Raw genomic sequence first — 72,089 nt, 5'->3', positions numbered from 1 at the left:
TGATTGATTGATTGATTATTATTATTATTATTATTATTATTATTTATACTGTCAACCCTCACTTGAGGGTCATTACAGAGAGGGAAGCATAAGATATGGAAAGCAAATACAGACAGTGATACTTTCAGCAACTTCGAAGAATAACAAAATAGCATATTCATTCATCGGCGAAGTAAACATCAAGAGCACATTCAAATTTCTTAACGTCAGAACTTTCAACAAAATGTCGCGGCAATTTGTTCCATGCTTCTATGACATCGGGGAAAAAGGAATTACGAAAGACGTCCGTGCGAGCACCGAAGGGGTGAACGGCGGCGTCATGGTTGATCCGGCTGCTTAGCTTATTCGGGGGGTGCACGTAAATTCTTCTATCTATTTTTATTTGACCTTGCATTATCTGAAAAAATACTTTTAAGCGCTGCTTTTGTCGCCTGGTTTCTAGAGATTCCAAACCGCTTAGTTTTAACATCTCGGTAACCGAATCCGTCCTTTTATACTTCGAACATATAAATCGTGCGGAAAGTCTCTGAATTCGTTCCAGTTTACCTATTAAATCCTTTTGCTGGGGGCTCCAGGCAGCACAAGCATATTCTAAAACAGGGCGCACAAATGTTTTATATGCAAGCAGCTTGACGTCTTTCGTAGTTTTTGGTAATTTAGCACGCAAGAAACGCAGTTTTCTGTAAGAGGCACAGCATACTTTCTCGACATGTGTACGCCATTTCACGTCATTCGTAATATGCACTCCCAAATATTTAAATGCACACACCTGCGGTAAATAATTAGGTCCAATGGTGTAGGTAAATGGTAGCACGTGTTTCTTGTTAGTTATGTGCGTATATGTTGTCTTAGAATAATTTATTTTCATCTCCCATTTATCGCACCATGTTTAAAAATCACCAATTACATTTTGGTCATTCGCACACGTCACTGGGGCATAGATTAAACAATCATCAGCAAACAATTTAATTTTTACAAGAGGGTTAACAACGTCAACAACATCATTTATATACACCAAGAACAGCAATGGGCCCAACACGGAACCTTGTGGCACACCGGAATAAACATCAAGAGATTCAGACTCAAACCCATCAATTCGCACCAGCTGCTTGCGGTTCGTTAAGTATGCCTCAATCTACTGTAAGATATTTTCGTTTACGCCTTTTTGTTTGAGCTTGAAGAGCAATTTATGGTGCGAGACCTTATCGAAGGCTTTTCCAAAGTCTATGCATATCACGTCGACTTGCTGCTTGTTATCTACAGCAGCGGTAAAATCGTGGAGAGTTTCAACCAGTTGGGATAGCGTGGAAAGGCCTTGCCTGAACCCGTGCTGTTGCCTACATATCAGCCCATTAGTCTCGAAGAAAATAGCCATGTTTTTGGCAATGACGTGTTCCAAAACCTTACAGCAAACACACGTCAGAGACACTGGCCTGTAGTTGGTAAAAAGCGTCCTATCTCCACCTTTAAATACCGGTTTCACAATGGCGCTCAGCCAGTCTTTTGGAAGCGAATGTGTGTGTCAAGAGTGATTTTTCGAAGATAATGACTAAATAAAACGACATCCACTCCGCATACCGCCTCAAAAACACAGATGGTATTCCATCCGGTCCATTAGCCTTCTTTTCGGTAAGTAGCTGCTGAAACACGCCCGCTTGATCAAATGAAACTGTATCCATGGCGCATGTGCAAGTATGGGCCATTTCCTTATCTTCATCCGTGAATGTCATCTTTGTAAATACAGATTGGAAAAAGCGATTGAAACCATTAGCTATATCCTGTTTCTGAGTTACAACATCAGAGCCAACCGCGATATGTTCAATCGCTTCTTTCCGGTCGCTCAAGTACAGCCAAAATTTTCTAGGCGAAGTGCGCAAGAAACCAGAAAGCGTTTCATTGAAGAACCTTTTTTTAGATGCGACGCATCTCTTGCTCTGAGGCATGTCCCTCCTGCGTCGTTGTCGCGGCGTCCGTCCGCATCCCTCCTCCGTTCTTCTCTCCCACAGCTGTGTGCAACACTCTCACTCCGGCTCATTAGCATACCACAGCTGGCGCGCTTGTTTGGGCGCGCTTCGCTGCGTAACGCTGCATTAACTGCTCCGGCGCGCGCAAGTGCGCGCATGCGCGAGGCACACCCCCTGCGCATGTGCAACTCTCCCCCGTTCTTCTCTCCGACAGCTGTGTGCAACACTCTCACTCCGTCGCATTAGCATAACAACAACAGCTGCGCGCGCTCTTCGCTCCGCTCGCGTTTGCTCCGGTGCGCAAGTGCGCGCATGCGCGACTCTCCTCCGCTGTCTCCTGTCCTTCAGGCGCTGTGAATATAAAGCGGGTAGCGCGCTGCGGCGGTTCAGTCAGCGCTCGCTCTCGTTCGACTCCGCGTGACTTTGCTTGACGACTTCGTGCTTGACTTGATTCTTCCGATGAAGACGTGATGGAAGCGACGGTCCCTTCAGCGAGTGGGCTGGCACAATCCAATACCAGCGTCAGCGCAAACGTTCAAGGCAACGTTACGACCAATTGAACACCCCGATGCGTCGCATCACATTAGGGTTCCCTCGCGGGATGATGGGCGTAATTTTTGACGTAGCGATTTGATTTTTAACGCTGCTCGTAGTTGTGAAATCTGTTCAGATGGGCCTTGTCTTTTGCGTAATCTCTTTATTTTGCGTTTAGTGTGGATAATATCTCTAGTGATCCAGGGATGGGATTAGTCTTTTTGGTTCTTTTTAATCGAATGGGACCAAACCTGTCTATACAACTGTTTATTATTGATTTCAATTTCTGCCACAAACAATCAACTGGCTCGCTTTCAGAGGCTTGCTTCAAATCATCAAAAGCAGTTTCCAAAAAGTCTAAAATTGACGTGTCATCTGCCCGGCCGTAGTCACTAACAGGCATCCGAACGAAGGGTCGTTTGCCAGGTTTTGTACCACATTGAATCTCAACCGAAATCAGTTTGTGGTCAGATATGCCTTCTTCGACCGTGACACTGAAGTCCTCCATAGTGCCCGAAAGGAATACCAGGTCCAGCAGTGACTGAGAACCCGATGTTACTCTAGTGTCCTGTTGAACAATTTGGGTTAGGTTATGGTTGATCATTATTTCAAATAACTTTTCGGTACTAGCAGCATCCTTGTTACCGGTCGATAAAGAAATCCAGTCTATGTTTGGTAGGTTAAAGTCCCCGGCCAGCACTAATTTCGTTGTCTCATTTACATTTGAGCTCAAAAAAGCCTGAAGGTCTTCCAGGAACTCGGGCGAAGTGGCAGGCGGTCTGTATACGGCTCCGATAAGGTAATTGGTGTTCGTGTACGTAACTTTACACCATACAGATTATGATAAATTGCATTTAATTGAAACTGCCGAGATACATTTTTTCACGACAATTGCAACGCCCCCACGACGAGAATTTCTATCCCAGCGAAACATTCTGTACCCAGGAGGAACGACCACATCAGTCGAAATATCGTTGTTTAGCCATGTCTCTGTTACGATCACCACATGGGGAGATCGCGACAACAATAAATGTTCGAGTTCGGTTACCTTATTAACAAGACTGCGAGCATTGAACAGGAGAATCACTAGCTATGCATGTGATGGTACAGCCACTGCCCCTTCCACCGGGGCTCCACTAGCGCTCTCAGAGTTGTGCATTGCTCCTGACGGTCCTTCAGCATACCGCTGTTTACGACATGGTTGGCGTTCATCTCGGTTGTGGTCCCAAGTATATAAGCTGTCGCCTATCTTCAATTTGTCATGAGCTTCTTTCCGCTGGCCCTGTCCGCAGCTGCGCTGGCCCACAATTTTTTACGCACCTCGACCGTCTCCTTCGAATAATCGTTGCTCACGCTGATAGAAGTTCCCTTTAGTTTGCTGCAGTTTTGGAGTATATTCTCTTTTTCTTTGCAATCGTAGAACCTCATTATGACTGGTCTAATATACCCCGGCCGTTGCTTGCCTAATCGATGAATTCTTTCTATTGTTTGAACTTGCACGTTCAGTTTTTTGCCAAATATATTGTCGACTACAGAAACTTTTAAGTCTGACTCCGATTCCGGGCTACCTTCCTCTACGCCAAAAACCACGAGGTCATTGCGTCTACTTCTGTTTTCAAATTCAGTTAGCTTTTCTGCCTGTGCTTTTACAGTATGTTCCCGAACTTCAATTTTTGCGTTCAGTTCTTGGACTGAACCAACTAAGCCAGCCGATCCATCGGTATTGGTCTGTATCTGGGCTAATTCATGAATGCCAGTCAACCGACGGTCAAATGCTGCCTGATTTTCCAGAATAGTCTGTAGCTGCTGTGCCGCAGTAAGGCCGGGGTTTTCTTCAACATCCCCCGCCATCAACAACCGCAGCAACACAGACCAGCAATCAACAAGAATCAAGGAAAATCTATGAGGGCATGGCAGGACAATCAAAAATCTATTATCACAACGGTAAGTGACAATAGTAGTTTGGAAACCAACCTGGAAGACGAACGGTGGCAGTTTAGGCATTTCGTTCGCATGGACGTTGCCGTGCCCTCTGAGGAGTTGCAAAGTGTGCTGCTCTTTAAGTAGCTGCGCTGCCGGTGACGTCACTGCGGCCGATGCTCCGTTGATCCACGGCGCATCTTCCAAGACCAGGTTGAGATGAGGCAGCAGGAAAGGCATCCCATCAGATCCGCTTGTCGCGATCACTGTCAAAATCCACGGCACAACCTGGAAGACGAACGGCGGCAGTTTAGGCCTTTCGTTCGCATGGACGTTGCAGTGCCCTCTCACGGCGCGATTCGATCAGCGCGATTCGAAGATGGTTCGCCAGTATTGGAGCTAGGCAATGCAGTGGACCTCCTACCAGTTAGGCAATGCGAGGGCGTAAGTACCACTGCCTCAGTAGCGTCAGAGGAGATGTAAGTTAGTGGCCTAGAATTAATCACATTCTCAACTTTGCTGCTTAAATTTGAAGCAACCTTTCCCTAGCGTTTTCCGGAGGCAGCCTTTGACTGATCGAATCATCCTTTCCCAAAAGCCTCCCCACCATGGACCGCGTTCGCCAATGAATTTCCAGGTAACTTGGTTAGTAGAGCCGTAGTCCCGCCCTTGGAAATGCCGCAAAAGTCGGTACGCCGCTTTCAACTCACGACTGGCTGCCTGAAATGCTAGGGCATTGTCGGAGTAAACAACACTGGGCAAACCGCGTCGCGAAACAAACCTACGAAAAGCCATCAGAAATTATCCTGCCGTCATATCAGCGCATAACTCCAAGTGGATAGCCCTAACCACTGCACATGTAAACAGCACTATGTATGCCTTAGCAGCACTGTTTCCCTTAACAAAAACAGGTCTTGCGAAGTCAACACCCACAACCTGGAATAGATGAGACCTGTCCACCCTGTCGGTAGGCAGTGGTGCGGTCGGTGCTGATGCAGGTTGTAGCTTGAAACGGGCACACACTTTGCACCTTGATACGGCTTTTTTCACCCACTGTCAGCCCATAATAACCCAAAATTGCTGGCGAAGCTCCGCAAAGGTGTCATGCAGGAGGCGTTATGCAGGTGGCCCCCGCTATGCAGGAGGCGTCGGTGCACGCTGTCGGTGATGAGGTACGTGAGGCGGAGGTCGGCAGGTAGCAAGATGGGGCAAAACACGTCTTCTGAAAGGAGCCATGAAGAGAAAACACAAGTTTGGTTCATTCGAAAGATTGCCTCGTTACAACCATAACGACACCACTTATAACGCAAACTTCGCTCAAATAAGCTACATAATTAGGAAAAAAGGAAATGACCATGCGACCCACCAGCTCATTTTCCGCAACAGAACCTGTGATGTCACTTGGGAATGCTCTGCGATTGGCGGAGGCCGGCAAAAGCAAACGCATGTTAGGCAGGGCTTACAGCTTGCATAGCAAGCTAAATGCCCGTGAAACATACTGCACATTCTTTTTATGACAAAGAACGGTGGAATAAACGGTTAAAGGTCCGAACGAACTCGCAAGCGTGTGCGCCAATGCATACGAAACTAGCGCCGGCCGAGCTCGACATCTCGCCGTCGCGCAGACGAATTTTCGGGTTCGAGGCTCTTCGGGGCCAACGAACCGTTCCAGCACGCACAGCGGCGACCTTGCTTCGTATCGTAATCCCTTCACAGGAGGTTGGCCGTCATATCGCCAACCAGCAAAGGTAAAAATAGAAACGAGGGGAGTAAGGAACAGCAAGAAGCGACGAGATAGTGCCAGTCGTCGCGTAAGTTTCGAATGGTGTTGGCTTGCTGCTGTCGTTACGAGCTCGTTTCCAGTTTACAACCACTGAAAACTTCAGTTTGTTCAGTTACGGCAGGGACCCTTACGTTAGCTCACTCCTGGGACATGCTGGCGCTCGTCGCCGACTTCGTCAAATCGCTCTGACCTTGGGGAAAAAAATGCCGTAAACACCGCGCATTGACGCTTGTATCTTTCTGGTCGAAGCAGAGAGCTCGCGCGAACGGCTTTCCATACACGACACCGGCCAACTGGCATAAGTGATACTGCTACTGAAATTGAACTATTATTAACCGTAATCAAAATACGGCACATACGTACCAGTCTATATTCGTCCGTCGCGACGGGGCTGACGAGGCAGCGGGGCCGACGGCTGGGCGTTCGTCTGTTGTGGCTATCGCGGAATGGTCGCTTTCCCGTCCACCGCGTATCCCACAACTCTTGCCGCTCGTGCACTTAGAAGCATTGAGCGTTTTTGTGGTGTGAGGTTGTTAAATGCAAGCCCGAGCTCCTCGGCGAGAGTTTTGTTCTCCGGATCAGGCGATTCCATGACTAGGGCTGCGGCTGCACTAGGTTTTACTAGTATTTTTAAAATGGCCGCCGTCTCGATCGACTCCCGCGTGTGGGTGCTATATGGAGTCGACATACTAAGTATCTGTTTCATGGACCGGCTCTATGACGTCATTGTACACGTCACGGAATGTTCAATTTTAGCGGGAGATTTAAAATTTTGGCTTAAATTGCGTTATTTCTCAGTGAATAAAGCATCATTTGCTTCCGGGAAAGCGCTTGGGGTACTATGAAACACCTAATCTTTCGAATAAAACAAACTTTTGTTTTCTCTTCATGGCTCCTTGAAGCTTTCACATTTTCAAAACGTGTTTTGATCCTGAGAATTCATGATGGTCCGAGAATGGGTGCAAGTCACGAATGCGGAACGCCGTATGCCGTGGTTTTCCCGCTGATTGTGTGGCCATCTCAGATCCAAACGCGTCCGCTTGAGCGCTCTTTATCCATATAAATCTTTTATCTCGTCTTGTTGCCACGGGGCTAACATACACAGCGGTAGAGGATGTGAGTGGGGCTATTACAAGCCGGGAAGTTGCTGTGGCGTTGGGTGGGAAAGAGGTTGTGGTGACACCATCGTCATCGTAATCATCACCGCCACAATCATCATCAGCGGTGCCCGGCCAGCGTCAGCAGTGCCGGCAGGAGAGATCTAACACGACTACGCTCCAGGGCGGTCGCACATCTACACCGCTCCCACTTCTGGCCGCGCGTACGCTCTCCAAATAAAGGTAGGAAGCCGCAACAGCCACACCAACCGAGTCTGCTTCCTACATGTGGTGACCCAGGAGTTCCGCGCCTGTTATCCGGCCAGCGGCACACCGACATGGCGACGTGGCGGGATCCGCCAATACCGGCGTTCGAGCCACGCTACCTCAGAGGGTGGTTCTTCAAGTTCGGGACTGCCATCTGGCTTAACCACGTCAGCATACAGCCTCTGAAGCACTCTATCTTCTGGGAGACGCTTCCGCTAGAGCTCCGCCGCGTCCTCGCCCTACCACCGCCCAGCGCCACCCCCTACGATGACCTTCGTGCTGCCGTGCTCGCGTACTACGGCTTCAGCGACAACAGCTTTCGGCCCGCAGCAGAAGAGGTACATGCACGCTCTGCGCACGCTCCGCAGCCGCCCATTATACCTTTTTCGCCATCGCCTTCGTCCGCGGCCACCAGTGTCGGCCCCCTAGATGCCATCTCCAGCGCGGCAGCCGCACCTACACCGACAATACTTGTAGCGGACGACGTCACGGAAACCAACCAGTCATAGCCCACCTCGACCTCTTATACTACCCCTGGCGAGTGCTACGGTGAGCGCCTTTGCTCCGTGACCGTGCAATCTTTCCGAACCTCGCTGCCAGCTACGCCAGCGTTGCATGGGAAGTCCATCACGACGTTGACGCAATGCCCTGCTCCACTGCAATCGCAGCCTTACTCGGGTGAAACGTGCATCGCGCCCCCCCCCTCCCCCCCTCCGCGGACACCAACAATACAGCTGCGACCACTACTCTACATCAAACGCCCCGAGAGCACCTCGTAAACCTCGACGTGCAGGATGACCAGCCAGAACCCGATCCACTGACGACAAACGCCCAGCCTCACAACTCGCCGATGTCGCCACCAGAGGAGCGCATTCGTGAAACTCAACGCCGACGTCGCCATCGACTCCGTAAGCACCCGCCAAGAAAGCGAGTTTCGTTACTTGCACTTCTTCGGCGCACATCGACAAGGCGTCAGTGCTGTCTTGCCAAACAACAATGCCTTGCACGCCGGCTACGACCACCGTTCTGCGCTCATATCCATCGGCGTTCCGGGAGTTGGAAGTCTCGCTGTAGCCGAGGTCACTACAAGCGTCTTACCACGGCCTCACGTCTAACCCGCGCCACGAGGCTGCACCTGAACCCGTGCTCAACACTTCATCGTCAAAAATATGAGCCTCTTTGTACATGCAGCCGAACGTCAGTGTACCTGCGTAGCAAGTGGCTGCTCGACGAGCACCCATTCTGCAAACATCGCCTTGTCGTCTACGCAGCGGCAGCGGCTCGCGTCACTTTCCCTTCGGGACTGCTACAACCTACGCAAGCTCGTCCCATTTTCCACTCCCAGCCACCGGAGGCCCACCTGCTGACCGGACGCTCTCACGGAACTGACCAGGACCGCCTAGGGACCTCGAATGTGGACATTTTTAATAACCCCTTCTTTACATACCTGTACATAGTGCATAGCGCACAGTGAATTTTCGTGCATTGTTATTTGCATTTGTTACTTTACTGCGCTTAGCGCTAGTGGGGGGGGGGGGGGGGGAGCCCTGTAGTGACACCATCGCCATCGTCATCACCAGCAACACAATCATCATCAGCGGTGCCTGGCCAGCGTCAGCAGTGCCACGCGAGAGACTCACAGGACTGCACACCTGGGCGGTGGCTCGTCTTCGCCGCTCCCACTTCTGGCCCGGCCTACGCACTTCAAATAAATGTAGGAAGGCGCATCCGCCGCACCAACCGAGTCTGCTTCCTAACCCGCTTTCCCCAGCCCACGTGCCATCTATTGGAACCTTTAGTTACTGTTGAACTTCTTTACTGCTTCATCGAATACGGCCCGCGCCCCGGACGTCCGCCAGATTTCATGGCGCGTATACTGGGTTCCATATCATGGACCCCTGCTCCGATTACTTCGGGAATCCGAAGTGTATGTGTACACTTAATTTAGTTTAAGCAAGCTTCCGCAATAAAAAAGATACTCGTGTTACCACCACTTAAAAATTTTCGTCTATTTCTTTGCTTTCGTCTCTGTCTCTTGGCTTGAAATACTTCGACCGGCTTCCTTTCTGCTGCACTGTGTTTGCGTCTCTTTATCCGCTTACGTTTCTTCCTTCTTCCGGCGCGAATTATGTCACCAAGCAGACGGGCACACGTTCCAGCTTCCTTGAATTAATGTTATGCGGTGCTCGTGTGCACCTATTGTACTCACGTACCAACGCGTTAAGGTGACACGCAGCACGCACTGTTGTACAACTTTTACGTTTCCAATTCGCAGATTTATGAATTTTGTAGAGCGGGCGCATTAGCCCCTCAGAGCCTTTGCCCATTCTCCAAGCAGAGATGTGCCACGAAGAAAGCAACAAAAATAACGACAACTTTAGTTTCACCGGTGGAAGCGTGGGAAGATATCTCAGTCGTGCAGCAGTTCTCTGCTACTGTGGAGGCCCGGGTTCATACTCCAACGGATCATGCATGTGTTTTTTTAATGTATACTCTTTATGGAGGCGGCCATTTTCTTGACCGGACAGCAACAACAATAACAAGGACGATGACGACGGTTTTTCGCAGAATGGGGAACTTCCGACTATCGCCCTACAAAGACACATCCTTGATCCGATGAGATTTGCACCCGGTTCTCCAGAGTGGAAACCAATGCGCCACCACTGCGCGTATCCAGCGGTAGAACAAAAGTTGCAGTCGTGGTTGCTGCTCATCTCTGCGGGGCACATACCTCGTTAGGGGATTGGCCAGGAATTGGCACCTCAGAGCACATTAAAGATCGCCAGACTGTCGAAATTAATCTGGAGCTCTGCACACGGCACGCCTCATGACCTTGTGGAGCTTAAGCGCGTTAAAGCCCCGAAATTTGAATTTTAAGAAATCGCGAGCTTTTAGGGAATAATATGCCCACTTCACAAAACTATGAATTGAAAACATGGAAGTTGTAGAATCGTGCCTGCCCGTGACGCCTGAACGGGGTGGCACGTAAGTGGAACAGGTGCCCACCAGCCGCCACGACTCCAATTCTAGGGAAGCTGTGGCGTGTGCTAGTCCGCCTGCTGTGGTAAATTCGCTCCGTAAGACGAAGAAACGGAAGCGAGGAAAGAGACGCAAATACGATGTAGCAGTAAGTAAGTAAGGCCTTGTACGTGGGCGCTTGTATGTTTGCGCGTGCTGCGTAGTTGGGAGCTACGCATGTGTGATGGATGGAACCTTGTACATATAAGCCGCTTCTTACAAGCAAACTTTCCTTGCAAGTAGCGCTCGCCCAAGTGTCTCTTCCCCGTCTTTGTTTTTGTATGCTTACTTATTAATTTATTTTAAGACCAAATATAGACCATCATTTTTGCTCTTGCGACACAAACTAGGTCGCAAACAGAATCATTCTCTTCTATAGCCCCCTAAAGATACCGCTGTCGCAAGAAGAAAATCACGTCGCACTACCAGCATTCCCCTTCAATTTTGTGGTGTCGACCAGTCCCCCCAAAGCAAGGAGGGGGCAGCTGTGTCAGCGCCTAAAGCACGCGTCTCAGATATTTCTTTTCCTCTTCGAAGATCGCGCTTGAAACGGGTGCGGGCGCGTCAGGTACCCTTGTTTTCTGTGCATCGGCTTTTCATGCCTAGTGTTTGTGGGCAATCAGCGCAATCATCATCAGCGGTGCCAAGAGGACCTCGTGGAGCTCGCGGTGGACGCCAGAATGGTCATCGGCAGCGCCAGTGCCAGCAGGCACGTTCGCGCCGCGCATGATCGCGTGCACCCGAATGCCTTCGAAGGGAACCGGCCTCTCGGACGCTGAGCCAGGGCGGGCCATGTGAGGGACGCCAGCGGCCGCCATCCGACGAAGAAGCGCGATCCACAGCCTCTTCCAGGTACCGCGGACGACGTTTCTTTGGTCCCGCGAGGTCTCGGTGGCTGAGCCCAGAATCTGCGTGCGCGCGAGGGTAGCTCGGCTGCCCTGGGAAGGGTTAGGTGACTGCATCGGGCGCTGCCGTCGTCCCCTCCCACGGGACCCGAGCTGGGAAGGTTTTTCAAAGCATACGGCTCACACTGCGGAAATATTTTTTTGCCAGCGTCGAAGCACTAGCAATTTAACTAGCAAGTGCCGATGAAAATGTTGCGATCCGCTCCGTTCTCGCTGCTGAAGTTCAGGTTGAGTAGGCCACGGGTGTTGAGCTGCTTGAATCTGCATGCGTGGGGAAGAGCGAGGGTGGAAATACGGCTGTTGTACATGCGAGACTTATGCCTGCCGCTTCTTGTACGCATTCAAAGTAGCGACTTCCACGCTAACAAAACACGAAAAGGGCATTTGAAGAGGGGTGTGATTGAGAAGGCTGCACGCCGTAGCACGCTTCTAGTTGACCATCTGTCCAGCAATGGTGACCGTTACGCACCATCGTGTCGACGTACCGCGTCCAGCTTGCTCGCGTAGGCTCTGTAGTTCGTTTCACACGCTGCGCGCAGCACGGCCAAAGCTACCACGCGTGCCGAGGCGGTTCCACCTGCACAGGGGGCGGAAATGTCCCCCCGTTGCCGCTTTTCTTCAGCCGGCCTCGGTACAATGTCCCGTTGAGTTTGGCGCTTCTGTTTGGCGGTTTGGTTGAGAGCCGTCTGGCACTCACATTGCTGCACGCAGCTTGCAACGAACTATACGTTCAAGGCGCACAAGCATGAAATGTCTCCCTTTGGGAATTCTTTTTATTTATTTATTTATTTATTAGCAATACCCTCAAGGCACAATACAGCAAAGGGATGCGAGTGCATCCTGCGCATCCTGCGCTATTGCATAGCGCAGGATGCGAGTACTTCTGCTACAGCACTGCGCTGAACCGTACTTACGCGAAAAGTGGCGCCAGGCTGAGCAAGACCGAATTTAGTAGGGACCAGGCTTCTATGATTGGGCCCGGCCGCAGCTTTATATTTTCGTCACACAACATAACAGTATAATACCTGTGCTACACGAACTTTCAATCGACAGTAGAGCCGATTTACTTTGAAACTCTCGATGGAGTTCGTCATTGGCTACATAGACAAGTGACTTTCCTGTGGACCGTTTAGCTATTTAAATTGGCAGTTAATACACAATGCGTTCGAAGTTGTTAGAAAAGCCCGTGTAGCACATGCATAACTGATATAACAGAGTTCTACGCTAGACACTTTGGCCTGGAAAAATATTTGGTAGTCTATAGTAGTGTGATAATGTCGTCTAATTTAATGTAGTCTAATCTCATAATTTGGCTGAAAGTAACACCCTCCCCCCACTCCCCCTTCAACGAGCGAAGTAGAGTTACAGCAAAGATTAGGCAGAAATCCTCTTTCCGAGCAACAACTAGGGACTTTTCGGCCATGACCACATGCTCACAGCTCTACGCAACTAAAGCAGAACGTCAGTGGTTGTTTTTTAGCCTTTAGAGCATTTCGTTTGAGTTTAAGGAAGCGCCACCAGACGGCGCTGCCAGTAGTCAGATTTTAGTGTGCACTAATTGAACTAGCGTAACCCAGTCGCTTACATTGTACTTTCAGCGTAGGCCACCCAGTATTCGATTGAAATTTTAGCTCACTGCCCCAAATTTTACTTGAATTCATTACGCGCAAGAATGAAAAAAGCCCACGCACGCGCGCATCGTACGAAATGTTTAACTTCCACCGCATTCATAAAATATCCTTACGTAGTGCACTGGTGCGCTTAAAACGTGGGAAACGACAACGTGAGGACAAAAAAAAAACAAAAAACCGCAGAGTGCCCAAGCTGTCGCAAACTAAATGTGAACAAGTTTAACAAGGAGCGTCCAACAATATTGCCTCAGAGGGGGAGGAGAATGACCCGGCTTGAGAAAAGAGGATCTCCAGTAAGGGGTCCAAGGAAGGTGGCGGCTCTCCTTTCTGCCTGACACCCAGCCTCTCTCATGATCATATCTCTGCAGCAGGGTGTTCTTTGTCCGTTCTACCTCGTACCCCAGCGGCCGTCACGGCGGCACGACCGCAACGTTAAAGATTACGTCGACAGGTTATTGAATTGAGGGTAGATAAACTGTGAGGGATGTCTGCTGCGGAGCCGCTGTTGCAGTCGCAAATGTTGATAAACAGGGAGTAGCAGCAAACATGAACGCTCTGAGCAATTATTCACCTGGTGTTAGGGTCACTAATGCTTCCGCCTTTCTCCTATCACTCTCAGTAAGTCCCGCAGGTCCGTGGCTGGAAATGGAGGGCTTCATCGCCATTCTGGGTGCAGCGCTTTTTTTCGCGGTCAGCGATGGCTCTCTCCTGTCGCCTCTACTTGAAGGACAGAAATGTAAGCCCAATTATACGCTATCTCTTATCAAATTAAACGAAACGCCGGGTGGTCGCGATGACCAGCATCCTTGGGTTATCTTGTTCAGGGCACCTGATGTTTATATCTTTTTTCTCACGAGGTTGTCTGATGTAAATAACGCAAGTACATACACACGATGCAGGAGGTTTTAAATCGAAAGGGAGCGGCAGCAGAAAAGTAGCTCTGGAGAAATTCTTCTTTTTTCCTTCCTCTTGACTGCTGTTCAGTTCAAACCGCGTGGGATGACCCTGTCGAGGTTGCCGCAATAAACGACGCAGCCCGCTTACGGTTACGGCATACTGGACGTAGAACATTATACCTCGACGTTCTCTGCAATGGAGACGAAGGGAACGGAAGGAATAAATGGTTGCATTTCTTCAGAATTTCACCCCAAGTGGTTTGGTGCGTGCGCTTCGTACGGGCAAAGCGCGTTCAAGGAAACAATTCAGTATAGCGGGATGACATTGATAAGGTTGCTAGTTCTTCGCGTGCTACGATCATAACATTAAAGGTTTGGCATTCGGGAGCTAAGGGTGCCGCATAAGAAAGTTGTTTCTTCAAAGGATAGTACTCAAAACGGAGCCTGAGTTTGTCGATATTAACATAAAAGTCTAGCTTGTTCAAGCAAGCATGGGTGCGGTCTGCTCGACCAGTTAGTCATTCATGTCAAAGTTATGGCTTTAATTCTAGTGCGCCGCATAGATGCCAGGTGACTCGCGGTAGTAGCTACGCAAAATCGGTTTTACGCGTCACAGTGGCACAAGGTGTGATGAGTATGTATCCCAGGTTGTACGGTAATGCTGGATGAGAGACTCGCTGAAGAGACTATACAGCCTAGAATTTGATACAAATATCCACATCGGTGGAAAAAGTGATCAATAAATACGAACAGGCGGACAGCCAGGTGCTACATGCTTGCCTCTCTCATGGCTTTTCCGGGTTTTCTTAGAGCTTCTTTAACCAAGACGAATTCATACCAACTAGCGCAGTTTTCCGTTCGGTTGCAGATTTCCACTGTTTACACGATTGGGGTAATTAGCACGCTTAAAAATGAATTAAGAAATTTTAAACGGAGTATTCTTGAACCGAAGAGAAGGCGATCGTCAATCGCAGCTTGAAACTGAACCAGGTTCCAGTCGTTACAGTGGTGTTTTAGCTCATAATTATAGAAGGCTTCTTAACCGTCAGGTTACTCCGTGCCCTCTGAAGGTTACCCTTCGACGAGTGTCTCTAAGAGGCAAAATCCGTTCTGTTCTGTCTATTACAGACGAGAGTACCTGCGACGCGGCGCGCTTCACGGCTGAAAGGGAGGTATGCGAAGCCACGTTCAAACTGAACATTCCTCACAACCATGGGGACATGAAGTTTGTGTGCGCGTAAGTAATTTTCTCCATGCCATCATTGTGAATTTCGTGTGCGCGATTTGGTGGCGGGTCATGACTCTCACGTGCGACTCACGAAAAAAAAAAAAAAAAAACCTACTTCCCGAATGGTCATGAAACAGCGCCTCTGAAGTCTACATAACACGCATGGTTTTATGGCGTCGCCACTTTGTCATGACACAATTCACGACCCGGGCCGCTATCTATGTATCGTTCAAAGTGAATTCCACCTTGTGGACATTTATTTTCCTGCATTATATAGCTCGAGTTTGACCACGCAGAGGTATGAAGAGCGCAAAAGCAATACAGGCTACAGGGCTTCCCCCATCTGAAGTGTATATACTCTCAGCTACAAATTTTCATGGTTGTCAGAGAAAACGCAGGACGCGGTGCCTGAAATATGAGGCGCATGAGTAGAAGTAGATATTTCAAGGAGATGTTTTCTGCCATGGGGTATTTTCTCGCGAAAAAAAAAGAACGCTTGATGATTACACATTGATAATGCTTCTTCAATCGAAGGGTGAGACATGGCAATCCTATGTCCCGCTCGAGCTGTAGACCTAGCGGCTGCATTTTTGCACAATACTGACTTCATGCTCTTTTTATTTTCAAGAGAGGGTGATGACGTATTCATAAAGCGTGCTCGCAGTCCGCTTGCGAGGAACATACAACTAAACGTTTACTGTGCAACCCTCCTGCGTACTGCTACCGACAAAAGAGAACAGCATTTAACGGGGACTTCTGCCCGATTACAAGAATCTCCCTCGAAGTTATGCACATAAGATATTTTCTCAACAATAAAACATTTCCCGCTCCCTCAAGGACGCGGAGCCCGCAGTTGTGGATGGCTCAAATAATTGGATGATAAATGTTTAATATATTCGCGCTGTAAGCATTACCGTACTCAAGGGTGGCTGGCCACCGAGCTGAGGCTGATACTGCAATTTCACTCAAAAATGTGATCAGCGTCGTGACAGCAGTCAATGCAAACCACCCTCCTTACGTTACATAATGCCGCAGCGGAGGTCCCACTTTTTCGAGTCTAATCATCAATGGCCCACTTTGCTTGCTAGACCGTAATAATAGCTCTTTTGGGTGCATTGTGGTGAAAGCCAGAAGATGGTAGAAAAGGAGAAAATCTGTGGTTGATGCTTTTTCATGGGAATCGGTAAAACACGAAAATGAAATGTGCCTTCACAGGAGCATTTATTGTGCATCCATATGAAGTTGCATACCGCTATTTGTATTACGTCGGTATGGCACCGTTAAAGCCCGTTCACACTTGCGACGAAGCGATGCGACGAAGCGACGAAGGCGAAAGCGATCGCCACCCTTGCTGTTCACACTTGCACGCGAATTCCAGCGACGGCGACGACGATTGTTCGCTTTTCTCGTTATTGTCTCGCGCTCGGAGTGAGACTTCACGGGAGTTTCGCCGCTTGTGGAGACACAGCATGCGGGTGCTTTGGCAGGATATGACGTCAGGAAGTCTCGCCTCCTGCTTCCGCTTCAAAAGCGACGGCGCGAGGAGGCGAATATCGAGGCGCACGCCAGGAAAGGCAAAAGGGGGTGGGTGTATTGCGTTAACGTTTAGTGTTTGGGGAGTTGGTGGTAGTGAATGCGTTGTATCAGCAGCTTCTTGACGTAGTTTGAATGAGTCAAGGAAATTTCGTCATTCTTGCGTGTTTCGCTTTGTTTACAAAGCAAGATAACTAGCTGACTGACTGACTGACTGACTGCAACGGCTTACTTGCACGAATGCTTTGCTCTGTGGACAGCCAATGCACTCGCCATTTGTACAAGTGCGGCACGCACACACACAGCTGGCTGGCGCCGCATCTTTTCAAAGTGCTACGAGTTGTGCCGCGCCTCCGCCAGATGGCGCCACGGGTCCCGCGACCGAGAGAAGACGCAGTGAAACATCCCCCTCGCGAGGGGCACGATCAAATGCAGAGCATTTCCGGGGGCGCACGACGTTAAGTAGTTTGCGTTACGTTAATGTTGTTGCACTTGTGGGAACTGCTGACGAGAGAGCGCTCGTCAGCAGTAATTTAAATGAGTCAATGATATAAGGCGCGTTCGTAGCGTCCCATTCTGTGTCGGCTTTGTGGCGCAGTGGGTAGAGCACCATGTACATTGCGTTCCGCCCGTAGGGTCGAGGGATCGAAACCGGGCGCCGGGTAGTATTTTTTTTTATATAGTAGGGACAACGACGGTCCGGAATACGGACGTCAACGTGGGTGACATCGTTAGTTACTGAAATGCTCTGCGTTTAAAAAAAATGGTCGAGACCGATCGCTCCCGTCGCGCGACGAAAGCGATGCCAGGCGACGAAAGCGACAGAAATTTTCGTCGCTTTCGCTCGCTTTCGCTCGCTTTCGTCGCAAGTGTGAACGGGTCTTTAGACGTATCACCGTTAGACACTGGATTGCACGCGCCGGAACATTGCGTAAATCCGACTGAAACCACAGCCCCTCGATAACCGTGCGAACGAAACAGAACCGAAACCGCAACCGAAAGCAGTAGGTGGCGGAGGGTGCCTCAATTCACCCGCGTACAGCGTACACGAAGACGCTTACCCTGGATGCGCGCGCCCGCCTGCGCGCGCATCCAGGCACCCTAAAGACGCTGGCATCGAGGCGCCAACTGTCGGCGCTCATTAGTGTCATGATGAAATACTTAGCTTCACTTCTCGGAGACGGCTGCATCTCGTAGACGGCATCTGAATGAAGAAAATAGTGGGGAAAATATAAGGCGCGTTCGAACACGTACTTACTCTTGAATTAATAGCACAGTGGGCAGAGCGCTGTGTACCTCCCGTTGCGGCGAGATAGTTTGTGGCTCCAATCCGGGCGCAGCCGCGCCAATGGAACTTTTTCTGGTTAAGTCACTTCCGTAACGGATGTTACGCCGGTCAAATCTTGGTGTACCCGGGCATAAAATACTTTCGTGTTAATTGTGAGACGTCGCCCCGTGCCACTGCGTTACCAAGAGCGGCCATTGACTTATTTTCTCGCATACTATAGCACTGCTCTAGTGATTAAGTGTAGTTCTTGTGGTGACGGAACCTTCCTGTTACCTTGCAGGGTTATCCGCAAATATAAAATGTGTCTGGCCAATGCGATTCGAACGACTGGATGCAGCCAAAAGGAGTTCCTCGTAGAGCAGCTGCAACCGATGCAACAATACCTACAAGATAAGAACATCGAATGCGTGCGGCAGCTGAACGGTATGTCGCTACCAAATTTGTGTTGTAACCCGTCGCAAATGCGTTCGTTCAAAACGAACAGTTAACCAAATTAGATTACATAAGACAGATTTGATTTATCTGGAGATGGGCAAATAAAATAAGCGCCATGAGATCTGAGCGCAATTCTAATCATTTGAAACCTCGGCCCTGCGAGTTGATCTAATTGGTTGGAGAAGTTCCTTCCAACAGCACCAAACGTTTGCTTCAACGGAGGCTGAACTATCGAAATCGCACCATATATTTGTGAAAAGGCGCTTCTTTTTTAACTACTTCATTGCGATCTAAAGCGCTCGCAATATTTCAGAGTCGTCGGAATCCGGGGCACCCGAAGGTATTCGAGCTAAACTGGATCTGTGCACACGAGACAAGGCCTGGGAGACGCAGTTCCTTTGTGCCAAGAAGTTTCACACTAAATTGAAGAAGATTGAAGAGGACAAAGAAGTAGAATCTCACCAAATTTGCAGGTAAATTGCGCCTTTATCTGCTCGTTCTCGCCGGGATCGATGTCAGCAAAAGGCGGCTGCTCCATGATTCACGCCACCGCTTCTCGGTAAATTCACAATTATACGAAATAACATCTTCGCCTTATTTATTGGGAACAGATTGAACGGGCTTGGTGTTAGTCCACGAAACGCGGGAAGTCCAGGCACCGCTCTGCAGCTTTTTGGGAGACAGAACTGATGTGGTTCGCTGTTCTGGCTGCACCTGACAGTGTGCCAAGCTGCTTCGGCCTGGCGGAAAAGCAGGAAAAGCAGATTGCATTATTTAGCCCCAAAATATAGCTGGGTTCTGCAAAGAAAAATCGCGAGGACGTCTGCAACAGAGTTAGGAAGTGTGAATGGTTAACGTTTAGGCTCTCCCGTCTTTGTCGCAATGAAAGAAAAAGCATAGACATTCGCCTAAAGTATGGCTTACGTCACTAACCAGGAATATTGCGCAGACTGGTGGCATATTTCCGGCGTTGCGACAAAAGCTCGTGCTTCGTCGTTTGTATGTGGATCTACTCCCGAGAGAGGCGTAAAGCAGCATTTTTTTAGCAAACGCACATGCATTGGACCGTTTCATTGTGAGGGATGTGGTGTCGTAGTTCTCGGCGAGGTTTCTTGTGGTTTCTTGTTCACAGCGTTTTGATGCTGCCGCAGGCGTTCCTTGACGTTTCCAGTATCTCCATGTACGGGCAGTTTGCACAAGGAAATGGCGTAAACAACGGCTAGATGCATTTTTGAAGCTTGTCCTTACGTTCACTGGCTCGCGCTTAAGTTTGCGAGAGGACACGTGCGCAGTTTGCCCATTATATGAGCGGAGTATACGCGTGACAGCGCCTCACCGCGCTCTAAGGAACTCCCGTGCTTCAGCTTCACCGCAATGCCCTCGCGTGACCAATTCATTCAGCTAGTAATTAATCTTCAGCGAATGACGATGTCGAGAATACACAATAAAAGGTCCCCGCAGGTCGTCTTCACCACAGCGCTCCAGAATGACCAATCAAAGTGGCCTAGTGTGCGAATTCGGCGTGTGACGAGGCCCACCATTCGATTTGAGTGAAAAGGGGCATCTGCGCAGGGAAATTGCGTAATGCAAAACGCCATTAACGTCTAACGTGTTGTCCCTTCGCATATGCACTTTGAGTTAAATCGTATGGTGGGCTCCGTCATCCGCCAAATTTGCACAATCGGTCGATCTGTAGCGTTGCGGGGAAGACGATCTGCGGAGACTTCTTAGGCTGCGCAGTTTCGCTCAAACGCTCGTGCCGCCCTGCGGCGTCACGAAATTCAAGCAAGACGTCCTGCATTGAACAGTGCCACAGCGGAGATCCCGTTTTAATGCGTAGCATTCTTCGCCGAGTACCCCCCCCCCCCCCGCCCTCTTAATTCGTCGGACCAATTATCTCTATTTACGTTATTATAACGATTACATTCGGAACTTCCAAGAAATCTGCTTTATTGTGGAAATGCAGAGCGTTACACGGGTCGCCATTTTCCGAAATTAATGTATATTTTTCTTATTTTTTGTTTTTCAAAATTTTGTTCGGCAAATGATTTCCATTTACGCTATTATAATGACTACAGGCGGAACGTTCGCGAAATCTGCATCATTATGGAAATGCCATGCGGTATGCGTTTTGACGTTTTCCGTATTTTTAAATATTTTTCTTATTTTTTAATTTTTAAAAATTTCGTTCGAGCAATTATCTTCATATACGTTATCAGAATAATTACATTTAGAACTTTCGCGAAATATGCATTATTGTTTAATTGCAGGGCGTTACACGGTTCTCCCTTTTCGGTAATATTTTATATTCTTATTTTTTTTTAGTTTTTCAAAATTTCGTTGGATCAATTCTCTCCATTTACGTTATTTTAAGAATTGTGGAAATGCAAGGTGGTACATGTTTCCCCAGTTTTCGTGTTTTGGATATTTTTGTCATTTTTTAGTTTCAAAATTTCGTGCGACCAGTCATCTCCATTTACGCCATTCTAGCGATTAGAGGTGGAACTTCCGCGATATCTTCATTTTTGTGGAAATGCAGGGTGTTACACGGTCCTGGCCGTGCGGGTACTCGGCAAAAAATGCTACGCATTAAAATTACGGAAAATGGAAAAACGTATAACGCATGGCATTTCCACAATAATGCAGATTTCGCAAAAGTTCTACCTGTAATCTTTGTAATAGCGTAAATGGAGATTTGGTTGAACGCATTTTTGAAAAACTAAAAAAAAAAAGAAATAAGGAAAATATAAAATTGCGTAAAATGGCGAACCGTGTAGCGCTCTGCATTTCCACAACAATGCAGGTTTCGCTAAACTTCCACCTGTAATCCTTATAATAACGTAAACGGAGATAATTGGTGGGACAAAATTTTGAAAAATATAAAATTAAGAAAAATATTTAAAAATGACGAAAAATGGCAAAACGTATGACGCATGGCAGTTCCACAATGATGCAGATTTTGCAGAAGTTCCACCTCTAATAGTTATATTATCGTAAATGAGATAATTGGCAGAAAGAAATTTTGAAAAACTAGAAAATAAGAAAAATATTTAAGAAATATGGAAAACGGCGAACGGTGTAGCGCCGTGCATTTCCACAATAATTCAGATTTCGCGAAAGTTCCACTTCTAATCGTTATAATAGCGCAAATGGAGATAATTGGTCGGACAGGATTTAGAAAAACAAAAAAAAAATGGCTGGAGAAAGCTCACACTAAAGACAATCAGCGTAAGAATGCCACAATGTAGATAACTCTCTTAATTTCTGAAGAATTTTTTTTTTGAGTCTAATGGACAGACGCTGCTATCATTTCCTCGCCGAAGTTGTTTTGTTGGCGTTATAAATTGGTCAATCAAATGCACTGTGGTGAAGCTGAAGCACAGGATTGCCTCAAAGGGCGGTCACGTACAGAATTGCCGCCCGCCCTTGAGCGCCGACGTCGAGTACATGCGCAGGGCGAGTTAGCTTTCGTTAAACCGGCTCAATGAAGGCCTCAGGATAACCGCATCATGAAAGTTCCGGGGTCCACCCCTCGGTCATCTGGCTTAGTGGAGATCCTCTCAGCCTGCGCCGCAAGGATGCAACGACAGACCGCTTCTGCGCTGCCGGGTACACTGAATTAAAGTGCAGGTGCCGTCTGGCGTGTGCGAACACAGTAAAAGAAACCCGCTCACGATCCCGTTTCGCAAGAAGGACGTGAAGGATTGCCCGACGCCAGTCGACCTCTTCCTCAGTTGGCAACTGTATGGCTGATCCAAGGGTAGGGGCGAAGGATTCCAAGTCGTTGGGCAGCACACAGAAGCAGTCATCGAAACAGCCCGAAAGCGTTCTCGGTTTCGGGGTAAAAGACGTTCTCGAGCGCTCCCATGATTAGTACGGCGACTGTTACAGAAGTTGACACAGCCATTGCCGCTTTATGTACCTTCTTGAAGAAATTCTCTTTGAATGTGAAGTAAGTGCTCGAAAAGCAAAACTGCAGCAGCCGCCCAAGGTCGCGTTCCTAATTGGGCTCCTATCTGGAAACGCGCATAAAAAGCGATTTCACATCAAACGGCACGATTACATTGCAGCTGAGAGTTTTGAACTTTTTTTCATGAATTCCGCATCGCTGCGGGTCTGGGCGGGATTTCGTCCGACAAGCGGTTGTTGTTGTTGTTTCACGTCTTTATTATATCACTTAAATTGCCCCTGGGGGGCTGCTGTGAAATGGTGTGAAACGATGCGGCGAAGGAAGGCGTAGAGCCCGTGAAGCAGTGAGCGGGTAAAATCCACTATTTGCCTCGGTGGAACGTGAGGTTTGTGTAGCCTCGGCAGGCCCTTTATCCCAAGGGACGATCTATTATGGCAAAGCAGCTTGTAGTATCTAACCCCTTTCATTGAGGTGGTACTGCGTAGATCTTTTCCAAGGGATTGTGGAGTTCCTTTTGTAACTTTTGGGCCGGGTCCTTCACAAGGCTTGCGTATGTGCCAACGTCGCCATGCAAAGCGAGAATTTTTCCTCGGTACCCGTTGTGTCAATAAGGACGGTGGCGTTACCTTGTTCACCTTGTCCGCTGGGCGAATAACTGTTTTGCAGTCTCGTGGGCTTTTTACAACCGCGCGCTCCTTTGTAGACAGTGGGCATGCCTCAGGTTTGGAATGTCGCTTTGTAGAGGACGGCCCGCGTACGCGCCCCGTCACGGCTTTAGGGCTCCCCGACGCACACCACCACGTTCGCGTTGAGTGCAGGCCTTGTATTGCAGACCAGGCCGAAGCTTCCCACTAACATGTTAGCATCTGTCGGCTGGTAGGGAGGCTCGAGCGCGGCATTCCTCGAAGCTACAGAAATGCTGACTGAGCGGCGCTCTTTCTGACTTTCCAGCCTATTTTCATGGGTACTTTCGTTTTTTTTTTTTTTCGGGTCTACAGAGAAGCTTGAAAATTCGCGCGCCACTGGATGCGAGCAAGCTCCTCCGAATAGCAGTCAAGACGTCGGCAGGGAAATAAAATATTATTCCCTAGCTTGTTTAGTCGGCCTTTGCATTCGAGGATACATTTGGAGTAAAAGCTTCTCAGCCTTCGAAACCGCACTATGCCCAAACTTGGTGGGCACGGGTCTGCAGAACGGCAAGTAACTGGGTACAAGCCTTGGGACTTACAAGCAATGTTGAAAGCCAGCTGCCCCTCGAAAGCTTTAAAACGGGTTGTGAGCGAGACGAACCGGCGAATCTCGGTAACGTGGTCGTACGCCAGGCGAAGGGCCCTGTGAGTTACTCTAGCGACGCACTGCCAGTGAACAAGTGCTGCGTCTGATTGGCCTCGTTCACAGCACGCCCAGGCGCATGAATTGGCGATGAAAAGCTTCCACGCATTGTCGCCGCCTTTTCACTCTTGCAGGGCGTTAAGCCGCTACTACAGCTGCCTGAACACAGTGCTCCACAGCGAATCGTGCGAAGAAGACACGGAACTCATGATGCACATGGAGTACTTCCCAAAAGTGCTAACGCAGAAGTACCGAGAGATGTGCTTCGCTGAGCTCAAGCTTACGGCCATGAACGTCGCCAAGCGACTCGAGGGTGAGCCAGCTTTACATCTCCTCCGGAAACTAGCCACGTGCGGCGCGGCGGCGCCTAATGGCGTGGTTTCTGGCGCAGGTTACGTTCAGGACGCCACGTGCCAGGAGGAGGACGCCACCAAGCAGTTTTTCGCTTGCGGCCTTCTCTTCAATGAAATTGTCAGCCACAATCCACCAAAGGAGAAGCTTTGCCTGTAAGTTCTCCCAGCCTCTGCCCCTGCGCTCATTGCTCGAAGCTTTTGGTCTCGCTCACTAGTTATCCGTAATTGCAATTAACTCGAAAAATTCAGGTGAGCGGCTTTGAGTCAGTACAGCGAAGCTGGACAGGCGCAAAAAGGCAAAGTCCGATACATAGCATAACGTAAAACATAAAAACGATAGTTTTTATGTTTTACAACATAAAACGATAGTTTTATGTTGTTCACTCGTATTTCTGTACTTATCAGCAGTTCTTAGTGGCTTCGTGCCTTCGGAAAAGTATGAAACAGCCTGTAAGCGGATAGCCCGAGGAGAACTAACACACGATGTGAGCGCCTTTAAAATTTGAACGTTGGAGAAATAACGCATGCTTGAACAAACACGCCTCCTCATTCACAAGTGCATTTGCCCTTTTTGCGCCCGTTTCCGATTGCTTCAAACCGGCCCCGCAGGGTGACGCCGCACTTGAGACCGGACAGTCAGCCAGTTGAGCAATAACCTAATGCCCAATCGTTGTTTTAAAACTTTGAAACAATCTGTTGGTTCATGCTTTCATCTCAGCCCAATAAAGCTGGCTGCCCTTCTTGGACACGTTGTCACGGGCGGAGCTGCTTAAGCTTTTAGTTCCGTCGTGGAGCGTTACCAGAAAGCTATCATCGTCGACGAAGTGGAGAGGGCGAAATTGCTGGGCCAAGAAGTGTGGGGGAAAGCGGCAAGTTGCTCGCGAGCAGGTGTTGGGAGTGCGCGGCTCAAGAAAAGAATGTGGTCAGAGAGGTCCCGGGAATCGAGCCCGCGACCTTCACGCCGTGAACCCGGCAACGTAGCCACTGGGCCACCACAAAAGGCCGAGGGGTGCGGGGTTAGCAGCGGCGGGGAACAATAACATGTGCAGCCAACTGGAAAGAAAAATAAGGTTGTGTTGGCACGCAGTACGCAACACCTACAAGGCCAGATAGGAATTTTCCCAAGTACGAGCCAAATGGGTTAATTTTGAAGCGAAAAAGAAATAAACCTGACAACTAATTTAGGCGGCTATAGCGTGTAAAAAAAATTGCATCTCGCTTTCCCAGGCCGCCTCATTACGAGACGGGAGGGCAAACAGAGAAAAAATGGGCGCCATCCCGCCCTGCGAACGTAGATGTCCAGCGAAGCTTTTTGCAATCCACTACACATGCTGATCTGGGAGGGTATGAAATGTCCCTCGTCGTCTAGGCGGGCTTGTCATTTCCGCTCGGCTTCTCTGGCCGGAATACATGGAGCGTTTATGCGACGAATAGTCGACGAACTTCGCCCGGCGGCGGAAAAACATCGTCCGCCGCCGATCTAGCCGGGGCAGAAAAAGTTCGTCGCCGTCGACGGCAGCGGCAAAGCGTTGCCAAACATGGCGGCGCCCTCTCCGCCCGCTTCACAGCGATAACAGCTTCGTCGCTAATCCCTCAATGCGGTATCGTGTTCTAAACCGTTTACTGCGAATTAAATTTGTCCACTCTTGCCCTCACATCAATTTTCAAGCGACAAATAGCCTTCTTTTTTCAGATAGAAGGGCGTTTTTCTAGCTGTTAAGCCTGACGCAGTAGCGTTTGTCGTCGTCATAGCAACGGTCTCGCGAGATGTGGCGAGACAAAAACATTAAAAACTTCTTCTACACAACATTTTACGCCTTTCTAGAGAGCAACTAAAAAGCAATAATAATAGTCTTGACGGCTTTTTTTGCTTCTCCTGTGTTTCACTTCAATGTATTTGCCTCGTCTAGCCACACTGACAGCAGCGCAGCGGCGAGGCGGCGGCGGCCACCGTACTTTGCTACATGTAGCGCAGCCCGACGAACATTCGGCGTCGTGACGCGGCTGGTCGTCCGCCGCTAAAACTTCGTCGTGAAAGATCGCTCCATGTGTTCTAGCCTTACGTGTCCTCGATGTCAAATGACGTCAATCCCCCTTTTCGCGAGTAAACCTGGTATTTACCAGGGACCCATAGGCGGTCGCCTTGTTCGCAGGCGCCTTATCATATATCGTGCGTTTTGTATGCTTGTTTTGTGTTTCAAATGAATACACAAATTTATGCTGTATGCCAGATAACAAAGAAAGATTGAGCTGGGCATCTGTGACGGCAAATGTTGTGTGCTGCCTATCCTGACGCATGCGCCCCGCGTCTTGGGCTAGAACAGCTGGATCCTGCCCGGGTTTTTTGTTTACGACACGATATTGTCCGACCAACGAGAGGCTAACAGCTTCGCTGTAAAACAAAAGACGAATCGGGAGAATAAACGCTTCCCGTGGTCGGAATATAACCCGGGTCCCTCGCGTTATGAAAATTGCTTCGGTGCGATTGCGTTCGTCGCTTGATCTCTGGCGTGCTGTTCTCCTCGCCAGTTCATGGGCATTGGCGCCTGAAGTGGAGAGCCCAGACGGCGCGTTCGCGAAGCCGTTTGCCGCGGGTTCTGGCGCGTGCTAACGCGGTCCACTTTGGGAGAGATGTGAAAGGCTGCGGACAAAACGATCCGGGCCTGCCAGTCATTGAGAACTTTCAGAGGGAAGTTCGGAAATCCATGTAAGGGGCAACAGCCTGGTCTCCGACGAACGGAGAGGGGCCGCCGGCTCTGCTGTTTCTCCAGCCTTGCACCACTGGTGCAAGCTGCGACAATTTTTTTTTTTTCGTGTGCATACAAAGGGGAAGAAAACTGCTGAGGCAGCACGTTCGATAACTATTTACGTTATCGCTTGAAACTGTCAGGTTGTGTATTTTTTTTTCCCGAAAAAGCCCTCTCACAAAAAAAAAAAAAAGAGCCTACGCATTCCTCCTACAGGGGTACCACGATAGCCATATCAATGTCGGAGCGTGAGCCCACTTTTGCTCCCACACGAAGTACAAATTTCAATTCGCAAGCATTCTGTGCTGGGTACCCCAACACGAACAGTGAAACACCTTGTACCTGTACAAGTGGGTAATTGGCCAAGTTAAGACATATATCCGTTATATAGTGTAAATGTAGATAATTGAAAAAAAAAAAAAACTGGAAACATAATCACAATAAGTCACCTAATCTAGCTAATTATAGTCAAATCTGACAATCCGACTATTGATAGAGAAATCTGGAAAATATTTGCCGCCACAGGGAACTAAACTAAAAAAAAAAAACAAAGTAAGAAGTTAAACTGTAAATGAGTTCATGAAATCACAAATGTCTATCTAATCTGGGGGCCTCACAGGAGCAACTGAAAAAATAAAATAAACAAAAAGAGTCGCTGTAAGCGGCGTAAGAATGCTTACGCTGCAGTGGAAAATTCCCAGAATGCCTGGGTTGTGTGCAGTAAAGCTACCAGAACAGGGCGAGCGAAAATTGCGGATATGAATTGTACATCGAGACGGACGCTGCATGGACGGGAGCGTGCAGTACCTCGATCATGAGTAATTTACTGAAATTCACCTTTATATTCGAATGTTTCTGAACATTCACGAAATCCTTTCATCAGAGATGTCTAGTCAGTAGCCGTAATACTCGCGTATAGTTTCAGACGACGGGTCGATGAATTTTGCCACGAAACGCATCCTTGTAGCGTCGCTCAGCGCACGAACAGTACCGGAAGCTCGAGCCCCATTTAGAGGGAGTGTGACTAGGCCGCGTGACGAAATTCGCGGCAGTATCGCCAACGCGCCCCGACTCAGCTGTCAGCGTATGACATTGACTAAGGGCCGGTAGAGCCGTGCGTCATCACTGAAGATACACTAAACCCTCGTTATGATAAAGTCGTTAGAACAGGGAAATTGCTTCGTTATAGGCGATAATTCGTTGAAAGCGGGTATGATTTGCACCTAATGCACTGCTATGGGGACCAAAAAACACTTCGAAAAAATACTTCGCGCATCGTCCTCTGTGCGGGACGCCCCTTTTTACTGTTTAGTCCTCAAAAGCAGCGTGATGTACCAAGACCACTTGGAATAAAGCGAGATTTAGAATGTAGCCACTTTGTTATGACGAGCGTTTACTGTAGTTTAAACGGGCCTGCAGGACGGATGCGCCCACCCCGCTGCGCATGAGAAGCACGCGCCCGAACGGTCCTCTTCCTCCGCCCTTTTCGAGCTAGGGAAGGGGGGGGGGGGGGGGGGGGGGGGGGGGCTCTTATTGAGATGAGTGCAGGCTTGTTGGCTCACAGTCCACTTTATGAAGAGTAATTTTCAAGCGCGTAGCTTCAAGGGAAACTGAAAGAAACACTCCCCTGGCTAAGTCCTCTTAACAGGACCTGTCTTAACACAACGCGCGCTGACATCGGGTGGGCAAGTACTGAAGGACAGCAGTGCATATTTCTATTGTGACCACCGGCTTCGCTCGGATGGCGCCTTGCGTTGGTTTTTTACACCCAAGCGGGCAACACTCGCGGGGGAACGCACATTTTTCAAGAAGCAGAGCGGCAACATAAAAGAGAAGGGATAGGAGGCACGTTCTCACAAGCTCCACGGCGTTGGAGGAAGGGAAAAAAAGACGGACCTGTTCATTTGCTTTTGGCAGCGACGTTTGGTAGGACATCATGCGCAAAGTACCATAACAGTAGGGGAAAACCTTGGTGTCGGTTGGCTGGGCTGACCAGGCAGCAGTAGTGGCACAAGAGGCATACACCACCGCTGCGGTGGCTCTGGCACAGACTTTACGGCCGCTCATGTCAAAGTTGCCATATTTTCGGCATCCACGGTGTACTAATCCCCTCCTCGGTGCCCGCACCTTTCCGCAGGGCGTACCGGAACTTCCAGAACTGCACCGAAATGATCACCAGGGACTTGCACTGCAGCATTGGTTCCGAATTCAATGTGCACTCCATGCACGTGATGACGGTGCTTCTCAGCCAGTACGACAGCTATTGCAGAGGGGTCTCAGAGGCAACAGTAGAACCGGCGAAGACGGGGGAGACCCCACCCATCCACCTCGTTACCCACCCGCCGCCACCGCCGCCTGAGTCACATAGTACCTGCAACGAAGACCTGTACCTGGAGAAGTACTTTGAGTGCGGCCTTATGTACATATTCAACCTGCGCGATGCCATGCACGGAGACAACATGCAGTACGGCAGCCAGGTGTGCGAGTGAGTGCATCTTTCTTTCAAGCCCTCTCGAGTCCCCTTCACAAGCGTCGTCTGTCGTGCTGTCGGGTTTAACCGTACGAGCATCGCGTAACGTGAAGCCGCCGGAAGCCATGTGAGCTCAAAGGGGGTGGGGAGAAGGACTCATGCCTTCCACACTTGCCCGAACGTTGGAAACCGCGACATGCGCTCTTCTAGGAAATTGATTGTTGCTCATTTCGTCCTTCCTCTGCTTTCTAGTTTACCTGCGAATCGGATGATGGTAAATCGCCGAATTTCCTCCTCCTCACTACCGGTGTTCTTGAGGCGTGCTTCTGGAACTCGATTTCGCCGAAGCGGTTTTATGGGACGATTTTGTGAACCCACTTTCAACTTACGTCCTCTTATACACACCTTATTTAAAATTAGAAACAAATTGTAGCACGACGACTCTGCTTTTTTTCCCGCGCCTGCGATGACGGTTTAGCACACTTGAGTTTCACATTACTCTAATGATGCCTTCCCAGGGAATGCTCGATCCCTGTTCACTTACAAATACATGGGCTTCAATAGGCTCAGCCTAGTGGCAGAAAACGAGTGTAACTAGCATGTTTATTTATTATATATAGTAATACTTCGTTAACTCGAAGTCGTCAAATCCACAAAAAGTTTCGAGATAAGTGGAGTTTCGGTTAAGCGAAATACCGAAAATTTGTGGCCAGGTCACCGAAATAAAAGCTGGTGCTGGTAGCAACAGCGCCACTGCGCGGGAAAGCCCTCGTAATAAAGGCAAAATAATCCGCAGGAAAGACGAATTTTTGTTGTTGCGGAAGAAGGAACTGCGTGATGCTCGCCTGTTTCTCGTTCGCAGTTTGTCCCAGAGAAGTAAGTGTTCTCGAGCTGTTCATTGAATCGTATCAATCGTTGGTCGCCGCCGCTATAGATTCTATCTTGTTGCGCCGCCAGCGCAGCATGTTTCTCGTTTGTGCCGTTGTAGGCACTTCTCGAGACTCCTCATCGTCCGCATGATCAGCTGCATCGATATCCGTCCCACAGTTGCTTGGCACGTTTAAGAGAAAACCACCGCGCCAACGGGAATTTCAAAGTTGTCGTTCACGACCGCGTTTTGGGTGTAGTGGGAGCTAAGAGCTCGCACGGAGACCTTATCAACTGCCTGTAGCGGACACTTTATCTCGTGTTTTTGTCATTTCGAGAGGCGAGAAAAACTTTCGATTTAACGATAATTCGAGATATGAGTTCACCAGAGTTTACTGTATTTCGTGATGGTGGGATGTTAATGGCGCAAGGCCAATTGGGGCAAAGAGCGTCAAGAGAGTTATTAGACAATAAAAGTGGAAAGGTAGATACTAAAATCGATGAGCTAGAACAAAAATAACCTCAATCAAAGACAATAAGGATGGCTGTATTTGAATTACCTTAATGGCCTGGAAATCGGGGATTATATTAGGGGTGATCTCTCAAAAATGAAAAGAATCTTGACAAGTAAAACGTACGCTTGACAGTGAAGAAAAAAAGGATAAACACTTGATTTGCGCGGCAGAAAAAAATGCGGGGGGCCTGCGTCACAAGGGGGCAAGAAAATGAAAAAAAAAAAAAAAAAACCGTAGACAAACGCCAGAGAAAAAAATGTTCAAAAAAGAAACAAAAGCTCCACACAGTAATTGTGAGAACCCACACGTGCCCAGCAATGCGCAGAAGGGCGTTGAAAGCGCTGGTATCGACAAAGCGGGCAAAGCAAGTTAGGTAGATCAGTTTCTAAGTTTGACAGTGTTTGTTTGAACCGCGCCGAGTCTCCGACCTCAGCAAGTCCATGTGGAAGATCGTTCCAATCTTTGGCCGCACGAATAGAAAAAAATAAATAAACGCGCAAATGTGACTGTGTTGGGCCTAGTGGACTGTTTTTGCAACGACTCGAGAAAGTAACGCGAGTGTGACGTAATAACTGGCGGGAACATGTGCGATAACATTTTGGCGGTGGGTTAAGCGGACGAGGTTGCGGCGGTGACTAAAAATATTTTTAGTTCAGTTACGCTACTAAAATGACTGAAAATCTGACGGCTAGGTGTTTCGCTGCTTCTGTGGCTTTGACTGGGTACTTCTATAGGGCGGAAAAGCGGATATCTGTGCGCGCAAACTCACCTCCGCAGCTGCATAAGCTTCCCGATTCTCCGGCGAAGGGACCCCCTCATGACCCGGCGTCCATTTTATGCGACCGTCCGAGCCGTTCCCGTGGAGGTTGTTATCTGGAAAATGATCTTGTGGTCAAGTGGGTTTGTGGTAGTGGGGTTCTTGATAGTTTCTAATACTTCAAATAAATCGTTTAGGATACGGATTTGGGTCGGTAGCAGCGCCGGGTAATCGTACGGGAGGAAATCCGAAGCTTGGGTGATCGCATAAACTTTCGCTTCAGTTGGAGTAGCATGTGAAACGTAAAGCACGTGGGACCCATTAATGGGTGGCAGATCAAGGGACGTGCAGGCTGTGCTGCCAACGAATGGAGCGGCGGTGCTGTCATCAGTAAATATGCCAATTTTTCGGCATCTTTACTTTCGGCATCTTCGAGACAGGATAGCGCTTGTCCGGTCTCCTTTCTTGTGTACCGTCATTGGTTTTTTGCGCTACACATTTTTAAGAATCATGAACCAACTAGCCCCCCAACAAGTTTTGTTAAATTACTTCTCGGCATCGTTTTGTTAAATTTTGGCTATTCGGTTCATAAGAATAGGCGAGAGCTACGAAGTATGCGTTGATACAGGTCGGAATCGGTGGGTAGGTGGCGATGCCAAGGAAACGGCGGGTGGCTGTGGAAACTGTTGAAGGTCCCAAGCAACGATCTGAGTTCGTTGGAGGGTAAGGGAGCGTCTGAAGACGCATTGGTCCTTGGTAGGGGCACAGCCTTGTGTAATTGTGTAAATTGGGCGTTTGGGGTAATGAAGCCCAAAGTGGCCCGGTGTAAGGCCCGTAGTATTCGCCAGTGTGCGTAATTAGGCTCACAAGCTTGGTCCCCATACGTAATGGTGAGGACCGCAACTTCTCTCACCAAGGTTTGGTTGCGGTTGGACCGTTAATTGTTGGAGGGGTGGTGAATCATGCGCATACTGGCTTTCCGTTGACTTTTCGTTTAGTCTAACCAGATTGCAGGGCTATTTTGTGGCCAACGGGTGCTCCTAATAGCCGGATGTGTGCGAATAAGGCAATAAAGGAGGTTCCAGTAAGAGAAATGGTGTGAAGTCGGTGGTGCCTGAGCGGTTTGTGGCCGAAGACGGGAAGAAACTGTTTTGTCAGGGGCGAGTTCCGAGGCAAAATGATGCTAGCGATGCCTCAAGGCTGATCGCTGCGGCTTGCGGTTCTATCTGCATTTCTTCTGGGGAGAGAGTGTTGTGATTACGTCGTAGCGTGAAATAAACTGTGAAGCGCATAAATTGCAAAGAAGGGTGTCGGGCCCCTTTCGAGATTTCGAGCAAACCTGGTCAACTAGCGAAGGACAGCTACCACCTCTTACGAACAAAATTTAATTTCAGTCTGGCGATAATGATAGCGCTAAAATTAAAGCAGTACGCAGTACAAGGTAGGTATAGCAGCTTCTTTGGCAAGGTGACACGCGTCATACGACGATACAAAAAGGATGTAATCAATCAATCAATCAATCAATCAATCAATCAATCAATCAATCAATCAATCAATCAATCAATCAATCAATCAATCAATCAATCAATCAATCAAATAATAAATAAATAAATCAATAATCAAATAATTATTCACTAAACTGTTAATTAATTGCATATTAATTAATAATTAAGTAAATAATTAGAAGTTTATAGCTCTTGAAAGGGAGACATCGGGTCCTATAGAGGTATTCAATAAAAGGCCCTAGTCTTCATATCTTGATAAAATACTGCTCCCATCGCCCCTAAAAATGCCCTCTCTGTTTATTGTAGTGAAGGTGACTTTAAAAAGTTTGAGAATTAACAAACGAAATCGCGAAGGTCTACTTCAGCTCCCTCAGGCGATAACAAAAAAACACACACGAAAAAAACAAAGAAGAAAGCAAAACAAAAAGTAAACGAAAAATTAAGGTGTGTTTTAATGCCATCAAAGAAACGTAAGGTCAAAAGAACCGCCGTAAGCATTCTTATTCATTAGTAGACAGTCCTCAGACTTTCTGTGCAATTGTCTTTTTAGTTGAAAATTGGCGCGCGGACCCACGAGAAAATATGTCAACAAAATCCTTGCGGCCATACAATATTTTCACGGGATAGTAACTAGGACTGGCTTCCTTACGCGTGTTCTAATGTGTGGGCCGGGTGGGTAATACACAATCTATATTTGCGCTCATATTTGCGCTCTGCACCTGCGGTCATTAGAAAGCGGATGTTGGCATACCTGGCCGCCATGGCTATCTTTTGCCAAGGATTATCTCAAGTAATGCAACTTTGCCTTGAGGATATCCTCCGCAGGCGCTTATTATCAACTGAAAAGTTTAATTTCTTTCTTGTCAGGGTTTCCAGTTCGCGCTAAATTTCAACGATGCATGTTCACCAACTAGCTCGTCTCTCCATTTCACTTCAGCCTATTTAGGTCCACTTCACGGCAAAGGCCTCCCCCATTTACGTCCAACCCCTCCTGTACTGCGCTGCTCGAGTCCATTCTTTTCCCCCGAATATCCTTATCTCGTCCCTCCATGGAGTTATCGGCCTTCCCGTTATTTTAGACCCGTCTTTCGGTATCCACTCTGTCCCCCTGGTGTTCCACCGGCTGTCACTTCGCCTAACTACGTGGCCAGCCCAAGTCCATTTCGTTTTCTTTATTTGGACTGTGATATCCTCTACTCTAGTTTGTTCCCTGACCCAGGAAGCTCATTTCCTCTCCCTTAACATTACTCCTATTATTATTCGTTCTATGGCCCGTTGAGTCGACCTAAGTTTGTTTTCCGGTTGTGTAGTAACGCGTCAAGTTTGCGATTTATATGTAATCACCGGCAGGACACATTGGTTGTACATTCTTCTTTTGAGTGATAGAGGTCGCTTACTGCTCGTTATTTGGGAGTATTTGCCGAGTGCACCCCAGCCCATACATTTTCTGCGCCGGATTTCCTTCACGCGGTTTGGGTCGCACTGATACGAAAACACTCCAAGGCAATCTCATGGTTAAGCTTCACCACAATAACCTTGAATAGCCAAACCACGCCGCCAACGGAGCAAATTCGGCGAATGACAGCAGCGTCTGTCCATTTAAAGGGACCCTGCAAAACTCTTGATAAACGCTTTCACTCTTCCCTTCGCGTCTGGAAGCACTGCGAAAGCTACAGCTGTCGCCAACACGGAGCGGCACTGCGTGATTTGCTCGTCGCACCAGATACGCCTTCCTTTTCTCCTTTGTTTTTGTGGCTTTATTTTTAAAGTTGCTATCGAAAAGCTTTCATTGCTGCAACTGAAGGAAAACCGGCCAACAGCCGCTACATGGCCTCAAGGACGTAATTCGGGCCGTCGAAGAACGTTAAGACCGGGAAAGAGAGAAAAATCTTTTGAGCCACTTTCCAAGTTACCTGGTGGGCATAGAGCAGTAATTTTTGGCTGAGGTACATTGCGACCCTCTAATCTAAGTACTGGGTGTGTTGTTTGATTACGTTCTGCAAGCATTTAAGATTTCAGAAAAAGTTGAAAAAAGTGGTGCAGGGCCTCTTTAACTCTAAAAGGCGAACTGCGCCGTGGCACTGCGCAATGAAGAATGTCACGCTTGAATTACGTGGGGCCACAGCGCAGGCGGAACTTATCAGTCAAATCGTACGCTCGACGTCGCCATTCACCGAAGTTTCATCGTTGGTTGCTGAGATTGGACAATCGAGTGCATTGAAGTGAAACTGATCAGTCTCTAAGAAAATGAATACATTTTTTTTGCAATGTAATGGGAAATGGGAAATGAACGTGGGGGACCACCAACGGGGAAACCAAGAACGAAATCTACTTCATTCCAAGTGTCAGTCCTGGTGTCCTGCAAGGTTTTGCGGGGCTAGTCAATATCAAGAGCTTGGTCAGGAGCAGAACGAGGATAGATCTGAAAAAGGAAAGGATCAAAATTACAAAAAAAGATCCCAACTTGCTGTCCTTAAGAGATGGATCGAGTGCTGGAGTTTAAATTAACGCTTGAGAACAAATTTGCGGTCTTAACCGTTGAGAACGTAGGTAGCGTAGATGTACTGAACGAGAACATAACGACAAAAATCAGCCAGCAGCAGCTGTTGGGAAAGGAGAATATAGAAAATGAGCCGGTAAAATGCCTCACGAAACAAAATAACTTATTGCGAAACGCAGGAGTGCGAGTGTCTCAGAACGAAGCCGCAAATCCAATTGGAACAGCTGCTGAAATGAAGGGAAACAAAATCAGCGACATATACTAACTTGGTGTTACTGAAACCGCGCTTCCCGGCACCACCTTGGGCGAGATTGTTTGTTTATCTGTATTTAAAGGGCAACCTTCTCTTCTACCGGCCCTAACAGCCGTCAGAAATTGCGGTGCAGGGCATGCAGATCGGATAATCCTTCCTAGACAGATCCGTGCTTAGCATTATCCCAGTTCAGAGTAATTAATGATTAGCTTACTAAACTAGATGCTTTGAAGCAGACAGCTGAATCCCTGTGTTGGTTGAAGCCCGCGATAGATGCGGTGAAAGCAATTGTACAAGAAGTCGAGACTGCAATGGGGACACTGTCGCATAAATACGACGGTCCTGTAGCAGAATGTGGCTCCTGTGAGTTGTAAAGCTTCTCCGTTCGTATCCCGGAAAAAAATGGTCCTAAAGCTAAGGTAGGAAAAAATGGCCCCGGAAAAAATGGTCCGGGAAAAATTGGCCCAGGAAAAATGAGTCCCGGAAAAAATGGTCCCAAAGCCAATGTAGAGAGAGAGAGAGAGAGAGAGAGAGAGAGAGAGAGAGAGAGAGAGAGAGAGAGAGAGAGAGAGAGAGAGAGAGAGAGAGAGAGAGAGAGAGAGAGAGAGAGAGAGAGAGAAATTTATTGTACTAATGAGCAGGATGTTCTTAGGGGGTGTATCAAGATTGCCCCACGCGCAGAATCCCCGCCGCGAAAACCCCGCGACGTTACTCCCGTGTCTCATTTGCCCCGCGTGCAGTATCCCCGCGTGCAGTATCCTCGCGTGCCATTTGCCCTGATGCCATTTGCCCTGAGTTTCTCCGACCCATTCTCCCGGGGCGATATTATGGCGCGTCATTTCATTTTCTTTTCAGTGACTATAATTTTTTTTTTAACTAGAGTAAACTAAAGTTGGACGATCTTTTCAAGAAGAAGATTGGGTCTACCGCTTTCGCGAAGTAGCTCTGGGGCTTTATTCCTTCTTCCCTTAGCTGCGATAATTTCGATGAGGGTTCAAAATACGATTGCGGTAAACGCTATTCCCCCCCCCCCCTTCCCTCTCCGCTTGGGTCTAGGACATTTCGGTGCACGGACAGTTCGGTGTACGGCAGCCTGACCGTCGACATTGAAGCTATCGTCGTGCCCTTCATATGTGAAGAGATGGCTGAAGTTCCCAGTGAGAGCCGCTTTCTTCAAGCCATAGTTGTAGAAGGGAAACAATTAGCAGATGCCATTGTTTATCCCAGCCTGGATTGTGAGCCAGGCGTAAGTGTTCTCATTGGCTCTCACCAGCTGTGGAATTTGACGCCGAATACAAGCGAAGTGAAGTGGAACACAGAAAATCCTGCCTTAGCTGCCTTCAGCACAAAAATGGGCTGGACGCTGCAGGGTCCTTTACCTACCGGTGGGAGCGCCGCATGCAGCAAGGCAAGCAGCTGAGTATGTGTTCTTCGAACAACTTCCCATGAATTCGACGAGATCACTTTCCCTTTGCAAAGATTTTGGGAACTCGATTCCATCGGAATTTTGGATACGCCCTCTTCCCAACATGAGGCAGATGTCTTGGCCAAATTTAACAGCACAGCCACTATCAGATACGGGCGCTATGAGGTAGCGTTGCCTTGGAAGCTGCCTCTAGTCGACATGGCTGACAATCGGAAAGTAGCCCTGGAAAGGCTTCGCGGACTCGTCAGACGTCTCTCATCTAGTGACGAATCAATGAGAGCCTACGATAAAGCTATCAGGCAGTATGAGGTGGATGGGCACGCTGAAAGAGTTGCAGATGTTGTTCCTCGTCCAGAGCATCTCTATTACATGCCGCACCGCGAAGTAATTCGAGAAACGTCGACGACGACAAGACTTCGCGTGGTGTTTGACGCGTCATCACATGCAGCAGGAGCCTGCTCTCTGAACGAGCAGCTAGAAAAAGGACCGAATCTAAATGCTGACCTCCTTAAGATGGTTATCAAGTTTCGCATTTTTGTTATCGGAATTACGGCAGACGTGCAGAAGGCTTTCTTGCAAATTGGCATTCGCGAAGAAGACCGAGATGCTCTTCTTTTCTTGTGGTTTGACGAATTATCATCAGCGGGAAAATCATTGCCAAAAATACAAGAAATGAGAATGACCCGGGTTCCGTTCGGTACTTCTGCAAGCCCGTTCCTTTTATCGGCTACGTTGAAGCACCACTTCGATCACGTCGAACCAAACTATCAAGATACCGACCGCGACAAAGCTGAAAGCAAGCTTCTACGTCGATGATTTGGTATTCGGTGCTTCAACTCCAAAGGAAGCCCAGCGACTTTACGAAGAGACAAAAGTCATTACGCAGCTGGCCGGAATGAAGATGCAGAAGTGGGCTACTAACTGCGAGCTGTTGAGAGATAACTTCCAACAAGCGGGTGAGACAGTTTCAACTGAGACGTCTATAACGAAGGTTCTTGGAATATTTTGGAACTACAATGAAGACACAGTTTTAGTCAAATTTGATTCCGTAACAGAAGTCGTAAACGATGGAGACAGCACTAAAAGGACCGTACTCCAGGCTTCATCAGGAATTTTCGACCCCTTAGGATGGCTGGCACCGTTTACCATTAGAGTCAAGGTACTATTCCAAAAGATTTGGATGCACGGACTCGACTGGGAAAGTGTCCTTCCCGAAACCTTAAAGGTCGAATGGGATAAGTGGATTGCCGAACTTCAAGATATCAGGGACTTCCGCATCTCAAGGAATCAGCTAGCAACCATCGGCCCACATGTTCCGCAACTTCACGTCTTCACGGATGCCAGCCCCTGCGCTTACGGAGCAGTAGCTTACCTCAGAGTCATTGACAGTTCGGGGAAGATTGTAATTCAACAACTCCTCGCAAAAGCGCGGGTTGCTCCTATTAAGAGACTGACGTTGCCACGTCTGGAACTTGTGGGTACACTCCTCGGAGCTAGGTTACTCAAGCTGCTCCGAGACACAGTCCCCTACGAAAATCTGGAATACTTCTGCTGGACGGACTCCCGAATTTGCTTGAGTTGGTTACAGTCCACACCGATCAAATGGAAGCCTTTCGTATGCAACCGAGTCATTGAAATTCAAGGCCTCACAGAACCGAGCCGTTGGAAACATTGCTCTGGGAAGACAAATCCGGCCGACCTAGTCACGAGAGGCATATCTGCACAAAACCTCTGCACAAACAACTTATGGTGGCATGGACCTGAATGGCTAGCTGGTCCCCAAGAAGCCTGGCCACAAAGTGACGTGATTTCTGACGAGTCACCAGTTGTGTTATCTGAGGCAAGGAGCCATGAGGAGGCAACCGTATTGGCCTGCCACTGCTCGCCCAAAGAGCCTCTTTTCGACATTCACAAACGCAGCAGATGGATCCGAGTGACAAGAATCACAGCTTGGATTACAAGAATGGTCCACAATTGTCGAGGCCACTCAAGGCAGCGAGTGATAGGCCCACTAACCGCTCCAGAGATAAAAGAGGCCGACTTTATATGGATCAGGAGCGCTCAAGCGGACGCGTTTGGATCTGAGATGGCCACGCTATCAGCGGACAAACCACTGCACACGGCGTCCCGCATTCGTGATTTACACCCATTCTTGGACCATCATGGAATCCTCAGGATCAAGACACGTCTTGAAAATGTAAAGGCTTCAGAAGACGTGTTGTGCCCCATCTTGCTACCTGCCGACCACCGCCTCACGTACCTCATCACCGACAGCGTGCACCGGCGACTGCTGCATAGCGGGGTCAATGACCCCCTTGCGGAGCTTCGCGAGCAGTTCTGGGTTATCAGGGGCAGACTGCGTGAAAAAAGTCATATCAAGGTGTAAAGTGTGTGCCCGTTTCAAGCTACAACCTGCATCAGCACCGATCGCACCACTGCCGACCGACAGGGTAGACAGGTCTCATCCGTTCCAAGTTGTGGGTGTTGACTTCGCCGGACCTGTCTTTGTTAAGGGAAACAGTGCTGCTAAGGCGTACATAGTGCTGTTTACGTGTGCCGTAGTTAGGGCTATCCACTTAGAGCTATGCTCCGATATGACTGCAGGATCATTTCTGATGGCTTTTCGTCGGTTTGTTTCGCGACGCGGTTTGCCCGCTGTTGTTTACTCCGACAATGCCCTGGCATTTCAGGCAGCCAGTCGTGAGTTGAAAGCGGCGTACCGACTTCTGCGCCAGTGCCAGGTCCAGGACTACTGTTCTACTAACCATATTACCTGGAAATTCATTGACGAACGCGGTCCGTGGTGGGGAGGCTTTTGGGAAAGGACGATTCGATCAGTCAAAGGCTGCCTCCGGAAAACACTAGGGAAGGGCTGCTTCAATATTGAGCAGCTCGGTACCCTCATCGCAGAAGTTGAGAATGTGATAAATTCTAGGCCACTAACCTCCATCTCCTCTGACGCTACTGAGGCAGTGGTACTTACGCCTTCGCATTTCCTAACTGGTAGGAAGTCCACTGCGTTGCCTAGCTCCAATAGTGGCGAACCATCTTCGAATCGCGCTGATACCCTCAAGCAGTGTAAGTGCAGGCAAAAAAAAGTAAACGACTTTTGGAAGCGCTGGTATAACGAATACCTTTTGTCCCTTAGAAGCGCGCATATCAGAGGAGTGCAGCCTGATAACCAGTTTAAGGTTGGCGAGGTAGTTGCCATCAAGGAAGACAAGGTGCCCATAACATTCTGGAAACTCGGTAGGATAACCACAGTGTACTCATCGAGGGACAATCATGTTAGGGCATGTAGGGTCGCTTTACCAGGAGGTAGAGAAGTGACTAGACCAGTACAGCTGTTGTGCCCGCTGGAGTTGGGGGAGTGAACTTTGTCGGGCGCGGGGGATGTTGTAAATTGTATTTGAATATCGCGCTGAACCGTCACGTCGTTGGAATGAGCCGCACAAGGAAGACGACGATGAAGAGGAGCTGTACGTCAAGCACGCAGCGCGAGCTGGACTTTTGCTTTGTCTTCGAAAAAAGAACACGACGACGCTTGCTGCGATGGATGCCGGGTTTTGCGTCTCTTTTCTTCGGCGCCACTAAAAGCCGAAGCGCGGTTTTCCCACAGCGCCGGCGCGTTAAACACCACAATCAATCAATAAACTTACAGTTGAGGACGTGTTTGTCAGCGTGTCACACCCCTTACCCGCTTGCCCAGCCAAGAAGCGCGGCAACTGTTGTTTATATAATCGGGGGCAACTTAAGAACGACAACGGAAGTTGCCCCGGCGCCTCATCCCCGCACCCGGCTGTTACTCCGCGCGGCGCAAAAACTGCCTTTTTGCGAGTATTTTGAGCATGGCTCGTGTCGTTTCCGTGATTGTTGCATTTAATCTGCTTGCATATTCCTACAGCGACGACAAAAAAAAATCTAGGTGTGCAAACGGAGACGACGTTACGCAATTAGCGCAATCTCGTTGAAATCAAAACGCGCGCGTTGACATCCGGGTCCGTCGCTTCGGCGGATTGATACACTGCATGAGCTATTGCCGTTCTTAACTTGTACCCGAGTGTAGTATTTGCGAGGTCGGTCGACCCGTGCGTGTGCACGTATGCCAGCGTGGTGTAAGCATGACAGCGTTCACGCGGAGTCAGGTTTGAGTAAACAAACAAAGCGTTTACTGGACAGACGGCACGACACAGAGCGGAGAACAACATACTTTACCCTAACATGGGCGCTTGTACGCGCAGCCGCTCAACATGGGCACACAACAAAGGAACGATACGTGCGCGGGAGGCTTGTGTCACACAAGTACACAATAGAAACATAAGTACACTATCCGAGGCTCATAACACGGAGCGTATACACACGAATACTGGCACAGCTTACAGAAACAGATGAATGTTAGTGGACCCTTCGTACGCTATCAAGCAAGGCCTGTCCACTGCCCGAGCAACATTCGCAAACATATTCTCGCAGTAATTTACGTGTTTGCCACTTATTGGCGGCACCAAACAGACGGACGAAAACACTTAGTAACTCTCAACGGCTCCCTTCGGAGCTCTAAACCGACACGGGCGGAGGGCTGTCCTCCCCTGGGTACCGCTCACTTAGAAAAAAGGAATGCTTGCCGCCTTTACGCCAGTGAACCCTCCACTACGTACGCTCCATTCCAGAAGCACATCCTAGGATGAATCTAAATCAAGGCTTTAGCCAATCACGGGATACCACCTGCACAACCCTCGGAACACCTGACTCAAAACAAAGGGAGGCTTAGCGGACCTTAGGCCAGTGGACGCTCCATTACGTTCCCTTCCCTCCTGAAAAGCATCGTGGCTACAATTAAACAACCAAAACAATCTTGACGAACACGCGATGGTTTAGTCGGGCGGAGTCCAGAGTCCGTCGTATGAAGCGGACCGTGTGCACCCGAGCTTCATATCATCGAGGTTTTAATGGCGTTTGCCGGGACCGCGATGATCCATCGTAAAAAGCGGGTCGTAGTAAGTCCGGGGGACGTATCAGCGGGGTTCCATTGCTTTGCTTTTGTCTGTGAAATACACATTGTGTACCTTTGTCTCTTCGCAGCATTGTTAAGTGCCACAAGGAGTGCTCGGAAATGATCAAGAAGACCTCCAACTGTCCAGACCCGCTCGGCATTCATGCCAGTCTTGACTACATCGACAATGAACTGAGGACCGCTCACGAAAAAAATTGTAATAACCTCCAGCAAAAGCGAACCGGTAACGTAGATGCTTCTGCTATAAATAATCCCGATCAAATATGAGCCAGCTAGCTCCGCTTCACTGTAACTCCCTTCACAGGAAAAATACGGTTCCGGACATCGGCGGAGAAGTGCCACACAAGGGAGCTGGCTGGAACATACTTCACGTGCGGCACGATTTTCATAAAGAACACGCACCCGAAGAAACCAACCAAAGATGAGGACTGCAGGTGAACCACAGCTTGAAGTTACCCGAACAGATTAGCAATGAATAAGTAGTCTCATACAGTGCCAACTTGGTGAAATTAACGGACCCGGCCGGTGCTACAGTGCTTACAGCGGCGCCAAAATTTTTCCAACAGGTTCTACCTGGATTTCAAAAAATGTATTAGCCTACTTATATTCTGCCGTAGCCCAAGTGACATAAAAACGTCATTAGACCTATTCACGACTCAACTCACACAAGGGTATGAAGATATGTGCAAGGACTACAACTTGAGTGGTAAGTGGTACTATACTACCTTTCATTAACGTCCATATTGTCACGAAAGGGTACCGAAAAATTGTTTTATCTTAGCACGCCTTAGCATGTTTCTTTGCTTGCTTGTGTAGGTTAGATTGTCATTCGTATACTCGAGGAATTGATAGCGACTGTCTGCTTCTACAAAACCGCACACGTGAACACGAAACGCATGCGTTATACAGGGTCAGCATTTTCCATCGCAAACCTTCTTTTGCGCGCCAGCCTGACGCTAAAGAAAATGAGCATGTTGGTATAGGTACAAAGCTACAAAGCGTAGGGGCAAAAGGAATCACTTGCAAATTGTAGTACCGTTCTCGCCTTCAAGGTTCACCGGCTCCAGAAGCTGACAGCGCTAAAGTGGCATCGGTCGGACAGTAGGTTCGCTTGCAAGTTTGTCACAATCAGGTGACGCAAAAAAAAAAAAAAAAATCCCGGGCCACCTTTACTAGCATGAAAGTTGGGGATCGGCGAAACATGCAGTATATGTGTATTCTTGGCGCCTTGGCGTTTTTACCCATGGAGATGAAACCGTTGGGGGGTAGAGGTTACAGTTTTGCTGTAACAGTCTCGTGCCTTTGAAGCACGAAGCATTCTAGCGCGAGGCGTGGGAAAACAAGTGTCCCGGTGTTTTTTTAGTACGCGTTTTCGACCACGGAGTTGAAACGTTCTAGCGCGAGGCGTTGGAAAACGAGTGTCCCAGTGTTTTAGGTCCGTGTCTGCATGACACGAGATACGACAACGACGACAGAAGACGCCGACAGCCTGAGCCCCTAAGGGGCTTCGCCCCTTAAAAGTGCTAGAAAGCTGACATCAGTGGAAAATGCTATTCAAGGACAAGCACATGAGAGAACAGTAGATAGTTTGTTGCCCGCGTGTGCAGCAATACCCCCTGAACGTAATAAGACTATACTCCTGCGATCGTTTGTGATTTTGCAAAGCAGTGGGGTATTAGGCGGGTAAACAAGGCCCTTTGGGTAACCGCTGGCTGGTGCTGTCCAACCAGAGGAAGCAAAATTTTTAAATAATCCATAACTAACGGCAGCACGAAAACAGCGTCGTACATTCGGCCGCCCGTACTTAACGATGTTGCCGTCACTGAAGTATCAGCGTTTCAAGCGGAGAATTTAAAAGTACCCGCTTACTGCGCACCATCATAGGTGGGGACCAGTTCACCATTGCAGCACGGCAACATTGAATAACCACTTCAGGAGAAGCCGAGAGGTCCATCGCGCGTGTAGAGCTAGATAGCGCTAGCGTTAAAACATGAAGAGGTCTGCAAGTTTGTGCTCTAAATGTCCGAAAAACAAGTGCCCGTAGCCTTCAGAGGTTTCAGCGAGATAGACCTGCGTGTAGTCAGCCCTTCATAAGGCGTCTGTACCGCCCTCTGTCGAGCAGAGAGGGCGCCTGCCCTAGACAAGGGAAGTGTCGCGTCTCTTCGCTGCACGTGAGATTCGTCTGCAACTTCGTGACGTCCACTGCATGGTTGCGTAAAAAAAGATCTGAGTCACCTTGGAATGCGCGACGCGGAACGTAAATGCTACCTCACACTACGGTCGCTGTTATGTGAATTTCCCCAGTATTTTATTTTTGCGTGAGGAATAAATAGGGCATGCGAACAAACATTTGTGACGTAGGTGTGCGAACACTGCACACAGCGACAAAAGAACAGAAAAAAAAAATTGCGCCCACCTCCCCGCGAGGGGAACCCTGTGTAGATGCGACGCATCGTGGGGTTCACTTGGTGTTTCCGTTGGATTGAGTTTTTTAACAAGCATTGGAAAGAGGGCACTCTTCCTCGAGAGTTCCGTCATGCGAATGTTACTCTAATCCCTAAGCCGGGCAAACAGCTTTCGACAGAAAATCTCAGGCCGATATCGCTAACGTCATGTATTGGAAACATAATGGAACGAATAATTATGGCACGAATAAACAGGCTTATAGAAGAAAAAGAATTGCTGTCGCCCAACATGTATGGCTTCAGGGCAGGGCTTGCGACAAACGATGTCCACCTGAGGCTATACTGGGATTTTCTGAAGGACCCTCCCTCACGTGACTCAGGTCCGTGGGCGCAGCCTTGGACCTGACAAAAGCATTTGATAAGGTATCTCACTCGGCCATCCTGGCAGGCGTAGAACGCATAGGGCCAGGCGTACGGACGTACAACTGTTCGCGCCTTCCTATCTCACAGAACAGCCACGCTGACACTGGGTGACTTGCAATCTCCTGAAATACAACTACCGTCATGCGGCACACCGCAGGGGTCGGTCATATTCCCCTTACTGTTTAATCTAGCAGTGTCACACATAGCCTGTGCTCTGTATCGAGTGCCTGGTCTTCAATACAGCATGTATGCAGACGATATAACGCTTTGGGTGACTCGAGGAAGTGATGCATACATAGAAGAAACCCTGCAAGCTGGCGCTACAGCCGTCGTGCAAGGAGCCCGAGTAGCGGACCTGCAATGCTCTCCCACCACATCAGAGATGCTTGTCTTGCCAGCAAAAAGATCTGGACCTTCGCGAGAGGCTTCCATCCATATTTTAGTGGACGGGAAGCCTGTATCGCGGGTCACGAACCTCAAAATTCTAGGCCTACTGCTACAGAGTAATCGGAGAAATACGGAGGTAATCAAAACGTTCTCGGCGCATGTTACCCAAATAATTGGCCTGCTCCGTAGGATCGTTGCCCGAGGGCACGGCCTGAAAGAACAAGACCGCTTGAGACTTGTACAAGCGTTTGTTATCAGCCGACTAACGTATGCTCTTCCCTATCTTCCCCTCAACGACAGCGAAATGAAGAAAGTAGATGGTCTCATCCGCAAAGCCTACCGAGCCGCCTTGCAGTTACCACCGAACGCATCCACTGCCAGATTAGAGGCAACAGGGACATACAATACGGCAGCAGAACTAATCGAAGGCCACCGCACTGGCCAAGTCAACCGCCTAGGGCGCTGCTCCGCGGGCAGACACCTCTTGCAGAAACTCGGGATCGGACCAGCTCAAAGCCCCGAGTCTGTGTGCTGCATCAAATCATCAATCAGAAATCATATCGTTCGACCGATTCCCAAAAACATGCACCCAAAATTTCATATTGACAGGCGGATTCATCGAGCCACGACACTGGATAAAAAATTTCCCCCTTCTCGAGCGACCCTCTATGTCGATGCCGCAGAATATCGGCATAAAGATGCATTCGCCATTGCTGTAATTCACTCCACGTCATCTCCTCCTCTTGCGACCCTCACCATTCACACCCGTCACCCGTATGTCGCGGAAGAGGCGGCAATCGCACTAGCAATAACCCAAAGGCCCACCCCTGAAATTGTATTTTCGGATTCGAAAACGGCCGTCCAAAACTTTGCCAAAGGGCTCATTTCTGCCCCGGCACACAAAATTCTCGGTCTAAATTCGCCATCCGACGCGATCGAACTCCAATGGTTCCCGGCTCACACGGGCATTGGAGGGATAGAGACAGCCCACACGGCAGCCCTAGCACTTGTCTCCCGGGCGTACGATGTGGACTCTTCCCTCCACGGAGCCAGATCGACCAGGGACAGTCTCCTCACATTCCGAGAGGTCACACAGCATTACCGCCTCTCCCGCCGCAAGCTTCCACCCGCTCACTCATCCCTCACTGTGGAGGAGGAACGGCTCTGGCGTCAACTCCAAACGGAATCTCTACCGTGCAGAGCCGTCCTCCATCATGTCCACCCCTCCCTCTGCCCATCCTCGCTCTGCCCCCGCTGCGGTGAAAAAGCCACGGTCCAACACCAAATGAGGGCTTGTGATGAGGACCCATTCCCTCCAATTAATTCTCCTGACCAGTGGATGGAGGCGTTGGGCCGCTCGGACCCCCAGCTCCAGAAGGAGCTCGTGACTCGAGCGGCTGAAGACGTCGCGACCCTCCGGGTCGTGCCCACCGCGCCCTAACCCTTTATGTGAATAAAGTTATTTCTCTCTCTCTCTCTCTCTCTCTCTCTCTCTCTCTCTCTCTCTCTCTCTCTCTCTCTCTCTCTCTCTCTCTCTCTCTCTCTCTCCGTTGGATTGATTCTGAAATCGCGTGAAACGTGTCGGGAACGCGTATGATTATTATGTTTTATGATTATTATGTTTTATTGGCCAATCTTGGTCAATTTTTCTAAGTGATATGCTTGGGGCTTCGCTGTCGCAACGACCTTTACTCCATCATTGTTGCTTTAAGTGGGAGCTTCTTTTCTTTTATTGCAAGTGCTAATAATTGCCCCATCATGCGCTGTATCAGTAGCATCTTGACGTAGTTTGAATGAGTCAAGGATATAAGGCGCGTTCGTAGCATTAGATTCAGTCTCGGTTTTGTGGCGCAGTGGGATGAGCACCATGTACCTCGCGTTCCCCTCACAGGGTCGTGGGATCGAAACCGGGCGCCGCTAACTATTTTTTATAGTGTAGGGGGAGGTGCGGATAACGCCGTATAGAGGGACAAGGCGAGTGAATGAGATGCAGTCGCATCTAAAATTTACACCATCTTCCCGCGAGGGGAACCATGGGGTAGATGCGACGCATCGGGGGTTGCCGTTGCGTTTCCGTTATGTTAGCGATGTCAGCGTGTGAATTGCTGTTGTTGTGTATCCTATTTACGCAGCATGTTCACCCCCGATGCGTCGCATCTACCCCATGGTTCCCCTCGCGGGAAGATGGTGTAAATTTTTAACCGAGCGCAAGCTGCGCGCTAACGCACAGCTGGCACGGCGACGGGAGCGAGCGCAGCCGAGCGCAAGCTGCGCGCTGACCGCGCTGACGCACAGATGGCGCTGCGGTGAGAGCGGCGGAGCGCGCGGCTGCCGCGGCGAGGAGAATGGGGGAGGGATGCGGACTACGCCGCGACAACGACGCGGGACAAGGCGAGTTAAAGAGATGCGTTGCATCTAAAAGACTGAACACGTGCGGGAGGGGGCGTCAAGCCCCAAGCCGACGGCGACATGGCTGTGGTGGCGCTGCGTTTGCACCGCTTCCTCCGCCCGATACGCCCGTTATCCGGCTTCTCTACTACGCGTCCCGTCAGCGCTTGTTCGCGCTTTCAAATGGAGTGTAACGCGATTGCAGGGCCTCGTTGGCGGAAAAACAGGGTGGAATGGAAATGACGGCGACGAAATGCCGATACCGGTGGACAACAAAACGAGAGACAGGCAACCAATGCCGCTGCTCAAATAATCAAACGCGGCCACTCAGGCGGTTAGAACGCAAAGCATGGTTGTCCCAGTGTGCGAGGGGCGTGCGAGAAGCCCCATGCTGCGAGCTTCTAAAGCGGGAACAAGGCGTACTCAGCGGGCCGAACCTCAAGTTCGCGAGGGAGAACGAATATGGGCCATGCAGACAAAATACAAGTTTGTTTATTCGAAAGATTGAGCGCTTGTCCGGCAGCAAACGATGCTTTATTCACTGGGAAAATAAACATTTTATGCCAAAATTTCTATTCTCCCTCTAAATCATGTTTTCGTGACGTCGACAATGATGTATTCAGAGCACGGCCTTAAGATAGCCTGCTGACCAGGTATGCTATCATCTCACAGACGGCCCTTTGGTTATCTTGTTTATCGCCCACTTTCATAGATGGCACCGCAATACTGCTGAGTACCAGCATTCGCATTTTGCTTCTGGCCGGACTTCTACACCTGCTGTATTTTTATTAGGGCTCAAACTAATCGTTTTCTAAAGCGTAAGCTACGACTCGACAAAAAAGGTCATGTAAGAGCCCGTGCCGCATGTGTCAATTGGTCAGTATTGTGTCAGGCACGTCCAACGCGTCCAACGGCTGTGTTAGGTAGTGTCAGCCGGCAAAGTGCTCGTTCGTAACTTTAATTGTTCACCCCACAATTCTTGCTGATATAAAAGGGATGTGCCCTAAACTTAAGCGCCAATAGCTCATTCGGCAACCTTAAATGCCCTGCCTAATTTGCGTTTGCTTTTGCCGGCCTCAGTCAATCGCACAGCTGGGCGTATGACATCATAGGTTCTGTTTCGGGATATGAGCCAGTGGGTCGCATGACCATTCCCTTTCTTCCTAATTATATAGCTTATTTGAGAGAAGTTTACGTTAAAGGTGGCTTTAGTGATTCTAACGAGGCAATCTTTCGAATGATTCAAACTTTTGTTTTTTCTCCAAGGCGCGTTTAAAGATTCTCCAATGAATCTTCATCTGTTTTCTCAACAATTTTTTATTCAGGAGGCCAAATATAGCGCGCTGGTGTGTTACCAAATAAGCTCCATTCGGGACAACTTGGCGACAGCGGTGGGGAGCGCGCGGCGCGTGCATTGAATCATGTTATGTATGCCGGAGGTGTATGATGATATATGGCTCCAATTTGCGCAGCAGCACAGTAAGCACGCAGCCAAAGCAAGTTCAAGAGACTCTGCGACGTTGGTGTGCGAACACAGCACACAGCGACAAAAGAACAGGAAAAGGCAGAACCCGTGCGGATAGGGGGACGTCAAGCCGAGCCCCGGGACGGCGTCAACATAAGTAACCATGTTGTCCGTTTTGAATCGCTGTTCTGCGTGCATAGAATACGTGCGGGTTTACTCCTCACGTACCGGGGCTATCTTCTAGTAGGGCCAATAAAGGAGAAAACGTTGCAGATAACGTATAGGTCCTAAGATATGATCCGCGATAGCGTTACTTATTTGTTGAAGCTGTGTTTTAAAACGGGGCGGTTGCATTCGCCATTCTCGGCGCTCTGAAGGTAGCTGGCAAAGCGAGACTAGCAGCAAGTTTTACAGACGCGCTGCGCTGTACTGGGGCCGCTGAGAAACGCACCACTTATTAAATTTACCTGCAGTTAACACCAAGTGCCTGACTCCCCGTGCCAACGTTTCCCTGGCCCCCACTGAATTGCCGCTTCAAAGGATGGCCAAGAAAAAAAAATTATCGAATTTGGCTCGATTTTTAAAGCAAAGCTTTCTACCTCTACCTGCCAACGGTTCCTTCGTGGCTTGAGGGACAAGAAACTCAAAACTCGGCTGGAGATGGGGAGGGCGCTTTTCACTCACGGAGCACAGTGTGGATGGCGCGGCGATAGGGCGCTATTACCCAGCGTTCCCCGCACGCAGGTGACTGCTCGCACCGGCGGGAGCGTCGGTGTGATGGCTTTGTCGTCTGCTTTAGCGACAGTTGTTTTGGGCCTGTTTTGGTGCTGCTTCGCGTCCATTGCGCGGTTTCTTCGCACAGCTTAACTTTTTCGACAGCATCTGCTGGGTAACCCGGACCCGACGGAATTAAGTGGTCGTACTACAACGATACGTTAAGGATTCGTTTGCAGGGCAGGAAAACAATGTAGAGACCACATACAGGCATCTGGCCGCTAGAGAAAAGCGACCTTTTGCGCACTGCTTGCCACGAATGGGACACCGTTTTCTAAATTGATGAATACCAATTCGGTTGTGTTTTAAAGGGGCACTCACACAAAAAATTTGCATCTTGTTTTTTTTTTGTTGTTGCGATAAGTACCTAGTGACCTACTTATCACCTGTAGAAACCTCATTTGGTTCAGCGTGCGACGGTTGTTTAATTAGACGCATTTTCAATGCGGCCAGTCCCAGTTTCGGTTTCAGCGGGTGCCGCGAACCGATGGATTTTGTGTGAACAAAGCTACCCACGTGACCGTCGGAGTGATATCACAGAGCAGAGCTGCCGTAGCACTGTCGAATCCGCATCGCCGGCAGTTTCTGCGAATGCCCCGACGTACTGATCCCGTGAGCCGCTTAATTAAAAAAATTGCCCCCACCTCCCCGAAGGGAATCGTGAGGAAGTGCGAATGCATTTCTTGCGCCGAGAGTACACGGCGTAGTAATTCTGCCATCGCCTTGAGAGGCGCAGTACCGGCGAGGGGGAGCTGTCAGGCGAGGGGAGAGGCGCGCGCCGAGGGTGAGTGCAAACCTAACGGGGGGAGAGGCGCGCCAGCTGCAGAGCATGTGACGTCACGGCGCGAGGAGAGGGGGAGCAGACGCAAAGGAGCCAGCGCGCGGTCACGTGGGAGTGTGACGTCACGACGCGAGGAGCGGTGCGGGAGCCGGCGCGGGCGCGCGCAGCCACGGCGCGGGAGGCGGAGCGCGCGCGGGTCACGTGGGGTGTGACGTCGCTGCGCCAGACGCGACGTCACAGACGCTCCTCTCCGCTCCTCGCGCCGTTGCTAGGGGAGAGGAGGAGGAGCAATGCGGACGGCGGATTCAGGGTCGCTTATAAAGTGCATCGCACTTAAAAGCGACCGTGGACGTGACGCAGGCGCTGCGAGTCTAAATGCTACCGCGGCTAAAGAACGACGCGCGACGCTCGAGACAGTGGGTGGCAAGACACGCGCTGGGACCAGCCGGCCGGTCTGCCTACAGGTCCGCCTACAGATGTGTTCGGCTTAGCACTTCGGCGGATATTCGATTGCCGCTCTCGTAAGCGGTGCAGATGACAATTTTTAATGCAACCCGCCATCGCATCATTAACTCCTTTCTCATATAAGCTGCCGGTTGGGAATTGGGTACAATTTCGTGCACCGGTAACAAGCTATCACTCGAGCTGCCTGCGCCGGCCTGGGCCACTTCGCGGCCGTGGCCGCCGCCTGCACAGCGACCGTGCGGCTCGCTCAGTGGGCTTTTCGTGTCTCCGGCGCGTTTTCGCGCCCAATGTAAATAAAAAAGTAATAGAAGCAGAGTGCCTGGAATCGCTGTAGAACTTTGGTCGCGGCCAGCTGCCCGATTAGATGACGAAATCACAGCGCCTCCGCCGCCAACGATCGGGTCGTTCGTTCTCGAGAGCAGAAGCTCCGCCCTCCGGCCCTCCGATTGGAGCGGCGAGCCGGGCGAGCCGGCGAAAAACGCCGGCAGTGCGGAAGCGGCAAACACAAACTCGTGACGTGTTTGGATGTTGTTTATTTACAAAATAACCGCGGGATGTCGATTGCGCGTGGTCCTCTGCTGGCTGCTCGGTTGCGTTTCGCACACTTTAAAATTGATTTTAAATATGTTCTAGGGTGTATTCGCCGCTGATATTTTGCAGATGATGTATATGTGTTTACACCAATCTATCTCCGAAGTTATCTCGCCTTCAAAATTTTGTGTCAGTGCCCCTTTAAGATGTATTACAAAATGCGAAAGAAGCAACTGGATCTGATAAATAGCGATTATAAAAGTTCCCTCAGCTTTCTCGCAATTCTCAAGCTTACTAAAATAACTAGTTTAAACCGGCATAAATGGGAATCACTAAGCTCACATGCCAAATTGTTTTGGTGTCTGTGCTTGTGTCGCGCGGTGGAGCAGCACCGAGCTAGCACATCACGTAGGCTAGGTTCCCCTGTTTCACCCTTCGAAAGACACTCTTATCCGTTTTCTTTCCGGCAACGCACGGCCGGGATATAGCGGCGAAGTCCGCCGTTCTAGCCCGGCCGTGGCCGACGATCCTGCTGCGTTCGGGCCGCCGCCCCCGCGGATTCTAGGTAACGGCTGGGAGAATCCGTGGTTTCACTTTTTGTAGAGCCACGTGTGTGAATACAGGTGACGTCGCTTGGGCAATTGTTGTGGGTGTTGTTTGAAGCTTTGCTTTCCAACCACCTTCACATCGTGAGTTTGAGCAATTTTTTTGTTTTTTTATTACAACCTGACTGACTGGCTATGATTTTCGCCACTAACGTCTGGTTATCTTCGCCGCTTAAAACAAAACATTATTTTCTAGTGGCTTTGTTATGCCGCCAACGTAATGCCTTCCGTTTGTGGGATCGGAGGGTTTTCTCCTGATGAAAGTGGCTGTGTATAACTGAAGCAAGGCGGCGATGCTCACGCAAGCGAATTCTAGGAACATAAATAGCGACAAGAACGCTATCTTTTTGACAAAAAATTACGCCCCGCACCCCCATGATGTGTAACACGGAGCTGCTGCTCGAGTGGCAAACATCAGGGCAACGGACCTATACAGCGCTGCACACGAAAACGATTCACCGCCGGGCCACCGACTGGAGGACAACAAACTTCACTGCACAGGCGCGGCGCTTGTTGAATTACCAATGAAAATGGCCTTATGAAATGAACGACAAATGCACCTTGAATTGCAATTTGACAGTGCTTTATTTACTAGTGCACTGACCGGGGCGCAAGAAACAAAACCGAGTTTCTAGTTTGCGAGTTAGCATTCTTTCTAATCAACTGTCGTAGTGAAACTTGGAAGGGTTATAGTTTTATCCTAGGAAACGAACGTGGGTCTCTACGTTCCGTTACACTTGGGCTTTGTAATGCGGCTGGGATGGCTTAGGAGCGGCGGCTTCGTGCTGTTATTAAAACTGCGACTGATAGCTATACATGGTGCTTGCTGCTGTAAAACTTCCCAAGGTTATGCAGTAGTTTGATTGGCTCTACATCATACTTTGTTTCAGTAGTCTCCATAGAACAAGAGCTAAAGCCGTTTTCTGTAGTCGTACTCTTCCCGTAGACTTTCATGTATTGGTAGCAGGCGGGAATTGTGAATTGTTAATATCATTTTTGCCAAGATATCTACATTATATTAAGGGTTACCACGGCCGGATTGGAGGAGCGTCGATCAGGCGCTCACTTTCATGAAAGTGCGCGCTCGCCGCTCCTCCAGTCCGGCCATGGGGTTACAAAGCGTTCTAGGGGAAGTTGGCTTCGCCCCAAAGGGAATTCTGGTGAAGGAATGTTTGAGGGGTGATCGAGCCATACCCAACTCCGCTATAAAAGGCCGTCGCATAGAACGGCAGACGTCACGCTACCATTGGTATAGCGTGCAGTCGTTAGTCTCCGTGCAAGATAACGGCAGCTGTCAGAGACAACTACAAACACGAAACAAGGCTACTGCGTGACGTTTCTTATTAGAAGGAAGGGGGGCAATCCAGCGTTCCTTCTTTCCGGAATGTGTTGGTTCTGATTCGATCAAGAGAATGCATATGATGCACCTTAAGAATTGTTCCTGCGCATTGTTCGCTGCGACTCTTCACTCCAGGCAGCTTCTGCACCGCTGCTTAAACTGTAAAATCCTTCGCGGTGTAATGACCCTATATCATGTAACGGCATAGCCATGGGCCTCGTTCCAGCTTCGGGTGATGCAGGAACGAGGCCAATAACGAGGCCCATAACCACAGTATTCGGGTGAATACTGCTGTTAACATATGTGTATGTTCAGTGTGTGTATGCCCCCCCCCTCCCCCCCTCCCTCCTATGTAATACTCTTTATTGAGGACCTTTAGGGGTACTGTGAAATAAAATGGTTCGTTCGTTATTATTCTGGCTACAAAAGCTGTCGATCTGTTACGACATCCACCCGCGCGGTGGCGCAGCGTCCCCGCAACCTGTAGCATGACTTCCCGTACGCTTTGCTACTGTAACCGTTTAACCGTGCTGCAAAGTAACATTTTTTTTATTGAAGAACAGTAAGTTCTAGCAACAAGCCCAGCAAGCGGTTTGTGGTTTCTCGCTTATGTTGGTATCAGCTACTCGTGCGAATTGGACAGTCACAAGTAGATGATTGGGAAAGCATCTGGCGACCCGTTCCCATGGGGCGAAGTAATCGCGCTCCCTTTAAAGCACTGGCTTCCCCATCTCTATCAAGACTGTAGGGTCATTGAGCTTGTTCATGCTACGGGCGCAAATAGGCGGGGACAGTGCTCCTAGTGCACCAAGATTGCAACCCTGCTGTGGAGGTTGGATTTGTTGCTGTGGAGGTTTGACCGGCAAACTGTCCTCAGGTCCTCCCAGCATTACTTTCTAAAATAATAGATTAAACATAGTTTCATAAATGTCGCAATAGAAATGCTCCTCAGTTTTCCTGCGGCTTTACTAGCTCAATGCGGAAGCAGGGGTCTCAGAAGTTCCTGGGAAAGTTTTGACTACTTTCTCAACAAACGATCGCACTGTGTCAAAATTTACGTCCTCTTCTATCTCCCCCCTACGGATCGTCCATTGCAGTGTGACCTCAAGACACCCCGTAGTTTCGCAACCGACCAGCGTGACGTTCTGGCCTTATTAACCACCGAGCGAGGAGTGAGCAGCATTTATGACATACCCCAGCCAACGACAGGCACTTTCAATGCTCACTACTCCATCTCTAGTTTGTTTCCTGGGGCATTCTAGTATTGTTTTTATTGCAGCGTGTGTTGTATTGCCGTAAATTACATCTCATGAAAGACTGTCGTTCCCCACCTCGTCAAATTTCACTCTTCATTGGGCTTCGTTCCCTGCTGGAACCACTGTTCACAACTACCGCCGATAGGCTATCTTCCAGGCTTTATTTGAAAGTGCGTAGTTCATATTGAACACAAATGAATGCAAATACATTAAAAAAACCTTCCTCGCCTCTTTTTCACAGTAACCTGCGACAAGCTGAGTTTGATAAAGACCTTCTTCTCGTGCGGGCTGACTTTCTACCAGGCGAACAACGAGTTCGGCTCATCATACCTGGGCGCTGCGCCGCACGCATGCAAGTATGTCACAGGCGTGGGGAAGGAGGGATTGAAGCAGTCTGGGGCAACCCCTAATTTGTTCGCCCTTTCCGAAATGCAGACTTGTAGACGACTTCTCGAACTGCACCAACGAACAAGTGCTGAAAAACGACTGCAAGGAACTAAAAACTCTGTTCGACAACTTCAGGAACGTACGGAAATACATCGTCGAGCTCTTCAACAAAAGGCACTCGCCGAGTTCCTGCAATGTACCCACATGTGAGTCCTTTGTTCAGGCCTCGTATAGGCTTGCAAATAAGTCTCGTAACGTGTTCGTTGCACTGGCGTCTCGAGCTTTTTGAACAGGCGAGCCGCAATCAATGTTGACGTTGTTCATCATTGTTTCAAAATTGTATCGAAGCATAGGTGTAGGTCGCGTAGGTGTGCATCAATGCAGCCACCCCAGAAGTTGATTGATTGATTGATTGATTGATTGATTGATTGATTGATTGATTGATTGATTGATTGATTGACTGATTGTAGTGTTTTTACGCGCCGACGCAACGCAGGCGATGAGGCGCGTCGTACTGGAAGGCTCCGGATTAATTTTGACCACCTGGGGATCTTTAAAGTGCGCCGAAATCTCCTACACACGGGCGTTCTTGCTTTTAGCCTCTACCAGAAAACCGGCCGCCGCGGCCGGGAATCGAACGCGCGTCCTGACCCCAGGAGTCACACTCACAGTCCTTTCAGTTCTGTGCCCAGGGAACGGCTCAACATAACGTGGGCCCAGAAGCGAAGGTCGGTCGCCGACTTTTTGCTAACGCAGAAGCCAGAAAAGATTTAAACAGACATGTTACGGGCTCGCTGAGCAGGCCCCGAATCACGTGTGAAAGCCCACACCCATTTCTTCCCCACTGCGCAGCGGCCAAGAGGAAGCGGGTCTACCTGGGGCTCGAGCGGCAGAGTTCCTGCGACCAATTCAAGGCTGTCAAGAAACTGGTGCTGTGCGGCGTCACATTCCACCGAATGCTCGTGGCCGCCGGGAACACCACTGCGCTCGTGGGCGAGAACAAAACCGCAGTGTGCCCGTAAGCACGTGGCCTCTGCTCCTGAACACTTGCATGAATCGGGCGCTGTATGTGCAGCTAACACAGGCGCTTCGCTCTCTTTAATGTATACGTGCCCGTTAACTTACAAGTTTGTCTCTCAGTCCTTTTGCCTACGGAGCAGTGGCAGCGGCGGAGGAGGGTGGGGGGGGGGGTCATCTATCGCTACCCCCTTGCCCCCCCCCTCCCCCCCCCCCCCGCGCACAGCCATACAAGTTTCCATATGGCAGAAAAAAACGTAGCTTTAATATGGCTAGTAAAATAGTAACAGTTTTTATAGCTTACCCATATATATATATATATATATATATAAATATATATATATATATATATATACAGCCGACAACCAATTACTCGGATCTGTAAGCGACCGGGAAAATGTCCGTAAAATCAGGTCAGGCAGTCTGAAAAATTAGGCGTCCGAAAAATCAGTTGGGTCAACTGAACATACGAGAGAGTGAGAGGTAAATTTTGGCAATACTTCTTAATCTGTTCAGAGACAATACGAAAATACGCTTGCTGGAGTTCTTTAAAGGGGCATACATTTAGAGTGGGATCACCCTTGTCACCACCTGCTTCTCTTTTCCTTTGAAGGCTTGTAAAAGAAATGAAATACTGCATGTACTCGGCCACCCACGACTCTGGCTGCTCAGACGCCCTCTTCCTGAACACTGAGATATCAGTACTTAAGAAGTACCTTCTCATGGAGTTCGAAGACACCTGCAACGCAATACCCTCGATCGAGGACAAGGAATTCAACATGTACCGTCAAGGTAGGACCCAAGCCAACATTTCCACTATTTAAAGTATACCGACAGAAATACCGCGCGCTAATGAAGCAAACGGTGTATTACCTAATTCTCATAAAGTGTTCTGAGTAGTGAAGTTCTATCGCGACGACACTAACGCGTAAAGCCAATGTGTCTATATGTATATTCGGCGAGAAAAACAAATGCATCTCTGTCGGACGCTGCAGTTATTTGTACAGGCAACAGCGTGAAAACACGTGCTGCTGCCCTGTACATTTCATTTCGTTACTGGGTGATATAACAAGTATAAAACATGCGCAGTTTCGTCGACCATCATTCTTTTTTGCTTACGTAACGTCAATGGTTCCAGGCAAAACTTGTCTGAGGGTTTGGTGCGCGAACGCAAAGTACACGTTCCTAGTCTGAAATTTACACGCCTTGCATAGTCAACAATTCGAGAACCAATATTTACGAGTCTTAGTAGACATCAGTTGTGCACACAGGATTTGATTTCTCTGGGGGAGTGGGGACGTGGGCTGGAGCACCTCAAGAAATAAAGACAGAAAGAAAAATTCACCATATTCCCGTAGGGGAACCCTGAGTAGAATGCGAAGCTGCCATGGGGTCGACTCAAGTTCCCATTAGATCAGCTGCGCGAGCCCTCGTTGCATCAGTAGCAGCTTCTTGGCGGCGTTGACGTTTCCTTTCGGAAGATGACGACGGTGGTTGAACGTGAAGCTATCTCATGATGGATTCTTTGGTTGGCCAATCCCTAGGGGCATCCTGCCACAATCATCATCAGCGGTGCCTGGCCAGGTATGCACAGGGGGGATGTGGTACTCAGGGTTCCCCTACGGGAAGATGACGACAGTGGTTGAACGCGAAGCTATGTCGTGATGGATTCTTTGGTTGGCCAATCCCTGGGGGCATCCTGCCACAATCAGCATCAGCGGTGCCTGGCCAGGCATGCGCAGTGGGGGTGTGGACGCCCCACGGCGGAGGGAGGGACATAGCCCCGACGATAAGATGCTCCGCATCTAAAAAGAAAAAAGAAAGGAAAAACTAAAGAATGGATTAGGAAAAAGGTAGCAAATTGGGCGAGTTGTATAGCATTCATGGTGGTCAGCGCGAACGGAAACAACACACAAAGCGCCTGTGTCGTCTATTCTCTTCTTTGTGTGTTGTTGCCGTTCGCGCTGACCACCATGGATTAGTAAAAGTTATGCACATGCAGGGCGTTCTCTGCACCACCTTCCGATTGTTTTGTTTGTGTTTTTTCAGGAGTTTTATGGAACTGCTGATCGTTGTGGTGAGAGCTAACATCGAAGCCACACAGACTCGGCGCGTAGCTTGCGACAGAAGAACAGTTAGATTAGGTACTAACCGTAGTACTCGGCGATGCCCGGGTGGGTACTACATTGATGGGGACAACACCTGTTCAGTTATTTCTTGTCATAATTAGCTACTTCACCGTGAAATTGTACACAATGAAGTTGTACCCGCCTGCTGACAACACAAGGGCGTCTACCGAAGGCGTGTAGGAATGGGAAACGGCTGGAAATCGTGTTGTATTGGAACCCTCCCGAAAGAAATTGTACCAAGAAGGCGCGCTGAAACGATTACTTACCCACGGGAAGTGTTATCTCAGTAGGTATGGAAGATACTCCTCAGTCACAGTTTTATGATAAATAACCTGGGCTCCTACGGGAGCGCGTGCCTGCAGAAAGTCCCAACAGATGGCGAGCGCTATGCGAACGCGGGAAAATTGAGCTGAATTTCACGTTCAGAGGTGTGTAAGTTAAAAAATCCAGCTCGCCTCTTTATGGGCGTGTTAGGACTAAATCCTGAAATTGGTTTTTGGACAACTGTGTGGGCAGCATTAGCAAGCAAAAACAAGTTGGATTTATCAACGGGCTGTATATTTATTGAGGACTCTTTAAAAGCAGTCAATTTTTCCGGAATCATGATTGTCCCTGTTAGGTGGATGTTATGAAAAAATCTTCCAAAACAGTGTTTAGATTCTACCTATATATAAAAAAAAACCAGTTCACCACCTGAACTGGCCTGCGATAAAAAAAAAATATCTGAACAATTTTTCCAGCCCTTTCCACCATCATCGCCCTGGTGTAATTTCTAAAAACTGCAGTATTATCGAGCTCATACACCATAACCAGAATATGATCATAAAATTTGAAGGCCTTTGAACCAAAAGTTTGGCTAGGCGTTGACATCAGCTGTTTGGCCTTGTCGACTCGTGAGGCGTGTCATTAAAAAAACTCTTTTCGTCCTTTTACCGAGGTTGCAGGGCGAAATCCGTAAAATGTTTTGTGCATTTGTATGAGCAACATTTATCACAAAAACCCATTTGGAATAACTAAACTAGTGAAACATTTATTGGAGAATCTTTATGAACATCCATTTTGTTCCAAAATGCAGTATCGCCCCATAGTGTTTGTTCGTTGGGAAATCCTAAAACAACATTTTAGATATTCTTGAGGGCTATACATATCAGCAAAAAGCACTTGTACAATTTCCAAAAATCCCGCCTTAGTGAGTCCCCACACCATGACAGAAATGTACTCCCGAAATTTCATGTATCGTTTTGGCTGGGAGTTGATGCGTCAGTCAGGGAGTCAGTCAGTCGGTCACTTCTTTCTATAGGCATATATTATATGATAGGCACAGGTAGTTTCTTCGGGAATTTCGGCCCCCTCCCCTCACGCTTCATCCAGCGTACGGCAGTGGCACACAGGGCGAAGTCTCTTGAAGTGGTTCTACTTCCCGCAGTATTTTGTTTCGTTAAATTCCGAGTGCTCTTGCAATTGTATACCAGATTTTTATTCACTAAACATATTTTTCTTTTAGCATGAAAAGGTTTACTCCGGGATTCACGAAGATTTCATTTACGTCATATCAGTCACGGAAGTGACGCCAGTATAACGAAGGAAGCGGCCTGTAAAGGGTGCACCCCTGCACACAGGGTCTTCTTGCTGGCAAGCAACCTTTAGAACCAAAGATTAATGTGTGATATTTTGGGTTGTGCGTTGTCGGGTTTTATATTTTAACACGAAAGTGTTGTATGCAGGGATACACCAAGATTTCACTTACGTCATATCCGTCACGGAAATGACGCCAGTACACCTTTGCCTAAGCGACTCGCCAGCAGGACGTCGCTCGCAACTCACACCCACAAGAAAGCCGCCAACCCGCAAATCATGCTCAGCTGCAGATTTCGCAGCACATTTCCCTTCGGTGTTTTACCGATTCCTATGACAGAGGAATCAAACCAGTTTTTTTTTCTTTAAATCAAACCAACTTAAGAAGAGCCCCATATTTGATATCACTGGGATACTAATTATGCATAGCTGTCAATTATCCCCGGCTGTGTGTGGAAGTGCCGAATATCTGTTTCTTTTAACTTTTTCTGAATTTCTAAACATCATTCTGCTACTTCAGGCTTACAAGACAAGTCATGAAACGCTGTATGTGGTAACTGTCAGCACGTACAAATATATAAGGTTCGAAATATTTCACCAGAAAGGAAAGGAAATCGCCGCTATTAAAGTACCGAAAGTGCGTAATAAAGATGCGCCGACCGAACCCTTTCGACGCGGAATTTCGCTTAGGAGCTTTGAAATCGAAAGCCTAGCGATACTTATTAAGGAATTTTTGGCTGCCAGGTGAATTTAAAGCTATAGAGTGTTCGTTGGTTCGTAGCAAACGCACGATTTTTCTTCCGTCCTGAACTCCCCCACTACGACCAGAGAATCTTGGTTGTAGCAACGGAACTACTTTCATTTTATTTGTTGTACCCTCAAGGCATTATAGCATTGCAGAGAAGAGCGGGCACTGACGAACAGTGTACAAAAAAAAACAATGCACAAGGCACTGCAACATTTCAAAAACATGAAGGCAACTAACATCAAAATATAACTGTTCACAGTGTCAGAATGCAATAAAAATTAACTAACAATAACAAATCAACCTGTTATACGTCAATACAAAATAGATTATCAAGCGCTGTTTTAAAACTTGTCGGATCGTTGATGGTTGCAAGTGATTGTGGAAGGTGATTCCATTCCCGACAAGTGCTAGGCAAGAATCAATGAACATATGTTGATGACCTACAGCGAGGAATGGCAACTTTCTGCGCATGGTCAGTACGATTTGAAATGTATCATGGTGGGGTTATCAAAAGTGCACGAAGAGTGAACTACTTTCTCATTGCGTGGCCACGGTATATTGTTATCATTTATTTTTGTGTCAATGAACAATTAAACTACGCCATAAAAAGGGCGTATGGTGATGTAGTGCCCGTAGGCACGTAATCAGTTTTCCCCCCTTCGCGTCTGCAGCTTGCGAGCTCAAGGAATTCACGCAAGAGTGGGAAACCTGTGACGCTGCAATGGAGGACGACATCAGCCTTTTCTATCGCAACGGCTCCGCGTTCCGCAAGAACTTCCGCAACAATCGGGTGCGCCGAAGGCTTTGCAGGTGAGTTCGTTGCTACGAATGGAGCTTTCGAGGCCGTGTTCGCTTTGATGCTTGCAGGCTACCCCGGCTACAGGTTGTATGGCCGCCATTGTTACGTATGGGTGCCCGCATTCGGACTACCCATAGCGGCTCACTAGTGTTTGGTACAAGTAACCAAACATTGTCAGCCGTATCCGTATCGTCAGCCGTGTATATTAGATGCGACGCTGAGAGCATCTCTTGTCGGCGGCTCTGTCCTTCCTGCGTGCGTCCGTCGTCGTCGGCGTCCGCACTCTCCTCCGCTCACCCCCTCTCTCCGATAGCGAACACACTCTCGCGAGGGGCATTGGATTGGCTTGGCTTGGCTTGGCTTGGATTTGGATTGGATTAAAGTGGATTGTGTTGGATTGTGTTGCGTCATAGCCGCGGCAGACGCACTGGCGCCGGCGCGTGCCCAGGTGAGAGCGAACACTCTCTCTCAACATCGGCGGGTGTGCGGCCCAGCGCGCTCTCACTCGCCGGTGGGCGGCGCTGCGCGCGGTGCTGCGCATGTGCAGTACTCTCTCTCTCCGCGGTCTCCTCTCCTTCGGGCGCGCTGCGCATATAACCGGTGTGCCGCTCTCCGGCGGCCTTTCGGTCGACGGTTGCTCTCCGCTTGCGCTTAAACCCCCCTCAGCGTCGCTTCACACCAGGGTTCCCACGAGGGGAGGTGGGCGTAATTTTTTTGTTCTGCGTATCCTTGATCGGAATTTCCAACTACGTACGTTGAATGCGTTGCCCTTAGGTCAAGTCTGCACTTATCCTATGTAAGCACATACTCAGCTATTGAGCACGTGGTGTCCCAACTGCTACAGCCTGCGTAGCACCATATCTGAAATAACAAACCAGCTTCTTGTGTCAACATTCCCGCTTCTCCGGTTGAAATATTCTGAGTTGAGTGTTACCGGCTTCACTGCTGAGTTGAGTAGAACACAGTTGTAAATACAATACAATTGAAGTTTCTTTATTTGACCACAAAGCAGTGCGGGCGCATACAAAAGAATTTCAAACATAACGGCAAGCAGGCAATGTGGCGTGGAAAAATGGAGAGAAAGCTGCGTAGATGCAGCTTGACTAAGCCCCACCTTCCCCCCCAAAGAAACAAAAAAGCAAAAAGAAAACAATTGAAGGAAGACAGCAGGCAAGCAATGCAATTATTTCTTAGCAAATAAGGCTTCCGCGGTTTATAGCATATATTTTTCATTTTTCTGTATAACAATCCCCCCTCCCCCCCCCCCCCTCAAGGATCGCCTAAACTACAACTGCGACGTGAGTTGGGGTTATAATATGCTGAGGGGAATAAACTGATCAAAGGAGCACCACCGCGCGATTGCTCACAGTTGAGATAACTTAAGACCAGATCCCTTTGGAGACGTTGGCGGTAGGCACACAAGAAAGAAAACTTCTTTTAGCGCCCGTAAACGAGCACTGAGCCTGTTCCTAGGCATCACAGCCGCGCTGTCTTGCAGACAGATGTGTACCAATATTCCTTCACAACCTCCAGAACAAGCGCAAACGCGCCACCGTACCCAGAACGAAAGCCAAAACGATTGCATTCAGAGTGTCGCCTTTATTTCCCACAGGCTTGTAACCCTGCCGTTCCCCAACACACGAGGTCACAAACATCCAATGCGGCTGTTTGAGTACAACTGGATGTTGTTAGTCTCTTCACCTTGATATAACCGATGCATCGACACGCAGGTCGGCTGCAATCGTGCATTTCAGCGGAAATCCGGCTCAGGCGGCGCGAACAGCGGATCTGTCGCATCCGTCGGAGGGAGGACGCCATTACACTGCTCATAATCTAGTGAGCTCGAAGTAAAGCAATCTTAATTGTTTAAAAATGACCGATAGGTCACGCTAAAAAAAGGGGGGAAGGGGTGGGGGAGTGGCAGCTACAAAGCATCACTATCAGTGGGCGCTTACATGCATGGCTAGCGTAGGTAACATTACAGAGGCCGCACATTGGCGGGCACAAATTGGAAAGAAACATGGCACAACACAGCAACATACACTTCACTGAAGGCATTGCCAACTCACAATTCATGCAATAGACAACAATTCCAGCATAATACATACGCATTACACAACACATAGTACATTTTTCACATGTCTATAACATTCGCGAGATCACAAAGCACAACTATACTTAAAACGGCTACAAAGTATATATAACGCTTATTGCAGAGCATGCGAGTAGGAACATTGAGCTTGTTTGTGTTCATAACCCACAGCAATACGTGAGCCTCACGTGAGCTTGTTTTCATGACCCACAACAATACGTGAGCCTCACCTGTGTTTTGTCATTTCGTCAATGTAACCCGTGTAAGTGTTACCTTTTATTTGTTTCAGGTTTCGTAAGAACCAGTGGAATAGCTCAAAGAACAAAAAATAGCACGTGGAGAGAAACAGTACGGCGCGCATGTTTGAGTAATTACACTCATTGCTTTACCTTCGCTCTTTTAGCGAAGAGTACTCTCCTGGTCTGGCAACCATATAGGTACGCCAGCTGAAATTCTACCGACCGGGGACGGATGCATCAATATGCTGCTGTCCGGGCTCGTTGATGAAGAATGGGGCAATTAATTATCATCGCTGCCCTCTGTTACCCTTGGGCGTCAGTAGAAAGCGTTCACAAATACGGTGGTAACGTTGAACAGGGCGCAGGCGAGTCGCGCAGCAAGCATGCAGCGGTACCCACATGATGTGCTCCAAACGCGACGCTGGCGAGCCATGCGTTTGCGTGGCGCGCACATGGTGATAAAAACAAGACGGGACAAGGACAAGGAAGCAGCGCACTGCAGGAGCGATGTTGCACAGTCATCTCGTACGCCCCATCTTCGAAACACACTGTACAACCAAGACCGGTTTCGTTATTCGCGCCGGCGCCGTTGGCATATCGCAGACAAGAGGGGAGAATATTTCCTCCTCTGTTTCAGTGTTTGGTACAGGCCGTACAGAGGGCGCTACATGTAATGAGCTAAAGGAAGAATCTCGCTGGGCTGGGGGAGAAAACTCTCTATTTTCTCCCTTTATCTACCCTTTTTAACACAAAAGTGTTTTATCCCGGATTACACAAACATTTGAGTGACGTCGTATCTGCCAGTACAACGAAGCAAGCGGCCTGTAAAGGGTGCACCCCTGCACACAGCGTCTTCTTGCGGGGAAGCAAGTTTCAGACTCATAGAATACGTTGTACTTAGGGTTGTTTGTTTTGGGGTTTTATATTTTAATACGAAAGATTTTATGCCGGGATACACCAAGAGTTCACGGACGTCATTTCCGTCACGGAAATGACGCCAGTACACCTTTGCCGAAGCGACTCGCCAGCAGGTCGTCGCTCACCAAGCACACCCACAAGACGGCCGCCGACCCGCAAATCATGCTGAGCTGCAGATTTCGCTGCACATTTCCCTTTGGTGTTTTACCGATTTCTATAAAGCAAACTATGTCCAAAAATTTAGGGCGTGAGTTTAGGGTTGTTCGTTTTGGGGTTTTATATTTTAATACGAAAGATTTTATGCCGGGATACACCAAGAGTTCACGGACGTCATTTCCGTCACGGAAATGACGCCAGTACACCTTTGCCGAAGCGACTCGCCAGCAGGTCGTCGCTCACCAAGCACACCCACAAGACGGCCGCCGACCCGCAAATCATGCTGAGCTGCAGATTTCGCTGCACATTTCCCTTTGGTGTTTTACCGATTTCTATAAAGCAAACCATGCCCAAAAATTTAGGGCGTGAGTTTAGTGCCTGTATCTCGACCATCATTAGGACAGGAATCAACCACAATTTTTTTCTTCGTGTTCTGTCCCTGGGTAGGGATCCTAATCTCTCCCCGCACAATTCTCCTCGCGCCATTGAGGAGCACGATGATTTGCCGCTGCTAATCGCAAGGGCCCTGTGCCTGTGTACGTCAGGGTTCGGGTACCTGATAACGTAGTCTTACCTCGAAGCCTCCGTCCGTGGCGCAAGCCCGGTTAATGAAGGCGGCGCGATTTTCTGGGAGAAAGCTATGGTTTAGAGTTTGCGTTTTTTATTCGAAACTTGAGCCTTTCAACCTGCTGTCGTTTGTACTGCCCTGTCCTAATGATGGTCGAGATACAGGCACTAAACTCAAGCCCTAAATTTTTGGACATGGTTTGCTTTATCCGAAAATCAGCTGAAATCGGCGGATTGGTTTAAGGACATTATTTTTTTTTTCAGGATAAGCACAGTGGCACTCCATCAAATATTATTTCGTGGAGAAAACGAGTATTTTCCACGATATTTTGCCATACGTTGGGTGCGAAAAATTTGTGCCGAACCATTTGTGTTGTGCCGGGATCAGTTTTTTCCCCACACCGTACACAGAACGTCTAAGGGAGCCGCACCTCTAGTGGCTTTCTGGGGGGCGTGGTTTACAAAAGCACGTTCCCTCACAAGCACAAAGATAATTAGACGGTTTTGTTACATAAAGTTGTTTATTTTCAAAGGCCTTTTATCGATGAAAACATACCGCATGGGCACAGTGAAGGCGTTAAGCATATTGCTGCTGCTCTCTTAGATATACCTGCGAACTTGAAAAACTCAAGACGAAAAATTCCCAAGATTGCGCTACTTCCACCACTCCAATAACAAATAATCGCACAGGACAATTTTTCACGGAGGGCTGAAGTCGTCGCGTGTGGCCATTTCCCGTTTTCTACGGTGGAAAGAAACTATATTGCGCCGGTCCACATTGAGTCGGACCGCTTTGTCCAGGTCCGTATTGTTTTACGCCAGCCTACTTTCTGTTGTAAACAGGTTGTTTACTAAGCTTGCAAACGGGTTTATCGCATAAGCGACGCCTTAGATTTCCACGAACCAAGAGAACAGGGTGGATTTAGAAGGTTACTCAACAATGGATTACATTCCGGCCATCAAACAAAAAATTGAGAAATCCGATGAATATAACAAACCACTATACATGATCATGAGAGATTACAAAAAAAAAATCATTATTTAGCGAAAACAGCTCCAACATTGGAAGTATTTTGAGGTCTTCCAAGAGCCCTATGCAGTCCCCATAGGGCTTTTCGAGGATATAAAAAATGGATGTACGGGCCGGATAATCCTTGATGATAGGAGTGAGAGGATCCAAATTAAGAAGGGCATCAGACCGGGGGACACCTTCTTTGCGAAATTGTTTACAGCGTGTCTAGAAAGCGTACGCTGGAGTGAATTAAGGGTAGGAGTGAATAGAATCCCGTATTTGATCAACTTGATATTTGTGGGCGAGATCGTATTCGACAGCGAGTCCGGACATTACCTTTAAAATTGTTCAGTAACTGCACTTGGAAAACTCTAGAGTTCAAAATAAAAACGAAAGAATCGAAGGTAAAGTTAAAACAATGACCCATGCAGAAAACCCGTCCTTTAGCTTAGGTAAATATACTAGAATAAAACTATCTCGGACAAAGTTCCAGTGCAAACGCAAGCCGCAAGGATGAAATCACGGATGCATTCGGGAAGCACTCCCGGGTAATGAACAAGAGATTAGCCTTGTCAACAAAAATAAAGAACTACAACCGATGCGCACACCCGCTTATGGGAAACACTTCGGCTTGCTGCGCACCGGAAAATAAAGCTTAGGTCAGCCCAACGAGTCACTGAAAGGCGACAAGAGTAAAATGTTATGGGATAGCAAATCAAGCGTCATAGATTGTGGAACGAGTTGTTCAGAAAGGCTAGAAGTGGACGAATGCAGTTAACTCGGGTGAAATTTCAGTACTAAGTTAGGACACGAGTATAAAATCAGGCGTAGAACTAGTATGAGGCTGAGTTGGGCGCATTCGGAAAGCTTTCTACGTCAAAACAATAACGGTACCGATGCACACTTGCGGTGCTAAGTTATGGGACATATAAAGGTATGTGACATAAACTGAGTACTAAGTTAGGACACGAGTATAAAATCAGGCGTAGAACTAGTATGAGGCTGAGTTGGGCGCATTCGGGAAGCTTTCTACGTCAAAAAATAGCGGTACCGATGCACACTTGCGGTGCTAAGTTATGGGACATATAAAGTTATGTGACATGAACTGCGGGTCTCGCTAAGCACCTTGAAAGAAAATTTACGTCAGCCCGACGAGCGACGGAACGTCGATAGGAGTAATGGTTAGGGATGGCAAGCGAGCGTCATCGATTATGGACGCGGCATCGATTACAGAGCTAGTGAGTTGCACACTTTGTAGTGGTTGTTCTTGTTTTTATTTGGGTTGACCCCAGCTGTTCTTATGACGCATGCGTGGTCTGCTCACTGGGAGGTTATATGCCTTTAGTTTTTCCTGATTAAACTTCAGCTGAGAGGAAGCACTCGTCCAGTTGTTCGGTTTGTCTCACGTTTTCAGTGTTTCGCTTTTTGAATGTTTTGTCATTACGGAAGAAGCTTAGGAGGCATCCCAGTTCAAATTGAAGCGGCAATCAGTTGGGCTTTTAATACAGAGTATTGACACTTAAAGAATGCTTACCGAGGAACAAATGTAACCTAAATAACATTAAAAAAAACTCTGTCTTAAGAAATTTGGGGAATGCACTTCATAGGACTGATTGAAATCTGTGGAAATGAATTTCTCTCTGAAATGGGCATAAATGTTATGATTATGACGATGATTATAATATTCGCTCGTGATACCCTTGTTCGCGGTATTAACTGTATGAACGCCGCAATGTTACTGCTCAGGGTCAACAGGAAGACGTCGATGGCAAGGGCAAGACAAACGGGGGTGGGGGTAGAAGGTAGACAACGTGAACGAGACAGCGATTCCGCCATACAGTAGCTACCGCCAGCTGCCGTAATTAGTGACGCCAATGCGGAGGGCAGTGAATTGGACTTCATCGCCACTGCTTATGGAATGCGGCGCAATGCGGCAAGCCGCACGCCGTGCTTTTGTATCCAACTACCGTGCTTCAAATTTATCTTTTCCCCTCATTCGTTCGTTAGGTGCAAGTAGCGCGTGACTGTCTGGGGCTATCAAACCGTGTGGCTGCTTCACTACTTATCATGAAAGAGCGCATAACCAGTTCGGAAATATTAAAGGAAACACATGAAATCATACTAAACCCATGGCAGCACTGAGCACGCTAAATTTACGGGTAGCACTAAAATAACTGCACGTGTGCATTGACACTGGAAACTGGTCCGAAGAGGCTCGCCGAGAATTTGTTGCTACCTTGGGAGACGAAACGTAACTAGCTCATGTCTAAGTAATTGCTACTCCTTCACGGTCTTTTTTTCCGTGCGCATCGACGCTTTCCATCAGGTTTGATCCTTCCCTACTGGGTATTTCAAGTTGTGGATAGCCGGGCGAATGCATTTTCTAAACGTAAAGCAGCGTCCACATATGCGTGCCTGGCGCGCCCAAACATGAGGGTCGATTTTACAACCTTCCACTCGGTTACTCGCAGTGATCTCGTCGGGTACCGCAAGTGCCTCAACGAGTCCGCGGACAAGCACCACTGCTCGGCGGTGGCTCCCCAGATGGCGGACATGAGCAACGAGCTGTTCGATCGGCTCGGCCTGATGTACTGCTCGGGAGGCAGTCGCGTCGTCTCCCGCTGGGGCCTGTTGCTGGCCGCTGCCGCTGCGGCCAGCCTGCTGATTCGCCGGTCGGCCTAGGACGATGTAGCACTACAAAGCATCCAAGGCATCAAAAAGGCGCGAATAATAAAAAAAAGCACCACTTGGCAGACCTGCGCACGTAGAAACCACTCTTGTGCCATGCTACGTTTACGCTTAATTAGGGATATTTCGTCCTACGTTAGCTAGTGGAGACAAGAGAGCAGCATGTCTGCTGGCGTAGGAATACTTCCGCGGAGGTACTGTTTTAGTTGAGACGCGACCAGTGGCAAGTGATGTCATTCAATCTCATACCCGGTGAGATACACTAATCAATGTTTTACGTTTTCATTAATGACCCTATGTCAAATAAATTTCTAAAATACCAAAAGACGCTGTAGTGACTGAACATAACTTTCAACCTTCCTGAAAACGAGTAATCTTTCCTCTTATTGGAGGGTTTGAAAATTGTACTCCAGAATGGCTAGCCAGGCACGGAGTGAAAAGTAAAAGGAGAAAACCTCTAATAAGATTGGAAATGGTGTAATGAGATGAACTAGTGCAGCGTACCCAGTTTAAGTTGGATGACAGGCCAAAGAATGGGTAGCGGCTTCGACTCTTGGCCCTGGCATTTCTATATTGACTTAACAGGGAAAGCCGTCTGTCCATCTAAGACCGGGTTCAGACTGTTGCCGCAACTGTCGTAATAACTTTAAAAAATTACGTTTTTTTCACGCCTCAGCCAACCGAACTGTGTGACACGCCGTTTTTTTAAGTCCATGGATCACGATATGGCTTTTGCGTCGGTAGTCTGAACATAGCATAACGCTTGGTGGGCCACAGTTTCACCGCATACGAAAAAGCTATTAATGGGAGCCGCTAGGGCCTCCACACTTTGATATCACACACCTTATATATTGCGATAAAATTATTGCGTTCCCAGTAACAGATTTGTGTAGCGATGAAGTCGACTCTAAATAGAGCAAAATACATGGCGTCTTATGTAGATATTACAAGACCTTACGCAAAAGAAACGACTTCCCAGCAAAGCACTTGTGTAAAGCAGTGAAGCCGACTTTACTCGGCTTGGTATATAAGGTTTTGCAGGAATAAATGCGGTATCAGACTGCGTATATGGCACCTCAGAAAAAGTTCTCAGCAATGCATGTGTATTCAGAAGTGAAGCGGACGTACATCAGAGGATTTCAAGCATTTATTCTACAATTATCACTTGAAGATATGTCAAATATTTTTTATAATAAAACTAAAACGAAAGAACTGCAAGAATTATGATCTTTGCAACCTGAAAATACCGCGGACTCAAACGTGACCCATCCCTCGTGGGGCTCTTATTAATGATGTTGCTTCGGCCCATCAGGTCCACAGTACCGTCAGCCGTTAGGTGAGAAGTTTTGACTTTTTTGGAACTCAGGCCACGTCTCCCTTTACGGTCGTCATGGGCAGGACGTAACTACCAGCGAAAGTTTTTTTTTCCGGGAAAGTGCCGTGTTCGTGAGAACATCATGGTCCCTCAAAACGGCTTTAATCGACCTTCCTTTCTAATTTACGTGTCTCGAAAAGAAACTCTGCCACGTGTGATCACACGCACGACTTTATAACTGCATCGAATTTCACGTATTTAGAACAAAAGTTTCGAGTATGAAATGGTATTCCCATTGACAACCAGCCTTAATGCACTTCAGTGGGAGCAGTACATTTCCGTGAAGTGGCTGCAATTCACTACGCATGGTTGACCACGTTTACACAATAAGCCAGAGGCTCGCCACCATGAGTGGGCTGGGCACCCTTTTTTGGGCTTGCAGAAGTGGTGCAGGACTCCACAGTGAGCGATGTGATGCCAAGCAATTTGCTCATGCAGCTAAGGTCACCCATGCGTACTCAATGACCGCCTTTTGGGGCTGGCCGTTATGCTGATGCATGCATATTGTCGAAAGATTTGCTCTTGCAGCTCACACTCGCCCAAACATTCACACGATGCCTTGCGCGTGTCTGACTTTCAAAGCGAAGCTTTCTCCGCCTCACTGAAGGTGATGTAGTTACCCCAAAACAACTGCAGGAAAGCCACGTTTATACCATGGGCCTCTACAGGGGCACGTCAAGCTCGTAATGGTGTTCAAAATAAAAAAAAAAAAAAAAAAAAAACCCGCCCGCATCTTCCCCCGGGGGAACTCGAGTAAATGCGTCGCAGAGTGGTGGGGGTATCGCGTGAATGTTGCGTAATTAGGTATGGTTTGGGGATGCTTAATTGTTATTTCGTCTTTATTATTCTTATTTATTGAATGAAGGAGAAGCGAAGGCAAGGAGTGTAAAGTTAAAGCCTGTCTTTATTGCTTGGTGCCGTCAAGCAAAGCGTCAAGTCAAGCGAAAGCCAAGCAAAGACGCCCTTGACTGAATTCCGAACGCGCGCTCCGCCGCTTATATACACACCGCCCGCGTTCGAGGGAGAGGAGTACGGGGGAGAGACGCGCATGCGCACACTTCCGTACACAAGCGCGCGAACTTTCCACGCACCAACCACGCCGTTATCACGTGTACACGCCCTGCCGCCGTTACTGTTGAGCGCGACGCAGCGCACGGGTAGCTACGACGCATGCGCGCACAGACGCGCTCCCCCCGCACCGCCGTAGCTGTTGTTGAGAGCGACGGAGCGCACGGGGTACACGCGCTCCTCCCGCACCGCCGCACCTGTTCTTGAGAGCGAGGAGGGTACGGGGGAGAGACGCGCACCTGCGCCTCGACGCGACGCGCATGCGCAGTGAGCGTGTGGACGGCGCCGACATCGACGAGTGACATCGCGAGCCTAAGAAATGCTCCGCATTTAAAACAAGAGCTCAAGAAAAAAA

General features: G+C 48.7%; 1 protein-coding gene across 1 annotated transcript; it reads left to right on the top strand.

Moving 5' to 3' along the window:
• The first annotated feature begins 14,506 nt into the window (after positions 1-14,506).
• LOC144161225 (uncharacterized) lies at positions 14,507-69,510 on the top strand. Its single transcript, XM_077692097.1, has 17 exons — positions 14,507-14,510; positions 15,144-15,252; positions 18,345-18,487; positions 18,813-18,972; positions 23,876-24,054; positions 24,133-24,247; positions 28,979-29,326; positions 36,765-36,865; positions 36,982-37,116; positions 42,450-42,579; positions 42,712-42,851; positions 55,206-55,320; positions 55,400-55,557; positions 56,204-56,369; positions 56,982-57,160; positions 61,492-61,630; positions 69,075-69,510. The coding sequence occupies exons 1-17, from the start codon at positions 14,507-14,509 to the stop codon at positions 69,283-69,285; spliced, it is 2,532 nt and encodes an 843-aa protein (XP_077548223.1). The 3' UTR covers positions 69,286-69,510.
• Positions 69,511-72,089: the final 2,579 nt, after the last annotated feature.

Source organism: Haemaphysalis longicornis, unplaced genomic scaffold, assembly GCF_048455015.1.
Source record: "Haemaphysalis longicornis isolate Haplotype H1 unplaced genomic scaffold, Haemaphysalis longicornis Haplotype H1 scaffold_1, whole genome shotgun sequence".
Lineage (NCBI taxonomy): Eukaryota > Metazoa > Arthropoda > Arachnida > Ixodida > Ixodidae > Haemaphysalis > Haemaphysalis longicornis.
Note: the sequence above shows the minus strand (reverse complement) of the source record. Positions and strands in the feature narration are given on the sequence as shown.

Bases quoted from the DNA above. Each gene is read 5' to 3' on its own strand.
- LOC144161225 (XM_077692097.1), top strand. The intron at 18,973-23,875 runs GTAAATTGCGCC...TCACTCTTGCAG, and splicing joins GAATCTCACCAAATTTGCAG to GGCGTTAAGCCGCTACTACA. The intron at 55,321-55,399 runs GTATGTCACAGG...TCCGAAATGCAG, and splicing joins GCTGCGCCGCACGCATGCAA to ACTTGTAGACGACTTCTCGA.